The following is a 72089-nucleotide window of genomic DNA, read 5'->3' as shown; positions in this document are numbered from 1 at the left end:
CAAATAGATGAGGTAAAAGAGGGACAACAAGACACAACTGGACAACAGTCCGTAGTATGCTATTTTTTTCTGAGTTTTCTGTCTTCTAGGCTTAAGTAAGAAGAAAAAACTATATATCAGAAAAAAAGGCAAAAAAATGGTAGTGACACTAAATAGGAAATGATAAAAAGAAGGGAAGGACACTTCTCATGAAAAAGAAGGAACTAATGTATAAATTTAAAAGTATTAAAGAATATAGTAAAAGAACAGTAAGGTAATGAAATAAGAACAGTATTTTATGCAATTTCAGAAATTAATCATAGAATACCTCACTGTATTAGTGGTTTCATTCACTGATCTGGCTTACATTCATTGCTAACACTGCCAATTTTTTAATTGGTATTTATCTTCAGACTGAGACACTTAAGTTTATGTTTACAACACAGGTGTCTTCACCCAAACATCACAATGTTATTCAGCTGCGTAATTACAGATGTCTGGTACCATTTCCCATGCCCAGAGTTATCCAAGGCTTCAAAATGTTATAGATAGGTTTCAGATTTCATAAGTTAAGTTTCTGATTATTCGTATTTGTTCTGTGTGTTTTTCAGTGTGCACTTTGTCATATAGGTCATAGAATTGTAGAATTGTAGAATTGTAGAATCATAGAATTATGGAATCATAGAATGGTTTAAACTGGAAGGGAACTTTAGGGAACTTTAAGATGTCTAGTTCCAACCCCAATGCCATGCTCAGGGACATTTTTCTCTAGATCAGGCTGCTAAGAACACCATTGACCGCTTACAGTGACGAGGCAACTACAATTTCTCTGGGTGACCTGTTCCAGTATCTCACCACACTCACTGTGAAACATTAGCTCAGTTGATTAGAGCACAGTGCTAATGACACTAAGGTTGTGGGTTTGATCCCTGTATGGGTCATTCATTTAAGAGTTGGACTTGCTGATTCTTGCGCATTCCTTCCAACTCAGAATATTCTGTGATTAAGTCCAATCTAAACCTACTCTCAGTTTCAAATTGTTACTTCTTTTCCTATCACTACAGGCCTTTGTAAAAAGTCTCTCTCCGTCTTTCTTCTAAGCCCTCTTTATATATTGGAAGGCCACAGTAAGGTCTCCCTGGAGCCTTCTCTTCTCCAGACTGAACAACCCCATCTCAGCCTTTCTTCATAATAGAACTGTTCCAGTCCTCTGATAACTTTCATGGCCCCCCTCTGGACCCACTTTGACAGGTCCATGTCTTTCTTTTGCTGGGGGGCTCCAGAGCTGGATGGAGCGCTACAGATACTCGCAAGAGCAAAGCAAGAAGAGGAGAATTACGATTAGAGATTGCCCATATGCTTCTGCAGGACAACATACTTGGTCTTGTTGAACTTCCTGAGATTCGCATGATCCCAGTCCTCAAGGCTGTCAAGGCCCTTCTGTGTAGTGTCCCTTCCTCCAAGCGAAACAACTGCACTGATCACCTTGGTGCCATCTGCAAATTTGCTGAGGATGACTCAATCCCACTGTCTGTGTCACTCCACTAAATGGGCTGAAGTCATTAAGAGCATCCAGTCATTTTGACTACGCCTCTATCACCTGGATACAAAACTTTAGTTTAGATGAATTAGCACAGCTGTAATCTTTTGTAAGTAATGAAGAATTGAATTAGGTGTAGATTGTTGGGTTTTGGTTGTGTTTTTTTAAGTCATTAAAGATGATATTTTATAAGTGATGTGAACAAATAGTGAAGCATCTTTAACCATTATTTAATCAAAACACATTGTATTGTGTCCAATCTTTCTTATTCTTCAAAGATCATCACAATTTTAATAGTAAATTTGAATTAAGAATCCACTATCAATTGGCTATGTAACCATGGCTTTCCTGAAATCTACAAGTTTATACTTTCTAAAAGGCTTTACAATATATATTCTACTAAATAACTGAATTGATCCAGAAATAAGACGTCTTTTGTTTGTTTTTGTATTTTAACATCAGCCTCCATTAATCTGCTGACTGGCTTTTTTGAGTAACATGAAAAAAACCTGAAATATATCTCTCTGGTCATTCACATAAATTTAATAGTGAAAGACATAATTTATACTCTTACTAAGGACTGCTTACCTCAAAAAGTAAAGAACTTCTAAAAGAAGGATTTAACATTTCAAAAAACTCTAAAGCATTTATCTTTCCATTTATAAAAAAAAAAAAAAGAAAGAAAAAGAGGCTGAAAACACAACCCCCGTCATTAAAAATACTTTTGTCAATTACTAACAAGTAATTAGCCTGGCTATGCTGTACTGTAATTAGTATAATGATCTGCACTACTAAACTTGTCAAACAAACGCCCTCTTCATCATCTAAAATCCTCCAATTATTTCCTTAAAGTTTACATGGAATATTAGTAGGCACATTTTTAATAACTGAAACCACTTTTTTATATTTTTCTTCTTTACTGAGTAGTATTTTACATGAAGACCATTCAATACCAGATAGAAACACAGACTGATTAAAAATGTTTAAACAATTCGCCTGGTTCTGTTGTACAAAGAAATATAGTTGAGTAATACTTTTTTGCTGACATTGAGGTTAATGGGATTTCTTGGCTAAGACTAGAAGAAAATGGATAGATAAAGATTGCAGGGCAGCACTGAACTGTTACGTATTTCAAAAGCTTTTTATTGTGGCATATAAACAGGGCGCATTGCTAGAAATAAGCAGGTCTGCAACTTCTTAGGTGAAACTGGCAAGACGGCTTTATTGAGGTGGAATGGAAAGGAACACAACTGAGCTGGTCAAAGGTGATCAGAAAAAGACCTCAATATAAAATGGCTTCTGCCTTATATAAGGTAGGGTAGAGAAGGTGCTAGAACAAAAGGTGGAGTTAAGGCGGAGCGTGTAAATTATAACCATAAAGGGAGAATATAACCATAATGGATTACTGCTGCAATGCACCAAATAATGACCAATAGGAAAATGGGGTTTACATACATAAGAAATAAGAGATAGTACATAAAACGATAATAAAATAAAATGCAAAATACAACATAAGACCACATAAAGCTTAAATATATATCTACAAAAGTCCATATCTGCTTATCTTTATGAGGAGGAGTGTTGAATTAGGGATTCTTTCTCCAATCTCTGTAATTCCACTTCCAACACATAAATGTGGTGATGCATCCACAAGCATTCCCACAAACGTAGTTTAATACCAAAAAACCCAATATCATCCATTACATTCTCATATAAAAATTTACTGATGAAATCGGAAAGGGTTTTGCATATATTTAAAAGCTTAGACACTGCAGTTAAATTTATAAAAAGAGGGTTGGTTTTGTTTTGGGTTTATTTGTTTTCTCCTTTGGAGTCAACAACACTAAAAGAATCCACACAAATTTTAGAATCATAGTATCACAGGATCATTGAGGTTTGAAAAGACCTCTAAGATCATCAAATCCAGTTGCAAATCTGACACTGACAAATCCACCACTAAACTATGTTCCTAAGCACCACATCTACACCTCTTTTAAATACTTCCAGGGATGGTGATTCAATTACTTCCATGAGCAGGTTGGTGCAGCTCGAGGCCATTTCCTCTAGTCCTGTAAGTTGTTACCTGGGAGAAGAGACTGACATCCATCTCCCTACAGACTCCTTCCACATAGTTGTAGAGAGTGATAAGGTCTCCCTGAGCCTTCTTTTCTCCAGGCTAAACAATGTCAACTCCCTAAGTTGCTCCTCATCAGACTTGTGCTCCAAATCCTGAGCCCTGAGGAACACCACTAGTGACTGGCTGCCAATTGGATTTAGCTCCATTGTCCAAAATTGTCTGGGCCCAGCAATCCAGTTTTTTAACCAGTGAAGAGTGCACCTGTCCAAGCCATGGACAGCCAGTTTCTCCTGGAGAATGCTGTGGGAAGTGGTGTCAAAGACTTTTCTACAGTCTAGGTAGATGACATCTACAGACTTTCCTTTATTCAGTAATGTGGTGGGTTGACCTTGGCTGGACGCCAGGTCCCCACCCAACCGCTCTATCACTTCCCTTCCCAGCCAGACAGGGGAGAGAGTAAGGTGGAAAAACAACTCGTGGGTTTTGTTTTTATTTAAAACAAAAAGTAAAGCAGAAGCTTGCACACACTAAAGCAAAGCAAATGATAGCAGGGTTTATTCTCTACTTCCCATGAGCAGCGATGGTCGGCCACCTCTGAGAAGCAGGGCTTCAGTATGTGTGACAGTTCCTCAGCAGGCAGCAATTGGACACAATGAATGCCCACCTTCCTGCTCTTTGCCTTAGCTTTTATGTCTGAGCTTTTATGTCTGAGCTGAGGTATGGAATATCCTTTTGGTCAATTTGGGTCAGCTGGCCTACTTGAGTCCCCTCACAGGATCTTGCCCTCGACTGAGGAAGGAATGTTACAGAGCTGATGCTGTGCCTGCCCTGCTCAGCAGTAGCCAAAACACAGGTGTGTTATCAACACCCTTCTAGCTGCCAATGCAAAGCACAGCACTGTGAGGGCTGCTGTGGGGAAATGAACTCCAGCTCATCCAGACTCAGTACAAGTAAGAAGGTCATCTTACCACAGAAGATGATCAGTTTGGACAATCAGGATGTACATTTCATAAATCCCTGCTGGCTGGAAGTGATCCCCTGGTTGTCCTGTGCACACCACGGGGTGACACTCAAGATGATCTACTCCATAACCTTCCCCAGAACTGAGGTCAGACTGACAGGTCAGTTGTTTCCTGGATCCTCCTACCAGAACTTGTTGTACATGGGTCTCAAATTGATCTTCCTGGTTAGCCAGAACTGCTGGGAAGTGGTGGAATGTGGCTTGGTGAGCTCTTCAGACAGCTCTATTAGTACTCTTAAGTGGATCCCATCCCATCTGGTCCCCTAAGGTTGTGTATGTCTAAAAGGTATAGCAGGTCACTGACCATTTCCCCTTGAATTACCGGAAACCTCTGTGTTTTCCACATTCTCTGTCTCACAGCATTCAATAATGATGGAGATTCTCCTTAACCCTCCTCTTGTTGGTAATATAGCTAGAGAAATATGTATTTATATTGTCTTTTACAGTGGTATCTCAAGTTCTAGTTGGGCTTTGGATCTTCTAATTCTCCCATCTTCCAAAGTTCATAAACTCACTTTTTTTCCTGAGTTCTAACCAAATTTGTCTGTTCAGCCCGGATAATCTTCTCCACGAGCTCATTTTGGCACATAACAACTGCTACACTTAGGATCACTTTTATTCTCAGTAATAGATGTAGGAGTAATGTGTATTTATATGAAACTGTTTTTACAAGCTGTTGAGCAAGTGATTTTACTTGGGGATAAGACCGCAGAAGAATGTAGAAATTATACCACCTTCTGATGTACTTGTGACTTTTTAACATTTCCTCAGGTATCTGTCTCGACATTAGGAAATCTCGTATGAGTTGCTATTTATTATTGTTTGGTTGGTTGTGTTTTGGTTTGGTTTGGTTTTGGGAGGGGTTTTGTTTGGTTGGTTTTGGGTTTTGTTTTGGTTTTGAGTTTTTTATGTAGTATTACTCTCAAACTCTTCAGTTTACTGTAATTTGACCTGTACCTTTACTGAACAGATGGAAAACTAGATTTTTTAGTTCATGAATAATATTCTAGACACACGCCATATCTGTGGATCAGTAGTAAATTGAGGAAAACATTTTTTACCCTTAAGGTACAATGAAAAAGCAATGAAGTTGTCTGAACATAATTGACTATTGCTATTTTAGATGATGCAAGACATCCAAGAAAAGCCTGGGGCTGGAGGGTGAGATACAGGACTGTGAGACACTGGGATCTTTCTGGAGTAGCAGCTTGGTGCCAGGTAGGTTACTCCAGAGTATGTTAACTGCCTCTGTATAGTTAGTCCCTGAATTCCTCTCCTAGACTGTTTGCCTCTGCTTTAGAGGCAGCAAATTTCTTGCTTCATTTGAACATCGAGAGTCAAAGGTGACTTGAAAAAATTATGGGTATATTATATTTCTGCTTCCCAGCTGGTGGGCCTTTGATAGCAGCTAGGGATAAACAGGTATAAATGACTTTTTAACGCTCCAGTTGACAACACCTGACCCTTTGGATGGTTGTATAATTTGCTTTCAAATAATCTCTGTACAGTTATGGTTTGAAAGGGAGGATTACTGTGGCCTCATAGCAACTTGTGATTTATGAATTTCTATGAACAGGATTTACAAGGAAATTGGATATCATTAAGAAGCAGCTGTTTTTACCAGGTCTGACCTAGGTCAGAGTGGCTTCAGAGTGTTAATGATTATGGTTGCCTGTCTCAAATAAATTGCTTGTGAATGACTTTGCAAGGCAAAATTGCTTTAAAATAGACACCGTTGATACGCTGTAAGTTGTTAGTATGTTTGCTGACCACAAAATCATAGAAGGTGTTTAGTATAATTCCTGACTTAACACAAAAATGCAACTGATAAAGTCATGAAACACACAAATCTATCTTTTTACATGGATTTTTTAGGGAAAAATACACTATCAGTAGTCATGAGACTACCTTTGAGTATTAGAACATTTTATAGTCCAATGTCTAAATGGAGAAATTAATGTGTGATAGCCTCATCTAATGCAGTAGTCAAAAGAAATATAATAAAGGTATTTTTCTGTATGTCAAAGCTTTGGTTTCAGACAAGAATTTAATATTTTCCAATATGTAACTTCTATCAGAAAACAATTTTAAATATGAAAATTCTACATTTTTAAAAAACAAATGGGATTATTTTGGTTTAACATGAATAACTCTTTCTTTTCTATTTCTTACACAATGACATCTAAAATCCTTCCCAATATTTCACGTGTGTATAACCAGAGATTTATACAGTTCATGGAAGTCTGTAGAAATTACAGTATTCTCATGTTCAAGTCATTGTTGCTCTTATGAGAGTGGTGGAGCTTGAGATCACCAGGGGATCTCAGTACAGACAATGGATTTCCATAGGGAATCACTGCTCTGTAGCATTATTGTTTCTTCATTTCTTTCTGAATTCTTGAACTTACGTGCAGTTACGCACTGAATGCTTCCTTGAATTAACACTTGGAAACTAAAATTCCTGCAGGATACCATGAAAATACTGTATATTATGTATTTTATACTCATAATGCAGTTTTTACTAAGTCTGGACATTCAACTGCAAATTTTTCAGCATTTACTTTCTCAGCTAGAATCTAAATTAAACTGAAACAATACCGTGATTTGAATTTAATCTGTTCTGTATTCTATTATCTAATCAGAATAAATCCAGCTTTATGCTGTGTAACAACTGATAAACTTTTTAGCAAGAAAATTTATGGAATTCTCTGCTTTCTATACTGGGCCAGAGTCTTGTGTGCCTGCTATGATTAACATGATTTCCAACAAATCCTGCTGAAACCTTCTACTACAAAAACATATGTTACTTATCCTGAATAATAGGCTCCAAATTACTTATTTCATTTTTATGCCTGCAAATCATAGTAGGTGGCAATAAGTGAATGACCCTTGACTAATAAAAGTAGGTCTCAACTGTACGATGGGATAAATTGCTTTAGCTGACCTACCTACAGTTGTTGTTAGTTTAACAGGTGGGCAAAGATTCACATAGACAACCTATGGACCTAATCTAAATCTCTTAAAAAAAAAAAAGAAAATTCATCAGGTCCCCAAAAGGTTTTGGTTGAGGCATTTTCTAAAGGATTTAAGGTAAATTCATGCTCAGCTAAACGTTTCTGTCTAAACCAATTGCTACTCTTTTTATCTTATATTCTTTCCTTCACTTACCTTTCCCTCAATCACAGTTATACAATATTATGCCTTCTCTCGAGGTATGTGGGCCTCTCTTTACTAATATTTCCATTTCTAAATAAATACTCAGAATAATAATTTCAATCAGCTTCTTTGGTAATTATGCTCCTTCTCACAATACATGTGTCATAAGACCCAAAAGGAAAGGCAAACAACCATCACATGCAAACTCTCATGCTTATCTCCAACAGTGTTTGTCTCCATCTCCGATTCCATAAGCTGGTAGGAGGCAGTGCTTCACGCAAACTGGTTACCCCCTTCCCTTGAGAAGGGTTTCCTTTATTCTTCATTAATGAAGATTTCAAGCCAAAGCTTGTTTTGATTTTAACAGCATTTATTCTGTCATGGGGGAATAAAAAATAGTTTCATATTATTTTGATTTTTATTCTTGTTTTCTCATACTTTGAAGTTGCTGCAAAGAAGCAAGAGAATGTGTTACTGTATATGCTATGCTTCTTTTCTACCTTTGCTTCAATAGGAGTGCAGTATAGAGTTTAAAAACTAATTGAACATAACTCAGTTTTCAAAATAGCAGGCAAATAAACGTGAGAAATAACTTACAGAGATATAGTACAAAGAGAATGTAAAAGTATGTTCTTCTTTGTCTCTATTTTTGTGCTTTCCTAAAAAATATTCTGTCCCTATAAAACCTCCTTTATATCACAAGGAGATCATACATTGTTAGCCTAACATCACAAATAAACTGTGATCATATTATTCTTTTATTGTTCAAAATTGTAGTGTTTCTAGCAATCTAATCTAAAATAACACATCATCATTGAAGAGGGTCGATTTTTTTTTTAAGCAATTGCATTTTTTAAAGACTGTGTGTTTCTACAGTTTCCATGTTATTTCCCATACTACTGAAAAAGGATGGTTCGCATTCTGTCTATGTTCTAAACTACAGGAATAAAATACTATATTGTTCCAGAAGAACAATTCACACATGCAAATTTTGTCACTACTGTTAATGGAACTGTTCTCTAAAGAAGCCATTGTTGGCCTTTAGCGACAAAGAAACACCCACTTGTGACAAACCTCCTTGTAGGACATTACAAAACCCTCCATCCAGTGCATCAATGACAACCAGCCAAGGCAGAGGCTCTGATCTGTCCATCTCTCAATCACAGGTATGCTCTGAAGGCACAGTATCAGCAAGTCTTGTCCAGAGGTTAATAATTACACTCTGTCTCTTCCTATTTGTTCTTGATTGTGAGTTGTTAGAAATGTAAGAAAGCTTATTATTGGTGAATGTGAAGTCCAAATAATTTATGTAAAGTTCAGTCCCTCATTTTTCTTTTATTTTGTCTGTCTTCAAGTGTGATTTTAAAATACCTCCAGCCTAGAGTTTGATTGTTTGGTTGGTTGGTTTCAGGGAAATTGAGCAGAGTAAAAGGCAATCTATTTAAATAAACAATGTTTTGATTACTTGTAAATTCTTAAACTCCCATATCATGCATAAAATCGTGTGCAATACTCAGTAGCTATGGATAAAATAATTTTGTCTATTTTCAGATATGAATGCAGAATGACATGAGCGATTCGATTTTGGGACAGTAGTTTTCCTTCTTTGTTGCTGAAATTTTTTTTAGGCATTCAGCTATTAGATCATGCAGATAATAATAGTATATTTGTTAAAAATAGGTTTATGATTGGGACAACTCTTCAAGATTTTGTCTTTATGCTATTTTATCTAAGTCAGGGATTTCCATCAACAAAATTAATGCAAGGGATATTTTTTATAAAGACAATATTTCAAGTTAATTAAATAATCTCATATCAATTGGATTCAAAAAGAAAAAGATGCTCTTAATGAAAAATAGATAGTCTGCTTTCAAATTGGCATTTGACAAGACATTTATTATCAAAGAACAAGTCAAGAATATACACATTCTTTTGTATATTCTTTGCTTTAAACCCAAAATGAACAAAATTCAGCAGAATGAGTAGTACAGAAATTTTCAGTGTAATAATGTATGCATAACCCTCATCTTAGATACACAATACAAATCTAAACATTCAATTAAACAAATTTGTAATTAACCTAAAGCTGATTTTGATCAGAGATAATGAATGCAATTGTTTCTTATGAAAAAAAGCAACAAAACTAAATCACTGCTTAGATGTTCAAAGTATTGATGAGGTTTTATGAAATAAAAGTATTAAAATGTTGTCAGTCTTTCTTCCTGTCTTATTAGTCTTGTATTGTTTGTGACTCTTTAAATATATTTATATGTTAAAATATAACACAAAATAAAATTCACTACTACACCATGTCCATTGCTGTCCATTTTTGAAGGCAGGATATTTGATATATGATTGTTGTTGTCCCATAAATGCATACAATTGAGATGTAAATGTACAAAGCATTTCGTTGTGGGTTTGTTTGTTCATTTGGTTTTTGCTTCTTAACTAACTGTGCATAATTTAGTCTTTTGCTGGGTCATGGACAACTAAGAGACACCCTCTATGAACTTTCATTTTAGGAATGCAAGATTGTCAAGAAAAAGAGTACTCAATGTCTTTTTTATCAAAAAGCAGTTTTCTGCCTCCTGAGCCAACTTCTCCACCTGCTTGCAGGAGGAAAAGGTGGGCTAATATGGTAAAATTTCTTCATCATTATCATCATCACACCTTTAGAAACTGCAAATGTGGGAAGATAAATTATACAGGGCAATATAAAGGATGCATACGAGATTTTGCTTCCCATGGGAATATAGTAGCTAAAAATTGGAAAGGCACTGGTGGTGAAGCAACAGATTCCTTCTTCTATTACCATTGTAGACATTAATATTCCAATTTTTATTTACAGTGTTATTTTAAATGCAATTTGATGAATGCCGTAAAAGCAAGAATTTCCTCTTTTGTGCGTACCAAAATCTTGTTTGGATTTTCAGAGTGGAGGTTGGTCTAATCATACCTTGCATACAACATACAGTCTTTAATTGTTCTTTCTATCATGGTCCTGTCATTTATGGCACTTCAGTCTCAGTGTCTCTACCCATAGATTTTAATATCCCATAACCATTAACATTTCTTTTATTCAAGATCTATTATTTGAATAATTAAGAAGGAAGGTTGACTGAATACAATGACAAGAGCTTCAGAAGTGAAGATATTTTTCTTTTGTGTATCTTAGCTTCAGAAATTTTGGTGTGACTTCTAAAGATTTAATTCAAACTTAGCATTAGACTGTGTAATATTTTTCACTGCACTGCATATTTGTCACAGCTTTCCTTTATTGCATCCCAATTCTGTGCCAGTTTTTGGTGCTGCTTCCACCCTGTTTGTCATATGATTCATTCTTAATCAGCCCAGAGAGTTATGAAAAACAGGAGACAGAGAGGCTTTATGAATAATATTAATCTTCATTTATTTGTGCAGTTCACTCTGTCTCTTAATAAAATCTTGATAATTTCAAGGTTCTGCAGCATTTGGATGCAGAGAGCAATTAATGGTTTCAGCGGCTCCTAATGTCTGTACTCTGCAACACAAAACTAGAGCTATTACCCTCCAGGAATATCTTATGAAAAGGACTGGCAATGAATTATAGCAGAAGGAAGGTCTTGACAAGACTATAAAATAATGATCTTCAGTTCTGACAACGTTATCCTCACAAAGACCAGAAAGAAAACAGATTGAGAGACACAAGCAACTGAGGTTTGGAAGGGGACTCTAGATTAAACAGTTGCCTGTGCTTATGTGTAAGGAAAACAACAGAGACAGAATTTATCTAACCAAGTTCTAGTTGACTAAAAGTCTAGAGTGGATGTCTACCCCTCCTAGGCCATCAGAGAACACAGGCAAGTTCCTCCAAACTGTGCCTCTTTTTATCTATAAGTGTGTTGTGTCCTATTTACCTTAGCTATCTGCCTTAAGGAGGAATCATTTGCCAATGGATGATTCCTTCCCCTTGTTTACACATGGAGCTTAGATCAGTTACCCAGTTTAAGCATGTAAGGGACAAAAGTTGGCAAAATCAAACAATTTTAGGATAAAAACTAGGGAGTAGGATATGCATTTTTCATGTTCCTTACTCTTTTGTTCCCTTCCCTTGATTTTTTTTAAAATCAGAAACAAGTACTTTGAGGGCACCTAAATATTAAAACTCAGGATAATCTAAATTAATTAATTAATAATTAATATGTCACTGAGTTTATATCTATTCCCCTGAAATACTTGTTGAAATATGGGATTGTAATTTTTTGTATCATAGTTTTAATGACTTCATTTATTTACATTTTTTTTTAAATTTTGTCTTCAGCTGAAAATTCATTATTTAGTGATTTTATTTACAATATGCATTATAATAAAAAAAACATAAACAGATAATAAATGGTTGGAAAAGTTATAGGTTTAGGATCTTGAAACTGATGAATTATATAAATGTACTATATATGCAAACTTCATGCTCTTCCAAACCCATGAATAATAACTTCTTGTTTGTTTTATTCTCAGAATTTCTGTGTAAACTTTTAATTTCGAATGTTGTCTCTCTGGCAGATTCAAAAAATAACCAATATCCTGCATCTACATCATTTTACATCTTTAAAAGTTTTTTATAATGAACTATGATCCTGATTACGGAGTAAGACTTGCCACTGATATTCCTCAACACGAAATCACATGGTATCACTTCTCCTCCTCATGTTATTCTAGATGCTGTACCTATGGAGATACCTATAATCATGCTGGTGCCACCTGCTTAACTGAACCGTTAAAAAACCAATTTCTGTTTTCTTTCGTTGTGTAAAAATTGCAAGATGGAAAAAACCCAGTCAAAATATAATGCCTTTGAGGGTTTGTATATAACCTGATACAGATCTAAAAATAGAAATGATGCAAAAGAGGGTTTTTGTTGCTACTTCTTTTCTTGGAACATAAATTAAGTTCTCCTCAAGAAAAGGATTAACAGCTTCATAAGTAATCCTGGAAGTTTTGTCACAGAGAAAATGCAAAGATCATAAATTCTTTTTATGACATAGTGATTTATGCAGCCAAATGTAGCTTTTTGTGCTGGAGATGAATCCATATGAGCCAAATGCCTTATATATACCTGTAGTTAATGGAGAGAAATGAGGGGTCTCTTCATCCTGATGTAGACTTCTAAATAAGTTGCTTCCAACTCTGTGAACTACTAGCTCAGTTTTGCTTGATACAGATAAAATAAAAATAATGCATACTTTGTCTGAAACTTCTAGGGTAATGAAAGTAGGTGTGGTAATTTTCTGAGGGCTTTCAACTGAAGAACACTTTCAAGACTGTCAACTTCTCTTTTAGTGTCCCAGACTTTTAGACTTTAGACTCCTATAAAAACTTCTACAAAGGAAATTACTAGTTCATTTTTTCCAGTAAACAGAAGCTATTTTGTAGCTTTAAATGTTTAACAAACATTTAAATTTGTGGAATGTCTTTATATAAATCAGATATTTGGCTAGGTGGGATTTCCATATGCTTGTCATAAACAAAGATTAACGATAACTCCATGGGTACTACATCTGTTACAAGTACATCTCAAACTCAATTCATCTTGATAACATAGAAATTGTACTAGCACTTCTCACTTTTTATGCATTTAGATGATTTTGAATATATTTTTTAAGAAGAAAAAGTTCAAAACAAATTCTATTTGAAGTGTGAAAGATATAGTCCTTCTGAAAGGAGTGTTGCTATTATTTTTCTGTCAAAGCATGAATTTATGATTATTCATGAATTGCTCACATATTTTATGCCAATGTATGTTGAGCTTTTACAGTTCATATTTATCCCCTCAAAAAGTCTCGTAATTTGATACAGTTGTAAAAATAAATCCATAGTTGTTTTATCTGGATGCAAACATACATAAATCATTCTTTAGATAAAAAATTAAGTATGTGAGTAGGCTGGTAAATGTTACAGGCATTAGGAAATTCTGTGAAATGAACTTTGAATTTCACTCCACGGTTTTGTCAGCTAAGCTGACAATGGTTCAAGTTGGAAGGTCAAGCCTGTACTCCAAAGACAGCTTTATTAATCTTTTTTTCTTTTTTTTTTTTTTTTAATACAGATTGCTATTGTAAAAATTACCTTGTTGAAGGCCTGAAATTTGATTTATCTTTATCTTTCTTCGTTTGAGAATTAAAAACCAAAAACAATCTAAACCCAATACTAAATCCTGTTTGCAGGGTCATCTTTTACTTGAGTCAGCCCACAGCACAGCTGAAGGCAAAGAGCCAAAGATAGTTATATCAGAATCTCAAGATTTGGAAATGAGCAACTGTCATATAAGCTCCTTCACCTAGCTTTGCTATTAGAACTCCCAATATCATATGATTGTAAACTCAGTGTGAATTATGGTTTTATTTCACTACAGAATTAGTCACTGAAGAGTTCAGAAAGGGCTTTCCTCATGCTAAACCTGCTCACCTACTTTGTTAAAATTTTTATTCTCTTTAACAACAGCCAACCATGTTACGGTATTTACATCTAGTAGCACTGATGGGAGACTTGTCATAATTGTTAGACTTTGTTGAAAAAAATCTGATATATATAGACTACAAATTCTTAGAGAAATTATCTAATTTTTTTGGTATCACACTATGAAATACAACTGAAAAAATTAAAAATGTCAAAATATTTCATTTCTACATATAAAGTACTTTAAAGACATTTTGTTGAAAGGTAATTTCAATTATAATAGAAAGAAAATGAGATTGAAATACGTCAGTCTTAATTATATTAAACTATTTTAATTGACCTAAACAAACCTTTTTTTATATACATATACTCATTTGACCATAACATTTTTCTTCTGGAAGTCTACAATATTTACATTATGACAAAATCATCCTTGCTCTACTAGCAAGAGTTTTGCCAATATGTATGCCTTACAAACACATGTATGCACATTATGTACATTCTTTTAACAAATAAAATTATATTCCTCTATATCTTTATGTTCATTTTGTGTTTTACAGGTACTCCTCATGTAGTATTACCCCGTAAGACTCCTGAACTTGACACTTGCAACTTAAACGGTATAAGAAGCAATGCATAACTATATTTCCCCAGGACAGAAGGAATGGATAACTTACTGTTTATATGGTGTTTGTGTGGATTTGGTGGAGACAGGTGGTTTTCCCCATGCTCCTTAAATAGCATAGTTTTTGTTTTGTTTTGCTTTGACATACAAGCTTTTATGCTTCCTGTTTACCTGTGTTGGTAGGCAATGTTTCACCATTTCCATGCTTTATTGTATGCCTTTCCACTTAATGAGCTGGCTGTGACACTCCTGTTATTAGGGACACTCTTCATCTGGCCATTATGGTGCAGATTATATTGTGATACTTTAGGACATAAATTATTGTGATTAAAAAGTCAGAAATTCAAACATAAGCTTACAAGCTTTTCCTTCCTGAAAGGTTCAGAGAACCACTTGACATTTTGCATTTTTTGGTTGAGTGGTTGGTTTGGTTGTTTCCATAGTTGAATTTTTGGTGTGAGGTAGGTCTTTAGTTTAGACTTTTTTTCCATGACTGTTAAAACAATCAACATTAAATCACTTGGATTTTATGTAATTACTGACAATTTTAGAAGGCAGTTCAAAAAGCTGTCTATGCCAAAAAGATTCAGATGTTGACTGTAAATATATAAGCTATTTTAGAAAATGTATTTAAATACAGTGGTTGAAAACAACAAAAATATGGGAATGATTGCATCATTTGGTCTTGTGATGTATAATTTGCTACCAAGTAGCTGCTTATGATCTACTTGTTAATTATAACTGCTTCTTACCATATGCTATGCAAATGTATAATAAATATTTACACACAGGTGGTTTCAGAGTTATTGATGTAAACATGTATAGGTAATGACTTGGAAATTTTAAATCCTTGTGTATTTATTTGGTGCTCTTTTTATTTGTGGACAATGTCAGTTTCCCTGTTCAAGACATGGGTTTACTTATGGTACAGACATGGTTGTAGAGATATTATTGTGTACACAAGACATAGGAACAATCACAGAACCATAGAAATATAGAATCATAGAATGATTTGGGTTGGAAGGAACCTTAAAGACCATCTAGTTACAACTCTCCTGCCATGGGCAGGGACACCTTCCACTAGACCAGATTGCCCAAAGCCCCATCTGTCCTGGGCTTTGGATTTGGCATCCACAACTTCCCTGGGCAACCTGTTCCACTGCGCCCTGTCCTATCACTGCATGCCCTCTCAGTCTTTCTTGTGGGCCCCCTTTTACGTACTGGAAGGTTGATGTAAGGTCTCTCTGGAGCCTTCTTTTCTCCAGGCTGAACAACCTAAACTCCCTCAGTTTGTTTTCATAGGAAAGATGCTCCAGTACTCTTATAATCTCCATGGTCCTCCTCTGAACTCACTCCAACAGGTCTATAGATATTCTGAAATCTGATCTTCTCCTACCACATGTGGATCTTCATTCTTCCAATCCCTGCCTTTACCTTCACATACCAAAGAATATGTGTATTTGCAAATGTCACAATATAGAATTATCTGCAATTTTTGTTCATGAATAGTAACACTAAACTTTAGCCCAATTTTATATCAGAATGTTAAGTTTAAATATTATTGTCATGAAAGAAAAATCTTTGTACATCATTTCATTGGTGCTTTCTCAGTTATAAGAGAGCTAATCTGGAAATAAATGAATCTGAATCTCTAAAAAGGAGGATGTTTCATCTTGCAATGTATTTTTTAGTGTATTTCCTGATTGAAAACAGCTTGTGAATATGTACTTCATATATTATTAAATATGTTTTCCCGTGAAGAAAAGGGAGAAAATATATTTTTAACATGTTTAAAGTGTTTATGTTCCAGATTATTGAACCATGTGCTCACTTCTATTTTACTAACATGATTTTTAGTTGCATGAGATTTTATATCTCCACATAAATTTCTGGTGTTAAAGTGGTGTAAACAGCAGATGGGAGAAACAATTAAGAGACAAAAGAAAAGAACTGACAGTCTGAAGCAGAAAAAAAATTGTTTTCATAAACCACACAGGTATACAGGCACACAGGTACACATGTACAGATATTTTAAAGAAGTACATTTTCCTGCTTCATATCATCATTGCTCAAGGATTTAAGTGAATTAGAGCCAGTATGGATTTAAAATAGAGATTCCTGAGACAACCTAAATTCACAAATAATAAGAAAGTGTTCCTCTTGGTTCTCTAAGAATAAAGGATAAATCCAGATGTCATGGTTTGTACAGATAACAAATTTCTGTATGAAAAAAGGTGTTTCAAAATAAATTAGTAACTACCATCAAAAGCTGAAATGAAGTAGTCAAAAATAACTAGTGATCAGGAACATAACAATTTGAGAAATATGCTAAGAAATCAGATTTATACAATTTATAATTCATGCTTTAGACATTGTATGACCCACTGAAATATAACTTATATTTATTCTGTCCTTTAGTGAAAAAGAACAAAGTAAATGTCTATGCTAAGAAAAAGAGAGTATGACAAAGAGAATGAAACACAACAAAAAACATTTATCATTATTACTAAGACTTAATTGTTATACTGTTAATTCACCTTTGAGTTGAATTTATTTTTAATATTTTTCGTAATCAAAGTTTGCATGTAAAAGTAATGCACCTGAAGATTAGGAACCTATACTTTGTGTATTTAACACCGATTTACCACTTCATTTTAACACACTCTTAAGTGGAATTCAGCTCAGCTATGTTGTGATTCTATTTTCATTCAAAGGTTTCTGTTCTATTGCATACTCCTTGCAGCGCACACACGGACACGACACACTGTCTCTCCTACTGTCTGAGGGTCCAGCTCCTCATTGTAGTTCAGAGGGGAAGGATGACAAGGAAAGGATGACTTTTGACCGCTTGCTGTGCCAGGGCCCAGCTGATGCCCAGCCCTGATACACAGCAGCTCCATTGTGGTCTCCACCAGCAGCACAGCCTTGGTCTTCTCTGCAAGGTCACTGCTGTATGCACTGTTTATTTCCTCCTGAGATGGTGATCATAAGCCACTTAATGATTCATTGGTCACATCACTCCAGGCTAGTGCTAATTAACAGTTGGTACTTGAATTGATGTTACTTTCTGGCATGTGAATGTATTACAAGTCTGAAAAACTGCATAGAGTTCAACTGTACTTCTTTGTTTCTTCTCTGCAGATATCTAAAGCATTTTTGGGTAGTCCCAGTTATCTATGCTTCCTTTTTCCAGCAGATGACAGAATCACCTAATGGGTTAGACATGGGTATGGTGTCACTTGTCTAAGAGATGCTTTTGGATGGCCTCTACACCACAATATTACCATATCATTCCAAATTAAATAAAAAGATATCGTACTTTCTCTGATCATCCATATTTGAGTCCCTTTGTCTCTTGAGCTTTCTGATAATCTACCAGAAAAACTAAGACCCAAACACTCTTTGAATCTGTAAACTATGCTTACTGCTTTCTTTTCTGGTCTCTGATTTATATACTCTTTTACCTGTAAGAGAGGTTTAAAAGATTTTTTTGAAAAACTATACACATAATGAATGTATCTGCTCTCTTAACTAAGTGCAGTCACACACTTTGTCACATGAAAAGGGGAGATTTGCTCAGACCTTTAGTGTTTGATTAGCCTTTCAGCACCCCAGGAAAGCTGAGACCCTTGTGCTCAACCACTCTTGCAATGTTGCATTATGGGGACCCTTCCCTGAACAGTTCACGAGATCAGAGGGCAGTTTGACTGACTTGTTCAGGGACACACACCAAAGAGAGAGACACTGCCCTGGGTGTCCACACCTTTACTCACTGCCAGTGAGTGCCAGCACCCTTGAAGCTCTCACATTAACAGTTTACAGCATAACGCTTTTTAATAAAATTATGACAGATTAAGGTTTGACAATTGTCAATGATAATATCTGACTGCAAAAATGTATTCAAAGAAATATAGTAATTCAAAGCAGTACAGTAATAAGCTGTAACCTCTAACAAAAATTAGCTCAAGATAATCATTCAGCATGCCTAGAGTACAGTTCTTTCCCAATAGGCATCCCTCTGGGGAAGAAGACAGGTTCAGCCCGTCAGCTGATTCCAGTCAGTTCCCTGACTTCTCCCTGTTCTGAACTCACTTTTATACAGTTTCTTTATGTTTAGATGAAGCTTGAATTACTTTAGTCACATATCTTACTCAGTGAGGGGTGTTTGTACCTTGGGAGTGGATATCTCAGTATAGTACCAGAGATAACCTTGTCATGGGTACACGTGTCAGTCCAAGGAGAGTGATTTTGCCACAGTTGCTGATTCAACAGCAGGACATCTTCCTTTATCTTCCTTGCTTTTCAGCTACTGTGTGCCTTATCAGCTAGAAAGTAGCCCCAAGTTCCCTCCTCTGCAAGTTCAACAGAGTCTGACTGTGGTGTATCCACTCCTCTCTACTCTCTGTTTAGTCCCCCTTAGATTGTGAGTGGGAGGTCAGGTGTACTGACCACATTCCATCCAGGGAATAACAACTGTATTTTCCACTACAGTTTCTGTACTGTAACCTTTTTACCCACAGTCATTTCTCCACACACTTTCATGACTTCAGTAAGGTAGTTGTAGCAACAGGTGTCATTAGCAACAATATATTTTTTAAATGGTGTAGAAGCCTTTGGAGAAAACCATTATATGAAAACACAAGAAGAGCATATGTACTTAGCCACACCTTATTAGTGTAGTTACTGTTGGCTAGATTTGATAGTGCTACATTTTAAACCTACGACATCTGATCCTGATAACTGAAAAATATAAAAAATTCTTTAAAGAACACCATTGTTTCTAGAGAAGCAGGTGTATTAACAGGTATGTTCAGACAACTTATCAAAATTAAATAAATAAGACAAAAATAGATATTGCTGGTTTTTTACAAGACAAGATAGAGTAATAGACGTACCCAAACAGCAACGTGTAGTCATTTGCCTGTCTACAGTAATTCAACTGCATTCTAGACATGTAGGTCTATATGGTATATGGTGAAAACTGTGTACCAGTTTGATTCATGTACAGAGCCTTATATGCAAATTCCACTGTAAGTATCTTTTGGGGCTAAATCACAACTAATACAATTATGCTTTTGCTAAGGCTTATTAGGTAGACCCTGATAAGGTGCCACTTACATGTACTTACATGAATTTTGGTTGCCCTGGAATACAAATGGATGCAGTTTGTGCTTATCCACAACATGACTTAAACATACTAAATTTTTTTCATTTGTTAATTTCTTATTCCAAATACATACCATAATGTGTTGTTAAAAAACTTTCAGTATCCCTGTAGTCTTTGTCCTTAAGAGCCGCTAAGGAACAGATTCTACAATATCTTGTTAATATATTTTCTTTATCTAGCCCTTTTACTCCATCACACTGGCCCAAGAAAGGCAGTCTACGTATCTTGTAGTGCTATTCTGCCTTTAAGGACTAGTGGAGCATGAAGTTTCTCTTCTTTTTGCCTGGAGAATATTTCAAACTTTTGTCAAATAAAATACAGTGTGCACGCATTTTGAAGCGTAGGCAAAATTGAGCTCATTGACCTCATTTCAAATACATTAAGATACAGCAGTGATGAGCAAGGAAGTTGCTAGCTGATTTGTAAATTTTTTGCTATTCAGAGAGGTAAATATGGACTGTAGAATATGAAATAAACTTTTAATTATTTTTTGTATTAATTCAGCCAGTGCAAACCAACATGCACAAAAATACTGTATTTGCTTTGTGGGGAAAAGAAAATCCCAACCTTTTACCTGTGAAATGTTAGACTGAAATTCTATCTCTAGGATTCAACTTTTAATAGAGGAGACAGCACTGATTTATGTACAAATGTTCTGGTAATTGCAATGTTAATAGATGCATTAAAAAGGCAAGAAATGACAATGTAATGGGCTTTTTAGTAGTCTCACTGCATTTTAATAGAAAAATAGTATTTGTGATAACAGAACGAAATTTAACATGTTTTTAAAATACTTTCAATAATTTAAACTTGTATTTAATACATGAATTTGAAAGTCATTTAGGGAAAAATTCAAATAATACCATAAGAATCTAGAAATTATTTTTCTGTCTTTTATGGTGAAATTAAGAATTTTCTGCCAGTATCCAAAATGTACCATAAAATGGATATCCTAAGCAGGAAACCTCTAAGTGCCGTTTCCCCCTTTCAGGAAACCATAGGATTCGTCTGACCAGATTGATATCTACAATACAGGTTCTTATATTTGAGTTTGTCACCCAAGTAACTTAAGACAGTTTTTCTGCAGATAATTCTGAATTGCATGAATGTAAATTCTGAATGTTCACTTGAGACAGCTATAGTCCTGATAGTCTGTGCACTCACTAAAGCAGTGATGCTGAAAATTATTTATTGTAATTAAAGAGTATTTTTTTTTTACATGTTTCATCCAGCCTTCTTTGGACATTGTCATAGTGTGTTACTTAAATATCAAAGGGGTTTGTGGATATTTTGTTGGTATAATGATTTTGTCTCTACTACTGGCTTTTTGCTATTTATAAGACAGCCTGCACTGCATGTCTTCCTTCAGGAAACAAATGCTAAGAGTTGACCATCTCTCTTTGAAGTAAATAAATGAGCAAAACTAGGTAAGTTAGATAGAAACGTATTAGGACAATAGCGTGCATTACAACAGAAAATGTTAGAATGTCTCTTTGCTCTTCTTCATAAGAGCTGCTTCTTTCACTTAAGTGAGAAAGTAAATCATTAAGAACATTCATATATCAAGATGTTTAGAAACTTTAAAAGTACAACAAACTACAATAAAATGTAATTTAAAAATACAGTTTCTGTATATATCATTACATTTTAAATGTATCTCTATTTTAAATAAAGTTCAATATAATTAAACTTTATGTATATGTTGTAGACTATTCATATATTTATAAATAAAATGGTGTGAAAGGAGTTTGCCTGGGGATGCACTAGTTTATCTTGGCCTTGTTTTAATTTGGTGATTTTTAGTTCAGCAATTTTTTTCCTTATTAAACTCTCTTTATTTCAACCCATGACTTTTCAGACTTTTACCCTTCCAATTCTTGTCTCCATTTCATGGGGTTGCAGGCAAGCAAGCAACGGTGTGGTGCTTGGCTGATGACCAAGTTTAAACCACACCACCATCTCTCTCTCTCTCTCTCTGTCTCTCTCTCTCTGAATATCTCTATATATATAAAATAATATATATAGGGATATATATAAAATGATATATCCTTAAGGTACTTTCATTTAAAAACATTACCAGAAAGAAGTGACTAAGTAGGTTTTGAACAGTAAAAAAAAGAAAACTTTCCTCCAGGGGAAAAATTAAATAATCAGCACATGAATTGCCTATTACCATATGTGCTATGTTATGGTTTCCACAAGACAGGTTGTTTGTGGGGTTGCATATCTCAAGTTGCTAAACATTTTTTGCAATATTTTGCCTTCAGATCACTGACTTAAGTGCAGTCCAAAATGGTACTAAATAGAAGTAGTCATCATCTGACACCTCTTCAATAGTGTACGAGGAAAAATATAAGCCTAATCACCACCACCTCTTTCACTGGACCTCATTCTCTATAAATTTCCATCAAATAATACATAATAAATAATACATAATAAACTAGAAAAATGTACACCTTGCTTACCTTGTAGAAATATTTAGGATTTTTCATTCTGATTTTTAGATGGAAGGATAGCAACTTACTTTGCCTTAGTGATTCCTATAATTTTGATTTAATGATGGAGGAAAAAACATGGAAAGCTGAATAAAAAAATGTCAATGAGTCTTAGAAAATTTTTGTTCAGTAAAACATGTATGTTTATGATTAGAAATGCTTTTTGATTCTTCAGCCTTTCTTAAGAAAAGTCAACCTTGCAGATTTAATATTCGGGTTTATGCACAAAATAAATTACTTTTAACTTTTCTACTGGAAAATTAAATTACCCTGCTTGGTAGCTCCTTTGTAGACTATTATACTTCTCCCTTTGCTTATATAACAACTTTTTGCACATGCTAAAGAACAGACATCCTTTACATAGTGTATAAATACTGAAAAGTCTTCACTGTAGACAGGATGGATACAGTTACAGTGCTACATACACAGGAAATGTAACCTCTTCGTTGAACTACATTGCTTCAAGACTGTTCACACACACACGTATGTTTGGTCATCAAAGATGTTCTTTGCCAGGTAAGACATAAATCCCACATCATCGGTACTAATCATCTATTTTCAGGCAAATGAAATGAGCTCCAAATATTTGAGTTCCCATAAATTTAGGGGAAATTAAAGATAAATGCTTGTCAGTGATTTGAGCCAGCACAGGTGCCACCCACAGGTCATCTGTCGGGATGGTTGTAGGGAGTGTGATTTCTTCACTGTTGCCGTAGCAGAGACTGTAGTAGCACCCAACTGTAATGGAATTCCATGAGTGAGAAATGTCTAAGTGCTATTGAGAGGTACTGATTTGGTATTATTGCTTTATTAAGTTTAATTAATAAAATACATAGTTTGCATCAAACAAGGGCTTATTAAGTCCTTAGCATAGGTTTTTCATTTTACACTTATACTAACTGATCAACTGTCCCAAAATGTTGTGATAACGTGAGAACTGTAATGTATATATGGACAGAAGGCATTAAAGGACTTCAGAGCCATGATACAACTGTTAAGCTTCAGTGCCACGGCTGCTTCTGTGACAAATTTGTTGTCACATAAGGTTCTTGCACTGGCAAGGTTTCCCTCACCTTTTAGTCTCTAAAGGTTAAATGTTTCATATTTTTTTAACTATGTGGAGATTTAGACACGTGAATTATCAAAAAAAAAAAATAGTCAATTTATCAGATGTATCCCTAGTATAGGACTGAATTTAGGACTGAGGCCTAAAAAATATAATTTTCTAACATGGTTTTGGATGCCACAAGGTATCTGAAGTATCCTGTGGGCCTGGCAGGTATGACGCGGGACTTCAAGGAGACTTGCAGAGCTACAAAGTGACAGTTGAAGAGAAATATTACAGATTATTAGAAATGTTGATTTGAAGGGACTTCTGGAAGTCATCAAGTCCAACACTAATCATAAAGTATAACTATTGTGAAAATTGTATGAGAGTAGACACAGCTTCTTTGTGTATTCTACAGTAGTTTGTTGTGGTTTTTTCCCCCTCAGGTCCAGTTTGAACCTCTCTAGACATAGTTTGTCACTATTATCATTTGTGCTGTATCTGCTGGAAGATAGATAATTCTTTCTCATGTAGGAAGAAGTCAACAGTCATTGAAACACGTTGCACACTATTCACAACTTTAGCCTTTCTCCTAATGTCAACAACTTTCATTTTCTCTTTTCTTGGGAGCTTTTGTCTTCTTACTCTCCCTGGATAGCCTTGGTCATGCTAGCCTCATCTATGGGCAGTGGATGAAAGGTCTTCCATCTGCAGGTTGTCTGTGAAGATCCTTCCAAACTCTTGCTGATCTTTCCTTGTGAAGCAAAGTCCATATATGCCTTTTGCATTCCACCTTATCTAACTTGAATGAATTATATTCCAAGAGTTTTGGAAGATATTAATCTAAAACTACCAGTATTATATTCAGAATAGGGTATTATACTTTTTCAAAGATTTTCAATATCTTTTTTCTATTGAGATTCCCACATGCAAACTTTTTCTTTAAATAATTGTGGTTTGAAGCTGGCTCTCTGCCAAGTCTCCAAACCTCACCAACAAAACTCCCCCCCCCACAAAACAAGGGAGAAGAGGAAAAAAAAAACCAAGAGAGCCTAAACGAGAGAGAGGCAGATAAAGCAATATATATAAATATATTTACACTTATACTACATTTATATACAATTGAAATATATGTACAATTTCAAAAGGAAAAGGGAAAGGGAAGGGGAAAGGAAAAAAAGGAACAAAACCAAAATAAAATATACACGATCAATAGCCCAAGATCTAGCAACTAAAAGAATTAGCAAAAGAATATCTTACTACTCTCCTTGTGACATGGGAGAGTCACGCTTGAACGATCACCGGCAACCTCCGTCTCCCAAGGTCGACAAGGCCTTACCAGGCCTCGCTCCCCAACACGACAGATTCAACAGCAGGGAAACTCGCACCTCCAAAGCCGCCAGAAGGAAAGAGGGGTGAAGGCCTCTCCTTTCTTTTTATACCCTGGCTTATGTAAAAATCGTAGGGAATACCGGGTAAATCTGGGCACTTCCTTGGTTACAAACTGGTCACCAAGGAAGGCCTAGACTAAACTACCACAATCATGCACTAAAATTGTGTAGCACTTTAGACAGATGTTTGTGTCCAAAAATTAAGGATATTTATGGTTAATAATGAAAGTATTATGCTGAGGTCTAAGACTTCAAGTTAAGAATTACAAGAATCTGAGACTCATTTCCCAACTATTATAAGGGGGTTACAAAGCAATTATAACCTCCAATAAAACTTTGGATTGTTTTGTGTATGTGATAACATTTTGTGTCATTGATTAGTATTTTCTTCTGGTCCATTTTTCCTGTGTAGCAGCAGATACCAAATAAGGCTTTCCATGAGCAAGGTAAGGCACTGCAGTAACTACTCTGAAACTTGAAAATATTAGCTTGATGCCTCAGGGACTTCATGCTGAGCTAGGTCTCAGTAGTTGCAGGACTCTACCAGCAATCTTGCAGGTTTGTGAATGCTAGTCCACAACTACATCGAATGTTACCAGGTGGTGTGACAAGTCAAGTTATATTTCTATAAATAGGCCTGGTTCCTAACTAATACACTTAGGAACCCTACACTTTCCTATCAATCTACATAAAACATTATGAAACTGTGACTTTGATATAATTACTCTGAAATATGAGGGGTGTTTTTTGTGATTGTGGTTGGGTTGGTTTGCTTGTTTGTTTTTATTGGTTTTAGGTGGGGTTTTTTTTCAATTTATGTTCCATTATGCTGCTTTATAACAATTTTCTGAAAAAGAAAACATAATAACCCCCTCTATGCTGTTCCTATGTCCTATTTACACTGTTCTAGATTATCTCTATGACACTTGGATTCTTTCCAGCTTGAAGGAAGAGAGAAGGGCACTGGGTATTCCTGTATTCTGAATGAGAATTGTTATCTCCCATTATATTCACAGTCAAATAAATCAGTGGTTGAGAAATTTCTTTTCAAAAATGTTGACCTACAAAGTATTATGTCCTAACACAGATAATCAATATCTTTGGTTATTTCTAGACAACAGTTTGCAGGAAACATTAAGTCTTTGTATATGTCTTTGTCCAATTAAAAGATATTATAAAGTATTTTACTGAAAAGGAAGTGGATGCACCCTTCAGAACTGATGAACTGATGTTTTTGTTCCCCTTGTCACTATGAGTGAAGATTTATGTATACATGTGACTACCTTGTGCCACTTTTTTACTGTGACAAGGTAGAAAATGACTTTTGCTATATTGAGTTCAGTTTTCATGTTTGATGGATTGGGCTTCTCCAATGGAAGAGATATCTGTCTTTGATCTTCTCAAGGCAAAAGAGTCAGACTTTTTTGCCCTTGAGAATGACTTTCAGTATTAAAAAAATCTTTTTATACTAACTAGAAGCAGAAGCACAGCTTTGGCAGAAAGCAATCAAACCATTTATTAGTTGATTCAAAGATGGGTAAGAGAAATAAAAACTACTCCATTAAGCAGAAAACCAACAATGATTTAAATGTCAGGGCTGAACTTTCAGAATAAAAGACTGATACTAAATAAAAATAGTTTTCTAATTTGTGTGTAATATGAGAAATAAGAACAGAATAAAAATATATTCTGAAATCAACAGGAAAGAAATACGCACAAAATTAAGCCAAATATTGAGGCAGTAGAAAAGAGAATATCCTCTACAAAAATAATGAAAACATACATTTGATAAATGCAGGTTGAAAAAGAGATGCAAATCCAATCAAATGCATTTACAAATAAATTAAAAGGTGGTTCATTGGTTTGCATTCCAAAGTAATTTTCAACTAATCTTACATAAGAAAATAACTAGGGGACCTAGGGAACTACAGATTAGTTAATTTTGCAGTCACTAATTACTGTTTTCTGCATAAATAGATGGATGACAAAGAGTAAGGATAGGACACCTTATTAAATATTTACCTCTTGTATCCTCTCTGTTACAGCGGTATTTGAATGCAGTCTCTGGTTCATACCTAATCTGTAAAGAAGCAGACCATATGCTATTGGTTTCTTTTTCTTTTCTGCCTTGACATTCATTGAAGTCCCTGATGAAAAACTAAGGAAGAAAAATGAGTATCCAAACAGAAAGAACTTTACTAAACTAGCTGACAGAAAACCCCCAAAATACTATTAAAAACAGCAATGATTGGAAAAGCCCCATGAGAAATATGTTCCTCCTTAGAGATAAGTGATAGCATTATCAAAGTGCCTTACTGAAATAAATGAATTAGAAAAGGTGCGAATCTATTTCATTTAAGATTGCTAATAACAATGAAAATTAATGATCTTATTACCTGTGATAGCAGTAATCAAAAAAGAATAGGAAAATGCAAAAGTTATTCTGTTTGTTTTGATAGAAAATTTGATTCTAAGGAGACCATATCATTACTTGCTTTTTATCTTTCCTTAAAAAGGAACAAAAAATTCACTGAAACTGATAGTATCAGAATGGATGACTAGAACGCAGTGATCCCATAGAGATGCTTTGTTGATGTCCTAGTTGATGTCAGTAAGGTTTAGTGCTGTATTATGAATAGAAATGAGATCTCTGTATTGGAGTTCAGCATGACTTATAATCATCCTTTAGTGCTACTTTAATCTTCCCATTGTTAACTGTGTAATTACTGTCTGTTGAGAAACCACTGTCTGTATAATTCTGGGCTTCTTTTCTCCAACACATTTCCTACTGCTTACCTTGAGAATACTAATGCTTATTTCTTAAGTTTAATACTAATTTGTTTTTCTCTGTACCAGAAGGATCATTTTCACCTTTTAAATGCCTAAAATAACTAAATATTTTAAGTCAATTTCTGCCCACTATGTAAATATTGTTATTTTGTACCTGATGTTCTACGCCATTCTGTTGGGGGTTTCAATTTTTTTTTTAAGGAAATTTTAATGAAAATAGTTGCATCAGGACAATAATTGTGCTGGAAGGAAAACTTGCCTTAGAGTGATGCTATATTTTTAGTATTATTATTTTTGGTAGTAGGCTGTATCCTCTTCATTTAGACTGATGTTCAATTTTTAATGAAATCATGACAGTGGTGTAAACAAGGTGTACAGAAAAATCCACTTAATTCATAATAATTTAAAAGTAAAAATGCATATGTTAGGTAGTAGGTAGCTGAACTTCATGATTATTCCTAAAGGAAATACAAAATATCTTTTTTTCTATCTTTATTTCAAAATCTTCCAGCAAAGGTGAAACTAATGTCCAAGAATTAATTCTGTGTCTCTGCTCCAATATTATATACACAGTACAAATCTGAGTTCGTATTTTTTGAAATTAAAAGCTGTAGGCCTACACTTAAAATATTATATGTTTTGAACATGCATGTCATCTTGCATGTTAGTGTCTGCATGTATAAGTGTGGCTTTCAGAGGCATTGGTTGAGATTGCTTTTATGAAAAATAAATCTTTCTTTCCTGATCGTCATCATCATCAACAACAAAAAAATACTACGACATTACAATAGTGATATGCATTCTAATTGGAAAAAAATATCTGTTGCAGAGATTTTTCTAGTACAGCACTACTAGTCTTCAACTTCTTCCTGAATCCCATAAAATGCAAGGTGACAAAATGGTTTTTTTCAGAGCTGTGAACATATCCAGGCAGAGTCATGAATTCTCCAGGGGGAAACATCCATCATTTCATGGATGTTTTTGTACAATCTTTTTAATTAAATGCTGTCTAAGCACTCCTTAAACCTCCCAGAGTACAAAGATTTTCTTCTCCTTCACACGTAACAAATGTACTGTGGATGATTAGTCACAACAACAGTAGAAACTATCTATGTAGAATTATTTCCTTTTTTCTTTTTTCCTTGTTTATGTTTTCTGATGTTATAAATGTCATGTCAAGAATGACTTACTGCTGAGATGAATTGCACATTGAATGAATTCTGAACCACATGCCACTCACACAACAGCAAAACATCAGCAGTCGTCTTTGCTTAGGAAGATTTTTGGCACATAAGTTAAGCTAAATTCTTTGTGAAAAAAAATATTTTTTGCAACCATTAATGATTCAATTTTTTTTTATTTCAAGTTTGGAAAAAGATCTACTTATATATTATTTTAATTTACTTACCCAGTTTAGGATCATAGGCAAACCTACTTAGGACATCTTCAAGTCCTGCGTCAAAGTCATTTATAAAGATGTTGAAGAGCACAGTGCCCAAGATGGAGCCCTGCAGAATCTTGCTAGTGTCTAGTCTCCAGCCTGATGTTACTCCATTTACTATAACCCTTTACACCTGACCCTTGGGCCAATTTCTCAGCCATTCCACTCATAGAGGGTTCTTGCTGATGGCAAGTTGAATATGAGGCAACAGTGTGTCCTGCCAGATGGGAGGGACAATCATGTCCTGGGATGCGTCAGGCACAGCAGTGTTAGCTGGTCGAGGGAGGTGATTGTCATGCTCGCGTGCTGGTGCAGTCTCGCCTTGAGTATTGTGTGCAGTTTTGGGCATCGCAGTACAAAAAAGATATTAAGCTATTAGAGAGCATCTGATGGAAGGCTAAGAAGATGGTGAAGGGTCTGGAGGGGAAGCTCTATGAAGAGTGCCTGAGGTCATTTGTTTTGTACAGCCTGAAGAAGAGGAGACTGAGGGGAGACCTCATAGCAATGCAAGTCTACATCTGCCTCATGAGGGGAAGTGGAGGGGCAGGCACTGATCTCTTGTCTTTGGTGACCTGTGAGAGGACCTGAGGGAATGGCACAGAACCATATCAGGGAGGTTTATGTTAGGTATTGGGAAGAAGTTCTTCACCCAGAGGTTGGTTGGGCACTGGAACAGGCTCTCCAGGGAAGTGGTCACAGCACTAAGACTGCCAGAATTCAAGAAACACTTGAAAAATGGTCTCATGGTGAGATTTGTGGCATTGTCCCATGAAGGGACAGGAGTTGACTTCAGTGATCCTTGTGCATACCTTCCAACTCTGGATACTCTATGATTCTGTGATCATTCCCTGTCCTCTCTCCCTATTCTTATCACAACTCCTTATATTTTCTCCCCCCTGTCCAGTTGAGAAGGGGAGTGATAGAGTAGCTTTTCTGGATACCTGGTATCAAGCCACAGTCAAACCATCACATATGGTCAGTTAGTTTTTAACTTTTGATACATTTCAGAATGTTTTCCAGATTTAGAGGATTTACAGGACATCCTAACTTGTTGCTAATACCAGAATCAATATCATAAGCAGGCAGCTTCTAATTAGAAATTATTTCATTTATATTCATGATTATCTTTCCCCCCAGAAAAATCTGTTGCAAGGATGAGTACTTTAATGCTACCATTCTTCTGTCTTTCCTTGTGAATATGGAGGTTACTACTATTGAACTTTCTATTTGCTGGCATGTATTCTCTACCTATCTTGAATTTCTCTACCATCTGTTGTTTTTTCTTCCAGCGATATGCTTGATTTATTTCCATTTATTTTTCTTTTACTTTTCTCACAATTTAATTCATGCTTGAGGCACTCATTACTTTATTTATATCCTTCCCAACCAGTTACATCCATGGAAATCACAGAATTTTTTTTGCATATACAGCATTATTTTGTTGACCCTTTTTTTCTTGACATTTAAATTGTTTCTTGACAACCCAGCTTTGAATTTCATATACATTTCAGCACCACAAGTATTAGGAAGTCTTTGTAAACATGAACTACTTTCATTATTACTGGTTTATCTTGGCTTCTGTACAGATGTTTGACTAATTTTTGTTGAATGAACCATGCATTTTAAGTCAAAATTAAGTTTAAATGATAAAGTATGTAAAGTTTGGCTTTTTGCTTCAAATTTTAGAATTTAGGCCTATAAAGATTGAATTTTATTTAAAGTCATCTATCAATAATGGAATGTCAGAATACGTGGCGGTTTTTCAGGTTATATTTACTAAATTGATTGATTTAGATTTGCTTTGATAGAAGCAGTCATACTTCTTAGGATTAATTTACTGAAAGTTGTTGGAAGGATATTACACTTTCAAGTCATTACAGTTATTTACCTAGGAGATTATTTACACTGCAACTAAATAAAGAGAAAGTCTTTGGACTTGTAAATTTAAACCCTTCTTCATCTCCCTAGTTTTAGTTAATCTATCCACGTTATGATTTTAGTTTGCACCTGGTTTGTTATCCTTGGCATGGGCTTTAAGCCATCCTATCTTGAATGGTGTTTTTTTCTGGCTATATTTAATAATAATTGCCAATCTTGAGATCTCCAAATTGGAGATCTATTTGCTTTTCAATTTAGTGATTCCTATTGGCAGAGCCACTGTGCAGTGCCAGCCCAAACTGCATAGAAGTCCACATAAATCACTTCTTCTCCACTCTGAGCCACCAGAGCAACTGCTCTTAACTCTCCTACTTGTGCACTATGCCCACCTTCTTCTGTTATTTGTTTTTCCATATTGATGAGCCAAATGCCTTTTGTTGGCACTCCCTCGATAAGGGAAGGTGATCTAAAATTGGTGAGGGTTTAAAATGTTGCTGGAATGATAATGGGTTTGCATTTATAGTAATTTGTATTTTGGAAACTTCAGTAGGCCTTTCAGGTAATTTCAATCCTTCTGCAACTGCCTTTAAGTCAGCACAACATTTCCTGACTCCAGATTTTTGTGCAACTCCTTCTGGGGGAGTTATCCTCTTTAAAATAGATTCCATCAAATTAAATGGACCTCTGGTTGGTACAGGCTGACCTTGATCCAATCTTTTAGCTCGTTTCACTGCTCAGATTAAATATAAAAGACCCTTTTCCCACTTAGAAAATTTCTGTTCTGTCTCTTTAAATGCAGTTGAACTAAATACTAAAGGTCTCTTCAGTCCATCAGGTCCAGTTTGAAACAGGTAAGTATCATGCTCTGCTAAATGCCATTCTCCTATTGTAGGATCATGTGAGTGAACATATCCCAGTGTTTTATGTGGTCTTTTTCCCATATTAGTGTTTTGACTGGTTCCTCATATTCTGAGATCTACTTCTACTGTTTTCCCTGTTAAAAAATTTAGTACAGTGGGCAAGCAATGACAGAAAGTCCAGGTACATATTTTTTTCCCATACACTAAAGATCCCATTAACAGCTGTAATTCTTTCTTGGACTGGGATATTTGTATTTGTTTTGTTTTTCTTAAAGCATCTAGAGGAACTACTATGCTTCTTGCTATCCTCCAAATATCCCCATATTTTACTTCTTTTCTTGGTCCTTGACATATTTCTGTTGGAATGCCAACTTCTGCTTCATTTAATGCTTCCCATACTGCTGCTACTGCTTCCCCTACCTTTTTACAGGAATTTCCTCCATTTAGAATATCATCATATATATTGGTAGTTTCACATCTGGGGTGAGTGAGACTGTCTGTAAAAATTTAGTAAGTGCAGCATGAGCATTCCTGGGTGAAAGTTTACACCTCTGAGGGAGCCTATTAAAAGTATACCAAATTCCTCACTGTGTAAAGACAAACTGTGCTGTTCAAGTAGAGTATAGCCTGAGTACAAGCTGATTTCTGCACAGAAGCCATGAGATCAAAGAATCCAGTAGTTTCGATAACCAGTAGATCTCCCTGCATCCTGCAGATATATTCCTCCTGCCCAATATACAACCCACGCAGTTAAAGAATAATCATGATCTCCATGAGTTGTGGCTAAAAACATACCAGGACCCCAATAACTTTCCACTTCTTCTTCACTCCATAGAATCCAATCTCCCATAGTCAGAGAGACTCAACACACATATTCCATCTCCAATTCTCCCAAATGCCTGGAAAACTTCTCTTGCAATTTAGCCAGTTCTACAGGAGACCCAGGAATTGTATGCACTGCCTTAAGAATTTCCTTCTACCCCTTGTTAATAATTTCAGTCTTAATTAATGGTCATAAAAGGAAAGGGTCAGGTAGAGGGTCAGATGTGGCAATAAAATTCTCTCCACTACCATCCTAAACGTTCCTGTACCAAGTTTCAGAGTCCTCATAACTGGTTAAATTAAAAATTTGACAAGCCATTTCTGGAGAGGGTAATTGGCTTATTAGGAGATCTAATGTTTCTTGCAGATGTTTGCCACGATTTTCTGCACAATTGATGTTTTAAAATTCCAGTTTCCTCTATAGGGAAGTGTATAGAGATTTCCAATTTTTCTGCAATTCCCTTTTCAAAAGCTAATGATGCTTTTAGCAGATAGTTTTCGGATTGAATTAATGTATTTTTGTCTGGACATGGAGGTTCTTTAGCCTCTCATTCTGCATAAGATAATAAATATATAATGGCCAGTCTTCGCGAGCGAAGATTTGGGAAAGGTCATTAACCCTTCGAGCCTGCGCAGTGGATTTTTTAGGTGAGACCCAGCGTGCGCTGAACTGAGCCCACCCTTTAATCCTGAGGTTCATCTGCCGGGGCCAAGCAAGCTTGGACAGTGGTAGTGAGGTCTTCAGAACGTAGGTTTGTTTAGAGTGACCTTCTCTTAGATGGATTGCCTTACAGGGCTAACGAGCTCCATCTGCCCGGGGGGCTGGGAATCGAACCCGGGTCGCAGCGGTGAAAGTGCTGCACCCTAACCACTAGACCACCAGGGGCCCCGCATAAGATAGACAAACATCTAATACAGCACAGATAATTCCTTTCCCTTTTCCAGCTTTTAGTTTCTGTTTTGTTAAATACCGCTCAATACGCTTTATGATCTTGCTGTTCCAAGATTTTTTCATGGTCTTCCCAAGACTTTATATGGCCCCTAGCTGCTTTTCAGTGTTACTTCACAGCTTTCCAGTCATGTCAGTTATCCCAGACCCTTTTTCCTAAAACTTTGGGCTTGGATTTATTCCATGCTTTTGTAAGCAGTCAGTGATATTACTTGCTATCTTGCCGACTATGGCAATTTGTTGCTCTAAGGGCTTCAGATCACTCAAAGATGACAGCATCTTGATTAGTCTACATGTGACACTTCAGCCGAATTTCAGTACTTTTTTTGTAGTATCATTTGCATCATTATTCCATTTTATCATTCAGTGTGTATTCAAATGTGATACTGCAAATCTTTGTCTTTTTGTTTTTGAAAAGGTTTTTGAAAAGACTGGGGCTTCAGCACATCTACTACCAGGTCTGCCAATAGATTCTAGCAATAGATTTCAGGGTATTGAAGTTATATAGACCGTACTCTATTGAAATAGAAAACACTGCTGTTATTAATATTTAACAATTTTTACATTATTCTACTTTAAAATTATTTTAATATTCCAATATACACTAAAATCTTATCAAAATTCTCTAGACAATTGCAACCCATTGACTGCTATAAACAATTTAGCATTTTTTTAAACTAATTTAATTTGTTTAAAAAATTGGTCTGATTCTTGATAATTATTTAGAAATATTCCTGTAATTTAAAGTTAAAAAGCTTTTAATACAAGACTCCTATCTGATTTTTAAAATTAATTCCTATAATCAAATCCTCTTGTCAATGACTGTTTGATTAATGCAGACAGAATAACTTCATTTAAGTATTAACTGAGTTTTCTCAGCATGCTAAAAATATCATGGGTCCTCTTGAAGTCAATTTTCAAAGTACTTTACCTCTCATGAAGGTAAGATTACTCCCTTACTTTTTGGATGATAAAAATAAATTAAATTTATTTGAGGAGGAGATTCTCTTTGTTATTATGGAAGATATTATAGAATCATTTTATACTTTTAAATGGATTCTACCCTCTTCATTTTCCCATCTCATTAGAAAAGCATAACAGCAGGAATAATACTGTTGAAGCATTTGGCATTTGTCTTGCAAACAATAGCAGGTGTTTAATTATGCATTTTAAAAAAGACCATTGAAACTTTCCCAGCATAGGTGAATGGGTCACATCATTCGAAAGATGCTGTTAGAGAAACCTGCATATATTGGGTTTTTTTCCTGACTTACTGTATTATACTTACTGAAGAAAGCAAAGAAGGAAAACGAAAATATGAAGTCAAATATGAAGTCAAAACGAAAATATGAAGTTAACTATTTAAAAACTAAAAGCAAATAATTGAAAATATTTTCTTTCTGCAAAATGTTCAACAGGAAAATTTGTTATTCATAGAATTCTGAATTTTTCATTAGAAGTCATCTGATTGGAATAGAACTATATAAATGTAAATGAAATAGTTATTTTTAGATGAAATAGACCTTTCCTTGACAAAATGTAATGTACTAACCATAGAGAGACTTTCAGGAAGGCACAGGAGCAGTTGGTTTGGCTCAGAAGCAGCACAGAGTAGATATTAAGGAATTATTAAATGCAGATTTCATAAATTATCATAGTAACATCAGCAAATGCAAAATATAATATTACCTTCACAGTCATCCATATTAATGAAAAAGAAGGCTATGAAATACCAAGAGTAACTATGCAATTTTGAATACAACATAGTAAAGACATTGTCTTTTCAAATGGAATAGAAACATCTTTAAGCCTTTGAGTACACTGCCTGCATGTGTTGAAGTTTAATGCTGTGTCACATCCCAAGTGGTGCATCTCGCAGCTAACTAGGTAAGTAGTCATCTGACTATGCAACATACTTTTCCTCTCCAGAGACTTCAGATGAAAGATTAGAATCTTTTTGATGTTTGATGGCTGAAATTGCATTTATAATATTGTAGGCGCACATTCAGCAGAATCACGTTAGTATGCTGATCGTGCTTCCTTTGACACGTCAGGTAAAGAAAAAAGTTATGTTTCTTATTTGGAGAAATCCTTGCTCTGCCTTGGGTTTGGTCCTTAAAGTTAGAACTTAAGAATTTAAAAACCACATACATAGTGTCAAGTTCTATTTTCATAGAGTGGAGAAAACATTCATAATATCTGAAGTTCTCATTGAAAAAACAATAGCCTAGAGGAAGGCTTCGTAACTGTGTGAGTGCTACTGGATTTTCAGTTATTGTAGGGGCGAGTCTCAAGCTGTTGCTTCAGGAAGCAGAGAAGTGCAGTGGGAACCAAGTAAAGGGATATCAATTTTTTTTTCCCCACAGGCTAACAGCAGGTAGCAAGCATCAGAATCAAAAGATAGAAAAAACCCCCACTAAAACCTGAGAGGAAAAGCCATTTTGCATAGCTAAGAGATACGATAATAGAGTACAGTCTGTCTTTGCCTTTAATTTAATTCAATTTTAGTTTCTATTGTACTTTTAGCACCCAGACACTTTAAAGTTCAGGTAGAATTCAAATAAAATTATACTAAAGCATATATAAATCTGATTTAGTTCATTCATATGCTTGCAGTTTTGGTATTTGAAATTAAATATTGAGAAAAACTATGAACGAAGTAGAAAAAGAATAGAAATACAAATTATCTTATGAGACACTTGTGAAAAGTTTATTTTTGGGCACTACTTCTCTTGGTAAGATCATAAGAGTTATCTAACCAAAATCTGTTACATAATCTTAACTGGAAATTGCCTCTAGGTAATTTGAGGTATAACAATTTTACCACAGACTTGAAAAAAAATCAAAATGAAGAATGAATGCTCCACAGATAGTACAATCTCCACTGGTTTTTTTCATAGCTTTTCAGAATTAAACAATATTTCTGAGTAATATTATGTGCAGTATTTGGCAAGCATCTATTTGAAACTATTTCTGTTACAGAATTCATATAATTAAATTCACATTCATGGTTCACATAGGAAATATTAGTCAACAAGAGACATTAAAAAGCAATGTAACAAGTACCAATTATGGTTGCTCTGAAAACTATGTTTGCATCACATCATAATAGATTTCTTCACAGATTTTTTCCTCTCTTATTTAGAATTTATTCTCAAACTTGATTTTGGAGTTTCTCCTGTTGCTGGGGATTTTTTTACCTCTTTTTGAATGATTTCCTTCAAAATTTTTTCCCTCCCTTGTGGTACAGCTTGCTACTTTCTAGATAGTTACTTTCTTGATATATTTTCCTGTATCTGCAGATTCATCTACAGATTGAGTGTATTTCAGCTAAAGATGAATGGAGGATACTTTTATTTGCCTTTTGAGGTTATCAAAAGAACATTCTGATGCAAACTGACAAAACTGCTTCTCCGTTGGCTCAATTTTGGAAAAATCAGCCCAAATTTATTATGAATATGAACACCAAATACTGGGATCAGCAAGTCTGCATCAAAATTAAGCTATTAAAAATATTTTGAAGCATTTTCGAAACTGAGAAGTCCTGAAAAATTCTCCCCCAACTCACTGAAATCAGAAGAGCTCTAACCAAGAATTCTGTATGAAAATGTATTGATAGTCTCACTCACTAGAAGGAAGCATCAAAAGAATAGTTATATTTAAAATATTGAATATTTAACTGAGATTTTCTAGCCCCAAAATCATATTTCTATTTATTGAGGCTACAACTAATGGCACGTGGAAAGAATTCATTTATGCACACAGAAAAGTCTGAATGAAAATCTATTAATCTTCTTGTGGAATCACCTGCTCTGAAACAAATGAAAAGGTTAAGTGGGAGAGACAGTGGTAATATCCTTGTTCCCCAAAAGACAGTTTTTTATATTGCTGGTTTACATAACAACAACAACATATGCAACTTCTTTAAGAAAGGAGGCTACTTTCTAGCAGCTGAATTTTTCAAGACATTTTGTTTATGGGAGTATGAATACTTACGTAGAGTTCAGCACATGACGCTAAGAATTAGAACTATATATTTTTCTTTGAATTCTTGGTTGTGAATGTACCTCATTTCCTGTGTGTTGAGTTATGAAAAACAATGTTTATTGTTGTGTTGTCAAAATGTCACTATTGGAAAATTAGCTTCACTGTATATGTAGACCAAAAAATTTACTGTAAGCCTAAATAAATTTTTTACCGTCTAGTAAAATACACATTTTTTATTATTGCAGCTTCAACAATATTTATTATCCAAATAAATAAATACTGGGTTGTTTAAATTGATAAAGACATTACCAAATACCTTCAGTGCTGTAAGACTTCACAAAGATGTGGTCAGAGTTCTAAGTGGATAAGGAGTCCTTTTCAAGAACTGAGCTGAATAACACTCAGTCACAGTTAACCCCATGAGAACTTTCTCTGGCAAAGGAATAGCTTTAATAATGCTTGCTCATAGTAAAAAAGAAGTTATCCATGGTAGTACACAGAGTGCTGTTCTAAGGGAGAAATACTGTTTGCTACACTGGTTTTATATCTACTATGGACAAACTATGAAGCTATAAAGAGTAACACAATAAAGATACTTAAAACTAAAACTGACTTCATTGGTTTGGGCTGTGACAGAATTAATTTTCCTTGCAGTAGCTTGTGTGGTAGTGTGTTTTGGATTTGTGACCAAAACAGTGCTGATAACACAGAGATGTTTTACCTATTGCTGAGCAGTGTTTGCACAGAGCCAAGGAGTTTCCTGTTTGTAAACCCACTCCTCCCAGGAGGTAGGCTGAGGGTGCACAAGGAGCTGGGAGAGGACACAGCTGGGACAGCTGATCCCAACTGAACAGAGGGGTATCCCACACCATATGATGTCATGCTCAGCATATAAAGCTGGGGGAAGGAGGAGAAATGGGAGACGTTCAGAATTATGGCATTTGTCTTACTAAGGCACTGTTATATGTGACGGAGCCCTGATTTCCTGGAGATGACTGAATACCTGTCTGCCCACAGGAAGAGTTGAATTAATTCCTTGTTTTGTTTTGCTTACATGTGTGTATTTTGCTTTACCTGTTAAGCTGTTTCAACTCATGAGATTTTTGACTTTCACCCTTAAGATTCTCTTCCCCATTCTGCCCAGGAAGGGCATAAATAGGCAGCTAGGTGTGGCTGAGGTGTCAGCTGGGGTTAAACTATGCTGTTGACTACGAAAGTTTGGAGAAAGATCTTGTCATACTGAGTCATAAGTAAAAACGTACAATATGAAAGTTAATTTGGAACTGCCAGGAAATGGAAATTAGGAAATTATAAAGCATCAGATTCAAAAGAAATTAAACCTAATCCTTTTCACAAAGGCAACTTCCTCAGGCTTTTTGATAACTAATATTATAAAGAGGAGAGATGTAGTGATAGCTGCAGAATGGAGTGGTGCATTCTCACTGGTTCAGAAAGGCTTGTCTAGTGCAAAACTATTGTACATAAACTTGTACTTAGTTTAATTTCTGACAGCCAGATCCTGGCAAGCATTTCTTCATGGGAAGCCCTTTAGCTGTTTTTGTTTTTTTTTTTTTTCTTCTAATCAGTGCTACAAGCACCTATAGGCATCCTGTAAATGTTTTTGCTCTGAGAAAATGAAAGGATGTGATTTCTTTCATATAGACATCCAGTTTGTGAAGGACAGCTTTGATTCTGGAAGCATAAGTTAGAGTTTTACTGCTTGACTTAGATAAAAGTTAGTTATTATATTAGACAGAGACTGCCAACCAAAGAGACTTCATCTCGAAGAAGGATTCATGCAGATGAAAGAGTGACCAACAAACAGGTGGAATTTGGTCTTAAAACTTCCCATGAAGGGCAAGGATGGGAGTGTGGCACAGCTCATGTTTTTTTCCATTTTATGGCTTTGCATGTTTTATCTGGTGTATATTCAAATTTGTTCATTTTGTTTTATAATCATCCATATGCAGATCTGAATGTAAGTTGCACACAAGAACTTACCTACTGTTCAGGGCAAGAATTTTCCTTACTGTTGCAAACCCCAATATTTATGCTTAAGTGCCACACATTGCAGAGAAGCATATTTCTTAATACCATGTGATGTTAGGTAAAATGTCCTTTAGAAATATACCACTAAAAAGTAACCTGTTTTGTGGAATATTCCTCCATCAGTGACAAATCAACACAATGCCCAGATTGTCTCCTTTTTTTTTGGCTCAAAAAAAGTTGAAGTCATAGTAGGAAATATTCATATATGTTAATAATAACAACAATGATAGCAATCATAAATTCCTCTGAAAGCAAACCATGGCCTATGTAAATAATTTCCTATGGAGCAGCTATTATTGATACTGAAAGCAGATAATTCCTCTTCTTGATGCAGCAGATCTCTGAAAAATCAGCCTTGTCTTATGAGGATGAATAGTGCACACCAAATAGTAAAAAGGAGAACATATTTCTCTCTTCGTTTCGGTATCCAAATCTGGAGACAGTATCTGTGAACATTTCATTTTGTTTAAAAAACATAATATAATTTCCTCTCTGAACATTCAAACACCTCTCAAGTCTTCTATTATTAATGACATGAAGATATTAAGACTGTTGTAATGCTGGTAAACTTTCTTTAAGATAGAATGTCAAAAATGGCGGATTTTCTCATTTCTTCTCTGAAAAGTGGTGACTGACTCTCTTCAAATTACCCTGGGGTTTTTTTTTTCAATCCACTGAGAAGCTGAATTTCAAGGCATTTTCTTTTTTTAGTTCACTTTTTGCGCTTGGGCCCTAGCATACTGTAACATATTTCTTTGTTTTTTTCTTTCTTTTGCTTTAATTAATTTTGATAGAAAGGTAAGTCAGCTGGAAAAAAAAAAAAAAGAAAAAAGAAATAAAAATAATTCAGTAAGTACAAAACCATGTTCCTACTTTTACATAAAATCTATGCTATTACATCAGCCTGATTAAAGCATTCCTAGGTAACTCATATTTCATTTGTGTCACACTGTACTGGATGCTTGCTCTCTTATATTAATGGCCTATAGCTCTACCATCTCCCTTTACGAGCTTCTCAGCCTCTAAAAATACTCCTTTCATGGGCAGCCTGCATTACTCTCAGAGAAATCTATAAAAAAATACTTTTTCAATTGCATCATTTATCTACTGCTGTAAATTTACACAGTGTTTTCAAGGGAGACATACTCTTCCATCTTAGTTTCTAGAGGCAAGGGCTTGGTCTGCTCTTAGAAGATTTTATTTCTGTAACTGTGTCAGAAAGTGCAATCTTTTTTTAACCATTACAACTGCAGTAGTAAAAATCCTTGCATGGTAACATTTATCCTAGTGAAGCCATACTTGAAAAAATATTTGTCTAAACACACAAACTTGAACCCTTGGATGCCTATCTGTTAGCTAAATGGATGAACTAGGTGTCTATATACTTCATATGGCCTTACTTATGTAGCAATATATTTTGCACTGATCGGTGGCCCTAAACGTCAGGGAATTTTCTGCTAAAGCTATACCTCTGGAAAGATGTAAGATAAAGCATCTCAAAACAGAAATCTAAGATCATGAAGGCCAAATAGTAGAGGAAAATGTGCACTGCAAAATGAAAGAAAATAGTTATAGGAAACCTCTGCTAGGTTATCAGTCTTGTATGACACATTTCCATTCCCTTTTTCAACATACTCTTTCCAGTGCGCTGAAAGTTGGTATTCCTTTGTCCCCCACCTTCATTTGCTCACTATACTTCAGATGCTTTATCCGCTCTCCTGCTTATTCAACTGTGGTTGCCTTATTCTGAAAACTCCTGAATGCTCAGTCACCATCATCTCCTCTTCATAACTCTGGCTCTAAGATGCACACTAAAATGTATCAAGATTGTGCTGAAACTCAACACTGTAAAAGCAGCATTTGAGTTGTTTGTCCGCTTGCATTTACAACTAAAATGACTGGCCATTTACCTGCATCTCTACTGTTTGACATGTGTAGATTACCATCTTCTCCACTACCATTTGTGGACAGACTGCTGTCATCATGGGAACTGGTGGAAACAAGTGTCAGTAAAGTGGATCAGGAGAGCAGTACCTGCCCTTTAGCCTTTTCTGAGTGTGCAGTATCACTGATTTCACAGCATGGACATGGCAGGCTCTGTAAACTGGCTGCATCCTAACTTCCACAGCTGTATAGGATTTGATCAGGAACATGGTGACTTTGACATCCTTATGACAGCCACTGTAGCGACAAAAGTACATTGCAATAGATGGATATCTGTAGCAATTCAACTCCTTCTCTAGAGTGAAAGAAAGTTGGTGGAACATTATGCCTTAGAAAAATATACTTCTCCCTCAACATCTCTCCAAGCATAAATAGTAAAGAATCAAATTTTACCACATGTGCTAAATGATTGATTATTCAGATTATTGTCTTAACCTCTTATGTTTAAATATCCAAGAGAAAAACCACTTCTCCATTCAAATTCTGTGGGAAACAGCTAGAGGAGTACTGTGAAATACTAACAATAATAAATTGCTTTCAACAGTTGGATAAGAATAAATTGTTATTTGTTATTCTGTGTTATCTGGTATTCAGTACTATGCCAATATGTAGCATTATTCATCATATATGCATTTGTTCTATCTCCTCTGAGAAAAGAAATGCAGTTGCCACATCTTAAATTTAAAAGCTTTATTTTATGAAAGATGTTATTTTGCACATAGACATGCTCCAGGAGGCATATTATATTATTCTTAATATATTTTTAAATAGGAGCTTAGGCTCACTTGTAGAAGGAACTGGGCAAACTGTTCATGGTGTATGATACACTTGGCATATATAATCTTTTCCTTCTGTCTGCAAATTAGCTCTGAGCAGCACTTGATTTATTTCCATATTCAGAATTGCTCAACTATAGCTTGACTCACTGCCTGCTCCTGAATTATTCTCATAAAATCTGCATCATTTTCCTTTGTGTTTGATGCAATACCTACCCAGAGCAGATGGAATTGTTACTTTTCCCTTAGTGAGTAACCACAGCCAATTCAAAAAAAACCCACAAAAAACCAACAACAACAAAAAAACCCACAACCAAAGAGAAGTTTTATCTATATAAGGAAGAAGAGATCTAGATTCACCAGAATTACAGAATCACAGGACGGCTGAGGTTGGAAAAGATGTCTGGAGGTCATCTGGTCTAGTCCCCTTGTTCTTGCAGGACCCCCTAGAGGCATTTGCAAGGTTGCAAAATTCTTGTGAGAGTGGTAATTTTTTAGTTCATAGTCTAAGTTTAAACAATTTTTCTTTTCCCTTAGTATTAATTATTTGCAGTAGGGCTTTATGAACGAAAATGTTGACAAAATTGCTATCTTTTTTTCTCCTCTTATTCTATGCTTAAATTTTCTTTGCTTTATACTAACTAATTAAAAATATTTTATTACCCAAAAGTGTATAATAACAGAACGGAAAAATGTATTTTGATTATTATTATATAAATTCTACTTACAAAATTTCCATTGTTATTTAATAAAGGAATTTTATTTTTCTTTTTATATTCCCCAGTTGAGGTACTTAAAGATCAGAACACCATATTTTTTAGACAACATGAAAAAAACCCACTCTTTATTTCATGGGTGTTAGATTCAAAGTTAAATAAATTCAAACCTTAAGTAAATATTTCTTCAATAAGCTTTGAGACTATTGATAAACTTTCTGTTATATGAAAAATAAACTCCAAGCTCTCAGTAAGAAAAATGGATTTATTTTCAATTTAAAAAATTCAAAAGACATATAATCAATAATTTCCTGAATTATATTGTACCAATCTAGTTATTATAAACTATTTTTATATGATTGTTTTCTCTATCTGAAGGGTTTTAATTAGATGGACCTTTAACAGATACAGTATCCCAATAGGAAGTGTTGTCAACTATACTGCAGAATCAAGAACAAGTCTCTTGGACCACAAATTGCTGAATGTAGTTACAGAGCTAAATAAAATATTATTTCCTACAGCTACATCATTACAACCTCTAGACTCGTAACTTTTCATTAATCATAGGAGGTTTTAACTTTTTATCTTACGTGAGTTGCTGCTGCTTCCTTTTTCCTCATGCTTAATGGAGAGATATAAGTAATAACTGACATAATTTTTTTTCTTCAGATCTCCAAAATAGTATAATGTACAGGGGGAAAAAATAATTAATAATGTCACACAGTTCTGCATTAATGAATGATACTTTCAAAATGTTAAGGAAAAAAAAAAGAAGACAGAAGCTTTTTAATTTTTTTTAATGCTAATCTTTTCCAAGCCCTGAAAACATTCCATGCCTTAAATATTCAAGCAGTGAAGTAAAGATAGTTCTTAGTCAAATAATCTTATGGCATTTTGGAGCCAAGAAAGTACAGCTCTTTGGAAGTGATGGGTTAGAAAGTCAGTTTGATTGATCTGGCAAGATTTCTGGGTATATTTTTAAATTAATAAAAATGCAATGTCTCTGACTTACTGTATATTTTCAATGAAGTTTTTCTGTAGCAGCAGCTGCCTTTCTCTGTGCCATTTACTCTGCTTTAATGGGCCTTCTTTTTATGTAGCTGACAGGTTGAGAAATGGAGGGTTTGTTTGTGCTGTTTTCTGTTTCTTCTTTCATCTGTGGTTTATATAATTCTGAAAGAAATAACATAGTATTTATATTGCTTCTATAATGATAAGAAGACATTCATTCATACTTTCCAAGTTTCAGAAGGGTGCCCATTACAGAATAATCAAAGACGGTGGAAAAGGTCAGTCTCTCAAAATGTAAATGCAGGTGCAAACCTCATGCTGTTAGCCATCAGTCATATTGATTTCAAAAATATGGTTCAGTTGCTGGTTTGTGCTTTAATAAATTTGACTTTGATGGACAGTTCAAATTGATTTAATGTAGTTATTCACCACACACAGAAAACAGGCAGAAAACAAGAATGTTTATTTGCTCTTGATATAGCCGGTTTTTGATAGGAGCTGGTGCAATCATGCTGCCAACTCCAACTCTTCTGCTTGTTGCATTGGTAGCCAAAAAAAAGATTGATAAGACACATATGGCTTCATCTTACAAACATTACCAGCATAATCTCTAAGTCTGTAAGGTGGAAAAACTAATTAATTTCATGCGGTATTCCTTAATAAATAAAGCTTACTAAGGGAGTGCAAGCATGTCGAAAGAGAAATTGGGAAACTCTCAATTGGAAAACACTAGGACAAAAAACCACTTATCATCTATTAGATTGCAATAAAATAGACTAAAATATATAATTAATATCTCAACTTTTCATCCATACCCTTGGTAGTTCTCAGTTTTGTCCTTCCACCAAGTCATCATTCAGAAGATATACAAAACATACAAAATTTCTTTAGCATAGCCTTCTTATATCAGCCACAGCTTTGACTGCATCTGCTTTGGTAAAAGAAACGCTACATGGCCACCTGTTGTTAATTTTCCTTACAATTTGCAGCACTTCTCTGAAATCCAAAATACTAAATTTGCCCTGAAAAATCTGCTACCATCAACATTAGAAATATTTAAGAATTTGGTTGTGAGAACTTAATATTTTTGAAGTGTATTTATTTTCTTCTTTCTTTTGTCTGTTTATAGTTCTATATAATTAACATAAGAGGATTTTCCCACTTTGTGAGGTACAGGTGTTTAAACACCTTAACTTTAGTCTTTGAAGATTTGTTTCAGTTAAGGTTAAGGACTTCTGAACTAGATACTTGGTTTTCAGTAAGTCACTCAGAGGCTCCTTTTATGGATAAGGACAGAAGCATGAACTCTGACAGCACAATTAATCTGATTTATGTTAAACACTAACCATAAGACAAGATGGCTCTCAGGCACTTCCAAAATATAAGGCAGCCCATTTTCACCAGAGTTATCTTCCAGGGTGGCTTAATTCCCTGGTTGGAAACTTTTAAATTGGACCAGACTGGTCCAATTGGTGATTGAAACAGAACCCAGAAGGCTCTACAAAGGGATAAATATTCTGTGCCTTATGATACACATTTCTAACACCCAATACCAATACTTTTTGCTAGAAAACTCCAGAGCTGTGCTCTTCATCTCTCTCAGTACTCACTGGGGAGTCACAATAGTGTTGAAAAATTTTAATGCAACTAATATCTAGATTATAATCTAAACCTTTCCTCTCACACTGTCCATAAAACCTACTATGTAACTCAAGTATATCTATCATAAACTCAATCAACACAAATCAAAGTATGTGAAAATTTTGGTTCATCAGCTTTTCTCAGCTCTTAAGCATAAACATATGACTGCTAATGCAATTCTATTATCATTAATGGTATTATATATAGGTAAGACATAAATGGAAAATAAAATTATAGTACTTTATTGTAGAATTTTGAAAGGTTTAATAGAGACAAAAACACATTCAATATCCCATTATAGGAATGAAGGAAAAATTGTATTTCCCTGGTTTAGACACATTAGGCTTCAGACATGTGTTTCCTCTTTTTCCTCTGAGTAGTCCATGATTCTAAACTTGCTGCTTGCAAGATTCTTATAAGGAGAGGTCTCCTAACATCTCAATGTCTTCTTCCAATGAGGAGTAGCAATCTGCTCAGTGACTGTAGTGGAAAGAGATCCTTGCTGAAAAATAAATGACTACAAGGGAAATACACAACAGGAGGAAGCACTTAAAGAGTTCATTCTGCAAGAAAGTTCAGGTGAGAAATAGCATCTTGTCCTGCATTATCCATCCTAATTTTGGGATATTTTCTGGTGACAGAACTTGTTTTCAATATTGCCTTTCATTCAAAAGTGGAAAAAAAAATTATAATTTCAGGGTAATTTAAGTTCATATGACATATTTTTTTACTTGGCATGGTTTAATCCTTGTGATCAGCTCAGTATTACGCAGCCACCTACTCTCCCCTGGTGGAATAGAGAAGAGAATTGGAAAAGTAAAAGTGAAAAAACTTAGGGCTTAAGACATAGGTAGGTTAATAGGTAAACCAAAGCTGCCCAAATAAAGCATAACAAGGAATTAACTTACTCACAGACAGATGTTCAGCCATCTCCAGGAAAGCAGGGTTCTATTACACACAGCAGTTACATAGCAAAACAAATGTTCCAAGTGTTTATCTTACCTTCCCATGCTTTACCCAGATTTTAATGATGAACACAATGTTGTATGGTGTGGGAAATCCTTTTGGTCAGTTGGGGTAAACTGTTCCTTTTGTGTGTGTGCCCACAGGGGGCAACATAAGAGGCAGGGCAGCATAAGAGGCAAGAAAGAATCAGAATCATAAAATAGTTTGGGTTGGAAGGCACCCTAAAGATCACCTGGTTTCAACTCTGCTGTCATGGGCAGGAACACCTTCCACTGGACCAGGTTGCTCAGAGCTCCACCCAGCTTGCCTTTGAACTCTTCCAGGGATAGGGCATCCACAGCTTCTCTGGGCAACATATTCCAGTGCCTCACCACACTCACAGTAAAAAATTTCTTCCTAATCTCCAGTCTAAACCTCTTTCAGTTTGAAGCCATTACCCCTCGTCCTATCACCACATACCCTTGTAAAAACTCAGTCTTCAGCTTTCTTGTAGATCTTCTTTAGGTATTGTTAAAAGGTCTCCCTGAAGCCTTCTCTTCTCCAGGCTGAAAGAACTTGACACTATGCAAGAACTGTCCAGCAACAGCTAAATCATCCCGATGTTATCAACAATGCTTTCATTACAAATCCAAAACAGCAACATTCTGGCTTCTATGAAGAAATTGAATTCTTCCCAGCCAAAACCAGTAAATTAGTTGTTGAGGTTTTTTTATTTTGATAAATTAGGTCTTCTGATAAAATGGTACATGTAAAGGTGTCTTAGATGTCACAGCACTATGTTAAGGAGCAGGAAATATACTTCTAGTAGTCAGAATATTCCCTTAAAAAAACCAACAAAATAAAACAAAGCAAAAAACAAAAATAGAAAAATCCAATGCCCCTTTTCCCCCTCACTCCCCCAAAGAAAAGGGGGGAAAATGCTATTTTCATTCCCAGTCATAGAGACCTACTGCAGGTACTTATGAATTTCTGGTATTTTATTGATTTCAACATGCTTTGGATAGCTTCCTTGCAATTAATTCTTGAAGCAACCTTCTAAAACTAAATAACAGTCTTTTGCATATCAAATCAATAGAATTATTCTCTTAACAGTAAAAAGGAAGAAAAGATCATAACAGAAGTCCTGAAAATAGAGGGCTAAACATTGACACTTTCATTCATGACAAGATGATGTTTTCCCCTCTTATTCCAATAACTTCTCTGTAGTTTTCAAAGCAAATAATGATGGAATGAACATAATGATGGAATGAACATAATGATGGAATGAAAATACTAAGGAAATAAACTACTACTGTCATGTTAGCCCCACTGAAAAATACAGCTAGAGACACAAATGACATAATTTTATCAATGGCATAATGGAATGCATCTATTTAGCTATCCCCTAAGGGGAAAAAACCCCACCAAAAGCAAAAATTAATTATGTAGCATGCTATGCAAAGTGCTAGGCACTCACATACACATGGTCCTGATTCAGCTACAACTGGTAGCTTTGATCCTTTTGGTTCCCCTTCACACACTCACTTTAGGTGGAGGATAGTTTTTATTGTTTTATGGTAAAAACTATATTGATAAAAAAAATAACATATTATTAAATTGTGTTGTAAAAAGAAGAATTCCCTAACAGTGTCTAAATCAAATCTAGTCAAAGTGTTCTGGCAGTAATTACAACAATATGAAAAGAGAAGCGTTTTTTTAACAACAAGAAGCCAAAATAAATATAGCTACAAATAATACAGAACTGCTACAGAAGTAATTTGTTGCCATGAAATACACTTTCATATGTTCAGTATCTATTGCAAAACCTAATTGCCTTACTTCATCAAATCTGTCAATGTTGCAAACACATTTTACTATCAGGGAAGTGTGTATTTTTAAGACAAGTGTAGCCAGTCTACTTAACATGCCTAGTTTAGGAAGAGACAAATTCAGCTTTGGAAATGTATTCTTCCTCTTCCTATCAAGGGAATTTAATTAACCAGGTATCTATAAGGTAGAAGAGTCTCTATTTGATCAGATAAATCTCTGGCTCTTTTTGAAGGTCACTGGTGTAAGACATGTTCCACATAGAAACAAGTGGAAATTGATATCAAAGAAGGATTTTGGCTTGAAAACGGTACTTAATTAAATTAAAAAAAAAAATCACACTTTCTTATTTTTTTGGAGTAATTCATACAAAATCTGACCTTTAAACTTGAAGGGAGAAGACTTAGTTGTGTCCTGGAATAAAGATGAAAACCACTCTTTCATGACAGAGTTAATTCAGCGTAAAGTAAACAAGTGACAGCATTAAACAGATAGATATCTGTAGCTAACCAGAGACAGACAGACAGAGGAACAAACTACAAAATTGTCTTTATTTTGCTGGCATAAAGTGCCAAATTTAACCATAGAGTGAACGTACTACAACATACAGAGTCAAACTTCCATATTATTAGAATTATACTAAGCAGTAGTGAAACTGCGTCTGCAAATTTATGGCTATTTTTATTTCCACATATTCCAGAGACTCTGAAACTGCTACAGAGAAATCCAATAAAAGTAGTCAGGGAAAAAAACAGAAAAAGAAATCCAAATGAACTTCATTTTTCATCTTAGAGAAGTGATAGTGAAGAGGTAATATGATATATCTCATCTGAAATACCATGAATGGGCAAAAATAAATTAAGTTAAATTAAAATTTGGACAGATGTGGAAGATTCATTCAAGATTGAGGAACAAATAGAAAAATATTTGATTGAGGAACAAATGAAAAAATATTTAGCAGGTGACAAATTTAAGTTTGCAATTAAACTTTTAATCTTCAGATTAGTAAATTTCTTTAACAGATCATGCTTCATAAAGGCGAAGTAAAGTCAGAAAGTTGGAGTTTAAAATAATTTTACAAGAGGAATTTAATATTTTTTCTCTTTTAAAATATAAAATACTGAACATAGTATGATAATTATTTATTTATTAGGTAAATAAATTGAATATTTCATAGACTCTGTAAGATTCCCTTATAAAAGCTCAATTATTTTCTGTTGACTTGCATTGGCAGTTGCACCCTTATTTTCTTTTTCTTTAAATCAGCTTTAGTGATAAAAATTGTGGTTACAGACTGGGACACCACAAGTGATACAGAAGGTATGATCACATACGTACTTAGTCACAAAACAGAGTAAGCCAATTCTTTGAGAGGATGGGTAATGGTTTTACAAAACTAATTTGAATATGCATGCTGATCTAGTATTCCAGAGATTTAAAGCAGCTCTTATATAGAGCACAATTACCTTTAAGCTTAATATGGATGCCTCCAATTTTATTAAATTAAATATTACTTTATTAGTTTTTCAAGTCCTTCAGCTATCTAGTTCATTTTGGGTCTGCTTTCATCTGCTAGCAACTTAGCTTTCAATGTCTAAAACTCGTCCAATTACATTCATATATCCACAAGTTCACATTCATCATTTTCACATTAAGAGCTTGCTCATATCCCATAAACTAAAAGCTTTTTTTCAGAATTTTCTAGCAGCTTCCAGCAAAGAATATAAGCAGATAATATTTTTTCCACTTAGTGCCATAAAAATTAGGCAACATTCTAGAGGTATTAGGATCCTCAGTTTCCCTTTATACTCCATGTAAGAATTTGTGAGTCATTTATTCTAATAGTTTAGACAGAATACTTGGTTGAGTCATTCCACTGAGATCATGAGAATTGTTTACAAAAGAAGAGACTATTCAGTTTACCTAATGGTGGCAAAACCCTGAAGCCTATGGGAACTGAATTTTATAAAATAAGTGACACATCACTCAATTTTTATTTGGTGGAAAGCATGTGGTAGAACATCACTAGAAGTATGCAAAGGTTTTTCTTGAGTCATGAGTTTTGTGATTTCAAATGAACTGATATAAAGAATTAAACTAGCATTTAAAAAATGATGTGCATTATAAGTAATACACATATTGTTTTTGCTATTTCTTATTTCAGTTAATAAACCAGAAGTAAATTATCAGTAGGCCACAAATGAAAAGTGCTTTTTGTCTCAGATCATGCCCACATTGCTCAGTGCAGCTCTAGTGAAAGTTATGTCAGTGGAAAGTGAAGAGTGGTGGGTATGTAGACATTTTACATGCAAAGCGAGTAGCTAAAGGTAAGCCAGGCAGCTAATCAAACATCTTTAAAGCCTGCATTTTATCTGATTGAGTCAACATTCATAGAAAAGAGTTTGGCAGGTGAAAATTAGGGAGAATAGCTAGCTGTCCAAAGAAAATTGCTTTTTCAATTCTCTGTAAATTGTTGTGCTCTAGAACAGTATTAGAAACAGATATTCAAGTTGAATATAAAAGAGGTTTGAGTGTTTAAAAAAGGGCAAGAAAGTGAGTGGAAAAAAAGAAGAGTCTTCACATACTCTTATTGAATACTACTGAATCTCAAGAAAACCACTACAGAAATAAGATATATAATATACATGATTATACCAATTTTTCAAGTGTGAGTAGTACAAAATGTAGGTCTTTTCTTTAAAATAAATGTCTTCTTGTTGCATATTACCATATGCCTACCTACCTTTATTTGCACAATCCAGGTAGTTAAGTGCTCATTGACAACTTTTACTGCAAAAAGACATTTCTATAAAATTTGTAAGAAAATACATACCTGTCCAAATTATTATACCTTGTCTTCAGATGTATAAATTCCTAAAGATTCAGTAAGTAAATGGAGATGTAAGGGTATCAACTGGCTATCTAACTTCATCATATACCCAGACTGAGAATACTCTCAGGCAAGGATTTAAGACACTGTTCTTTTCTTTTCTTAGTTCTGGAATACCAGATAAAAGTTAAAGACAAAATAAAGAATTGAATTAACATGAAACTGCTATGCCATAACTGTAATCAATCTGTAGTTCAGAAGTCAGTGATGTACCTAACTGTGAATTTGGCAGCCTTTTTGAATTTCCATCTGAAATGACCGTTTACCTATTTACATCTTGGCAGTTCAGGGGAGAATTTCTGTCGGAAAAGAAAGTAATTCCAATTGCTCTTTCATCTACCACATCCCTTTGGAAACTCTTAAAGAGGTCTGGCTATACATTTGGCTGCATCAAAATTGAAATGAAAGACAAGAAAGAGAATAAAATTTTAAGTGATTGGCTCCTATGAATAAAATATATATCAGGTCTGTGCACTGACATAAATAAATAAATTTCTGCCAATCTTGTTGAAGATGGTCATCTGATTAATAAAGATGAAGAAAAAGTAGAGGCATTCAATGCTTTTTTTTTGCTGCACTCTTTAATTTTACTAATAGACTTTGAGCTTCCCTGTTCCCTGATTTGGAATCATGAGCAAGGGAACAGTGTATATTTCCTTTTGTGGACACTGAAATTGTAAGGGAGCAGTTGTATCAACTGAATGTTCATGAGTCCATGGGGCCTGATGAGATTCATCACAGGAGCTAAGTGAGTGCTACAGCAGAACCCCTCTTGATCATCTACCAGAGGTCCTGGGAGTCTGGGGTGATCCCCGCTGATGGGAAGACAGTCAGCGTTACTCCGATACAAAAAAAAAGGCATCAGGGAAGACCCAAGGAATGACAGACCTGTTAGCCTAGCCACAGTTTCTGTAAAAATTATGGAACAGATTACACTAGGTGCTATTGAAAGGCATTTAAAGAATAATGCAATCATCAGGCACAATCAATGTAGCTTCCAGAGGGAAAGTCCTGTTTAAATAATTTGATACTCTTCTGTGATAAATTCACCCATCTCTTGGATAGAGGGAATGCAGTGGGTGTAGTTTTTCTGGATTTTAGTAAAGCTTTTGATACTGTTCCTCGTAGCATCCTTCTGGAGAAGTTGTCCAACTGTAGGATGAGTAGTTTTGCGGTGCGCTGGGTGAAGAACTGGCTGAAAGGTGGGGCTCCAAGCATTGTAGTGAATGCGGCTACATCTGTTTGATGACTTGCCATCACTGGTGTTCCTCAGTATTCAATTATACAGCCAGTTCTGTTCAATGTATTTATCAATGCTCTGGATGCAGCAGCTGAACTCAGAATTAGCAAATTTGCTGATGATGCCAAATTGGGAGGTGCTGTGAGTTGTTGAGAGACAAGAGGCCTTGTAAAGGGATCCAGATAGATAGGATGGAGCAAAGTTTAATGGGATTAAATTTAACAAATTGAAAAACTTGATTCTGTACCTAGAACAGAGTAATACCAGGTACAAATATAAATGTGGAGATGAATGACTGGAGAGCAGCCCTGCAGAAAGGGATCTGAGATTGCTGGTCAGCAGTAGGCTCAGTAGGAGCCAGCCCAGTGTCCAGGCAGCTGAGAGGGCAAATCATATCCTGGGGTGCACCAAACACAACATCACCAGCTACTCAAAATTGGTGATTATCTCATCGTATTCAGTGTTGGTGCTGTCTCACCTTGAGTACTGTGGGCAGTTCTGGGCCCTACAATTTAAGAAATATGTAAAGGTCCTTGAAAGTTGGTTAAAAGGACTGGCAGGTGCCACAGTTTGCTCAGAAAGAATGAGACTTGCACACTTCTGATACCCAGGTGAAAAGGCTTTATTGAACTACTCATACAAAATGGCTCCCACCTTATATATGGTAAGGGGAGAACCCTCTGGAAGAAGGGTGGAGTTAGGGAGGAGCATGTAAATTAATGGGATGGCAAAACCATACAGGGAAAAGTGCTGCACTGCAGCTAAAACAAACCAATAGGAAGGCAGGGTTCAGGACCACGAGGGATGAGGGAAAGTACTGGAAAAATGGGGTACAATAATGAGGGGAACATTACAATAAATAAAGAAAACACAATGTTAAAACCAAAACACATTCTAAAACAGTCCATAAAAGTCCATGTTTACTTCCAAAACGTATCCTTTCTCGGGAGGTGTTGCTTTCTTCATTTTGCACCTCCAACAGGCAGGTATGTCTTATGAGGAGTGGCTGAGGATTCTGGGTTTGTCTAATTTGCAGAAAAGGAGGCTGAGGGCTGAGCTCTACAGCTTCCTGAGGAGAGGAAGTGGAGAGGGAGCTACTGATCTCTTCTCCCCAGAATCCAGTGACAGGACAAGTGGCTCAAAGTCGCACCAGGGAAGATTTAGACTGGACATCAGGAACCATTTCTTTATAGAAAGGGAGGTCAAAACCTGGAACAGGATCCCTAGGAAGGTTGATGCCCCAAGACTGTCAGTGTTTGAGAAGTTTCTGGACAATGGCCTTAAGAACATGCTTTAAGTTTTGATCAGCCCTGAATTGGTCATACTGTTGGACTACGTGATCACTATAGGTCACTTCCAAATGAAATATTCTATTCTATTCTGTTGTATTGTAGTCTATGCTAAATAGATGGATGAATAAATAAATACATTAAATTAATTTGTTGTGAAACATGTTATGTGCAATAATGACAGAAACAGTGATTATTTGGATTGTTACAGATATATCTCCTGGCAAATAACTTTGTCAAATGCAAACTGCTTTGAATTACATAAATAAAATTTCTACAATACAGATCACAAGGAAATGGACCAGGAAGGTGTTTAGTGGAGGTTTTTCTCACTCAATATAGAATCAAATAATTTCGGATTACACAAAAGACTAGTTATTATTCATGCTCAATATATTAATGACTACAATAATTTTCATAAGTTGCAATTAAAGTATTGTCCCTCATCCCTCCCACTTATAACAAGGCATACCTTCCCAGAGAAATATTTTCAGTGATACAATTTTCCTTTGATTTTTACTCGAGCATTTATTTTTTGGGGAATTTTTTTTGTTGGGTTTGGGTTTTTTTCACAGGTTGTAAATGTCACTGGCTTCAAACTTCATCTAGTCCTCCATTTTTATTTTTCTGATAATTTTTACAGGGTTCTTTGTTTCTTTGATGATGTCATTAAACTACCTTTGGGTTTGAATTCTATTTGGATAAATGGTGCATTGAAAAGGCTTCTCTAGTATGGAGGCAGCTAGAAAAGACTTCTTTTGTTCTTATCTGTTTTTTGTCTTACTGAGAAGAATTACTCATGATCTGTATATTTTTCTTCTTTAAGGGCTTTATCTCTTTCCACTATCTGAAAATAGAAGGTGATGCACTCTAGGATTCTTGACCAATAGCTCTGGGAGTGAATCAAAACAGTGCTGTCTCAAGGGAAACATCCTTCATTCATAGCAGAAGTTAGTGTGTCATGATAAGGAAAATTAGGGTCTAAAGGAGATTTAGGACCAGTATTGAATATATATTGAGAGCAGTACTGTTTAGTGTCTTCATCAATGACATAGACAGTGAGATTGAGTGCACCTTCTACAGATTTGCAGATGACAGGAAGCTGAACAGTGCCCTTGACACACCAGAAGGAAGGAATGCCAATCAGGGGGACCTGGACAAGCTTGAGAAATGGGCCCATGAGAACCTCATGATGGTCAACAAGTCCATGTGCAAGGTTCTGCACCTGGGTTCAGGCAATCTCAGACAGGAGTACACACTGGGAGAAGAACTCATTGAGAGCAACCCTGCCAAGAAGGACTTGGGCGTTCTGGAGGACAAAAAGTTCGACATGAGGCACAGAAGATCAACCACATTGTGGGCTGCATCAAAAGCAGTGTGGTCAGCAGATCAAGGGAGGTGATTCTTTCCATCTACTCTGACCTTGTCAGACTTCACCGGGCGTACTGTGTCCAGCTCAACATAAGAAAGACATGGAACTGCTAGAGGGGGTCCAGAAGAGGGCTATGAATATGACTGGAGGGCTGAAACACCTTCACTATGAAGACATGCTAAGAGATTTGGGAATGTTCAGCCTGGAGAAAAGAAGGTGAGGAGACCTTATTGTGTCCTTTCAGTATATAAAGGGGTTTTATAAAAAGGAGGAAGACTGACTTTTTTACATGGGCAGATGGTGATAGGGCAAGGAATCATGGCTTCAAAGTGAAAGATGGCAGGTTTAGATAGATATTAGGAAGAAATTCTTTGCTGTGAGGATGATGAGGCGTTGGAGCAGGTTACTCAGAGACTGTGGATGTCCTGTTCCTAGGAGTGTTCAAGGCCAGGTTGGATGGCGTTTGAGCAACCTGGTCTAGCTAAATGTGTCCCTGCCCATGGCAGGGGGGTTAGAACTAGGTGATCTTTAAAGTCTCTTCCAACACAAGACATCCTATGATTCTATGGCTATTCTCCTTTCACCATATCCTGCTAAATAAGATGAGATGTGAAAGGTTCATTTCTGGAACACAGTGTTCCTTTGCATGTATGCCAGAGGAGACAGGATTTTCGAGCAGTTCTGCATGTCTTGATCTGAATCTAAATTTTAAAATTAATTTAATCTTCAGCTATTTTCTCTTATACTCACTTAAGGACTTCTATGAGGTTTGGTTTGATTTGGTTTGGGTTTTTTTCTGTTTGTTTGCTTGTGACACTTTGATGCCTACTTACCTTGCTTTACATCCTACGTATTAACACACATTAGCCTTCTGCAGTCTTTTTTGTCTGTATTGTAATTTCCTCTTTTTGCAGTGGATTTTTTTTTTCACTCTGTTGGTTTTCAGCAATAAGGAAATTTAAAAACCATTTTTTCCTTGTTTTTCTCTGCCTGTCTGTTACCAATTTCAATATCTTATAGCCAATATAAATTAAAAAAAGGCATGTCTGCTCATATACAAACCAGATCAAATATCTTACTGCAGCACTTAGTCAAATATCAGCTAACTGGAAAAGTTGCTCAACTGGAGTACAGTGTGAGAAAAATGAATAATGAATGTATGCATTTTATTTTTTCAGGAAAACTCAGTGCAGCTCAGCACATATACTAGAGTCCCTGCACCTTCTGTACCTCAGAGACAAAGACTGTCAAAGGACTTCATACTTAATCCCATAAATTCACAGTCATCTTGTGAATTCCTTATATTGAAAGGTAGTGAATGAAGTCTAAGATCTTTTTCCAGATATCTCTATCAAAAGACTCAAAATTTATGCTCAATCTGCTCAAAAAGTAGCATTCTGCTCAAGATAAAAGATAATTAATGCGGTGAGCGACACCTTGAAACAGCCATATGGAAAAGTGAATTAATCCTAGTTGAAAACAGCAAATAGGAAAAAAATGATAAAGAAAGGCAGTGCTGAAATTATTTAACCTTACAAACAGCTGATAATTTTTTCTCTTATTTTGTTTGTAAAACACTGCTGTTATAATACATCATATGAGGATCAAGGCTGTTAGATCAGCACTTACTATTCACTACTAAACACGGAATTTCAGAATTTTTGATTTATTTATGATTTTCTAGAAATTCAAGGAACGCTTTCCAAATGTAGTAAAAGGTTTAGATGATTGGACTATTAAATGAAAACAGGACTGAACTGAAGAAAGATTTGCTATATTATTCTAATACCATAAGGGTTTCTAGAACTGAGACAGATGGTACTATGTATATATGTAAGTACATTTATAACACATACACCGTGTTCAAACTCCCAAACACTTCCTGTCTTGAAAATATCCTAAGGCTTTTGTTCAGGTTAAGACTAATATTAAGCTTTAGGCATGGTACAGAGACCTGATAATTACTATATCATAATGTACCCAATAATTTTATGCCAATTTTAATATCAACTACTGATATATTTTTAGGCTAGTCTTATTCTTAAAATTAGGTGATCATACCTCAAACTATTTCACTATCTGACACAATGTTTCAAAGTTTCCATACTCTCCAGAATGACCATTTGTAGGCCCAGATATTTTACGTCAGTTAGGACACAGAAGTTGAACAATGCTGTATTAATATTACATTTATAATTCCAAGATAAGAGACTATTGATGCACCTGAAGTTCTACAGAGATGTCTGAGACTTTCTTAAACCTCATTTTAGTTTGAGCTTTCCAAGGTCTCACTTGCTATGCTGAAGGAATTGTCCTTACCACAGGGCAACAGTCCTTGTTCTTCCAGGCTTATTGGTAAGAGGAAAACAAACAACAAAATCCAAAAAAGTAAACCACAGCACATAATTGTTTGTATTTTACTGAAATGTTACTGCTGCATTTGCAGATGCTTAGATTCAGGCCAATTAGCTCCATTTCATTTATACATCTAGATATTTAAACCTTCACCTGCCTTGACTATAACTTATATATGCTTGTTTTCTAACACACTTGCAGACTGTTTAAACCTCCTATCTGATTAAATAAAAAAACCCTGACATTTAGAAGAATTTTAAAAATCCATTTAGTCTTCCGAAAAGAATGAGATACCAATTCACAAATTAAGAATATCAACAATTCTTTATATCAGGAGTATAACCTTCTTTCTTCTTGAATATTGTAAGGACTCTTTGCAAAGAAAATATTTTTTTTCTCCTATGTTCAATATTTTACTGCTGATGAAAATAAAATCAGGAAAAACCCCTTTTTACTAGATTTGTCCAAAGTTCTGAAATCTGCTAGCTGAAATGATGTCTTCTTAACCAAGTCCCATTATCTGTTTGTCTACGAAGACTAGATGCCTTTTGAGATCTTTGAGTGCCCAAAGTACTAGACTGAGAAGTTTTTCTGGGACACTGAAAGAGCAGTTATTCTTGTGTTTATTGAAATTGGTTTGGGGCCAGTTTATTGTAATAGTCTAACTATCCACACTACATTTTAGATTCTGACTGTTTTTAATACACAGTGAATTAAATAAAATGGCTTTTCATGAACTTTTGTATCTCCAGATAAGACCATCTTGCAGGGGTTGGGGGGGGGGCTGGGGGTAACACAAAACCCCAAAACACCCAAAAGGAAAATGAAAAGGAAAAGAAAAAGGGGATAAGGAGAAAAACAGTGGTGGTGGAGAAGCAGTTGTTCTTAATTGCTTGAGAAAGTGTAGTTAATTGAAATAAGTAGGATGATCCAGCAACAATCCAGTTTTGGGAAAACAGTAAAATTTCATTACAATTTTTCTGATAAAACAAAATATTTCACCTTTGGTACACACCCTCAAAAAGGAAAAAAAAGGCACAAAAGCACTTCCTTTTTTTTTTTTATTTAATCTAAACTTTGCTGCACAAAATATTTTAGAACATAAGCCACAGTTCTCAAGGAACACTGAGTTTAGTCCTGAGGTAATAAGATAGGTAAGTCTATACTTTTGTGTTCATGGGGGGAAGTGAGAAAAACATAAAGAGGAAGGCTTGATGAAGACCTGCTTACAAAGAACTAGAATTATTATCTAGTAGTGGCAAAAAAATTGAGAGTAGCATTACACCTCACAGATAACCCTGTTCACTGAATAAATTCTGTTTTCTCAAGCAATATAATGCATCATGCATAAAAAAGAAGTAGGGATGCAAGGATGACTGGTTTATTTGTATAGAATTCCTTTAGGCATTTTTCTGCAATAGGTGTAATTCTTTCAGAATCTACAGCTAAAGCAGTGTAGTCCAATAAATAAAATCCTCAGGGAATCTCAGATAATTACTCCAGTTCATAAAAACAGCTCCAATTCTCAACAAAATATATGCCTCAAACCGCTTAAACAATAACAAATTGGCCTAGAGAACAACTTTGAGAACAATAAAATTAATGTGGTTATTTGTTAATTTTGAAACAAACTAGTTCCTGACTAAGAAAATAATAAATAAATTTCTCTCCAAAATCCATTACTCCGAATATGTTATACAAAAATAGATCACTAGATAGTTTCTACTTGTGGAAGCCAGAGTTATTTCAAGCTTAAGGACTCTGGTTGTAGCTTTGCAAGCAATTTGCTATCACAATTTCCCCATAAGGATTAAATCCTGGTTTTGCTGCACAGAGAGATGTCAGAGCTGTTCTGGATAGCATGTAGCCAACATGTAGAAGATGAGCTCATTAACTGCATCTCTGGGATACCTTGCATTGGCAAAGTTCCTGCATGCTCCTCCTTGGCAAAGACTTGCATTTTCCAAAATCTGTAGGGATTGGTATTGCTACTTGTCCTTGCCAGCAGATCAGTACCCCTGAGGCATAACTGAAGTTCTGTCTACAAAGCAGCAAAAGACAGAGTTTTTTAATAGGTTTTTTTGTATCATAAGAAAGTACATAAACCAGGATGTAGTGTTGATAAATACAACTAAAAAATTGCGAAGTCTATTTCATAAAAAAATTTATTAGTTTGCTACCAGTTCTTCCATGCTGGACTTTGTGGACAACTGTTGTAGTTTTGCCTGTGACAGAGTTCATTTACTTCTTAGCAGCTGGTACAGTGCTGTGTTTTGGGATTTAGACTGAGAATAATGTTGATGACACCTGACATTTTGGCTGTTGCCAAGCAGTGCTTACCCTAAGTCAAGGACTTTTCAGTTTCCTGTGATCTGCAGCACTTCTGTGAGACACCAGATTACTACATTAAATATTGTCTCAGACCAACTCAAGTGTGTGTGTGTGGGGGGAAGGGACAGGTCAAATTTCATGAAGGTGAGATGATGCCCTGGCCTTTGGAACCTCCTTGGGCAGCCCCAGAGCACCTATCAGTCACTGGACACTGGGACCACTGCCCCATACACACAACCTGGAGCCCCCAGCCCACCCCCAGATTGGCTGCCACACTGGAAGACCTGCCTGGGTGTGTTGGTGGGGTTGGTCACAGGGGGAGCAGAGCAAATGAAAGCAGCAACATGTAGTGGTCTCCATGCCATCTTCTGCGCTCCTGGTATTCGGATCTATACTGGCTCTAGGGGTGGTAGCTATAATTATCTCTTTTTCTCTTCCTTTCTTTACTTGTTCTTCTTCTCCTAATCTCCTTTCTTGATATTTTGGGTCACCTAAAACCAGATAGGTTGGATTTTTTCAAGTTTATATGTTAGCATGTGCTAAGTCAATGCTTTGTGGAGTGCTTTATTTTGGTCGAATGTTGCCCTTTAACTTTTGACAAGTTCTATTATTTTCTAAAGTTTGCCAATAAAAGTATTTTACTTTCTGAGAAAACATGAGCAACATCTTGTTCCATATGCTATCTTAAGGTATAAAAGAATGGAAGGCCCTTTTAATAAATCAGGCTGGTGAATTTTTGGAGCCGTGTATATTTTTAAAGTAAAACCCCATTGATGAGCTCGTAGCTCAGAGCCCGGGATCTTACAGCTGCACAAGAAGCCAGAAGGGAGCAAGGGTAGGACAGATGACCTGAACTGATCAAAGAGGTATTGTATACCATAGAACACCATGCCCAGTATATAAATGAGGGAGTTAACCAGAAGGAGGCCAATCACTGATTGGAGAATGGCTGGGCATCAAGCAGCAATTCTATTGGGCATCACTTGTCTTTCTTGGATTCTTGTAATTGCCATTATTATTATTATTATTATTATTAACATTATTTTCACATTTACTATTAATATTATTTTCACATTTGCTATTATTATATTTTGTTTCAATTATTAAATTGTTCTTATCTAAACCCATTAGGTTTACTTTTTCTTTCTAATTCTACTCCCCCCTGGGCTGGGAGTGGGGACTGTGAGAGAGATGTTGCCATATGGGGTTAAACCATGACAAGATCTTACAGAAAGTTAGGTGTTCTTGGCAGTGTACTCCAGTATGTCAAGTAAAATTTGCCTCATGTAAGCAGTATACAAGGAACCTAAACTGGCAGGAGTCTAACCTGTGGGAATTCTTCCACTATAAAGTCACACAAAGCTGTGGAATGTATGTTATGATCAGGTCATTAAAATTATTGGAGAGATACATTTGCCCGAATTAAGGTGCAAATGAGACCATATGCCGAAGCCAATAGTATGTATTTTCATTTGATAGTGAATGTGAGGCTGAGAGATATAGAAAGAAATAGGAAAAAGAGAGAAGAAGCAGTGGAGAGAGAAAGTGAGTGCACACTCTTTGGATTTCTGTGGCAACACATTTATCCTCTTCTTGTGGCCTTCTTGGTGGTGAGTCCCAGTCTTGTCAAGGTGATGGTTGCAGTCTGGATCTGTCAAGAGAAGCCCAGGGCGGTCAGGGAAGAAGCCCATGTGGGAAGTCCATCGTGGGTTTTAATACTGGATCACAGAATATTTCAGGAGTCTTTGACACCTTCTAAGATGTTACAGCTGCCTGTTACATCAGCGCAGTTGAGTCCCTTATGGCCCAGTATGACCCATCAGCAGAGATGAATATCTTAAGGCTTCCTATGAATGTCCCAAGTACATTTCCAATTACAATTTAAACATCAGAAATCAGGCTTCCAAATCCATTGGAAAAAAGATGGAATCACAGAATCAAAAAGTTAATGTAAAGTTAAACTCTTCTAGAAACAATGAAGTTGCAGGAGGACTGCAGGGAGAGCAGTTGGTGTCTATGATTTGCAGCTAAGATGTAAAGGCAAGATAGGAATAAACTTTCAGTTACTTGCCCTTTAATTTAATTAATTTTCATTCATCATCTTCAGTCTCATACAGACTGAACCTTTTGCTATCATTTTAGTATAAAAAAATGGTATCTTCCAAAGAAACATAATTCTGACATACCTATTATGTACATACTAATGACACACAAAAAAGTTTGTAGTTTGGTTTTTTTGTTTGTTTGTTTGTTTTTGATTTTGTTTTTACTATTACTTTATTTGTAATTTTCTATTAATAACTCATTTATTTCCAGGGTTTATCATCCTAAAACTGATATTGTTTTGGAACTAACTTTAGGTATTGTAGTATAGTTTCTAAATCCTGCACTAGAATTCTAGTTCCAGAAGAAAACCAGACAATTTTACTGAAGATTTTTCACTTTCTAAGCCTAATGGTTGAAACAGTTCTTATGAATGTGTTCTTGGGGTGTATGTACATTGTCTCTATCGACTATAAAGAGAATACAAGGTTACTGTCTCAGATAAAAAAACATCTAAAAAAATTTTAGAATTTAAGAAGAGTTGCTTAGCAGCTGGTAGAATATTTGGTGAAGCTATCTAAAAGATAATTGATCACTTTTCCAGAGATTTAAGAAGGTAGATGTCCATTGCATTTGCTTTGAGAATATATAGGTTGGGTTTTAGGAATTACTCTTCTGTTGCCCATTTTTTTCTAACTGAGAAAATACTTATCTGATCAGAAGTAGGGAAAGACTATACATTACTGTTAGGAATCTAAGACCTGAGTTGACTTTAAATCTTGCAAAAATGCAACTTTTATAGTAACTTGACACATAGGGATACATTGAAGAATGAAACTAGAGAGAAAGCACTATTGATCATGGAGCCAGGACTAATTTCAGGTATAGATTGGGTATAAATTATCCTATCCCTTTAAGAACAAAATCAGACCTATTTTACTTATCTAATTTTATTTATATACTTTTTTGTGTGTGTTATGCATGATGTGTGTTATTTATTAAAAGATACAAAAATTTTATGCTGTTACTAGGACCATCAAATTTTGTTTTACACTATCCTCAAAAAAGAACGACTTCTATGAGAATGAAAATATATTAGTAATTAAACTTTTCAAATGTGCAATTCATTTAAGAACATATAAGAGATGAAAATTAGCTCTTATTTCTTTATTTTTTCAGTAATGTAACTTGCATGAACCTGAAATATAAATTTCATGTAAGTTCAAATACACATTTCAGAGAACTATAATTTTTTAGAGGTTTTTTGGGGTTTTTTATTGTTTTCTTTTTACAATATAGATTATATATTCATGATTTTATTGCTCAATAATATTCTTGTTTGAGCCTTTCTTTGGTTTTCATAAATTATTTAAATACAAAAGAAAGTCTTCACACAGAACAAATTGCAGTTATCATAGTATGAGTTCTACCAGAATATACAGCATAAATATAGAATATTCATTGTTTTGTTTGGACATTTTAATTTTTTTTTAAGAACCAGTCGTTGAATTCACATTATTGGCAAGGTATGACTACATGATCATCCCAGTTACATTGACTCAATAGATTAATTCAATTCTAAGCAATGAATATTTCTTAGGTGAGATAACACAGTGAGGGAAAGAAAGTATTTTCTTTGCCCTTCTTTTTGATTAAATTATCCTACTGGAGAAGAAGACCCTTTGGTCCAATGAAACAAGCACAAAGTTAAAGCCATGCAGCTCACAATACAAAAAGTAACTTTGGGATTTTCATACAATTAGGAGTGACAGGAACACAGCATAGAGCAGGGAAAAAAAAATTATGCCCACAATTATAAATAGGTTAGAATTCTTAGAAAGAGAAGTCTTAGAATGAAGTAATACTTCATTCTACGGGAAATCACACAAGTAAAACAAGGAAACACTAAAAGAGAGAACTCTTGTATTTACCATTTCTATTGAAACTGACATTTCTTTTTTGACAGATCCAGATTGTCTTTCAAAAAAACCCAGTCTATCTTTTCTTATATTGTTTTAATTTTTTTTCTGTTGTTCAGAAGGAGATTAATTGACCTCCTCATTTAATGAAAAAGAATTTTTCTTCTTTTTTTCTTTGCTTCTTCTCAAAGTTATCAGTTTTCAGGGATAAACAGCATTAATTAATTCACTTTAAAAAACTTATTTTCCATAACTGTCTTGGGTTTTGGCCAGGACACAGTTTTTTTTTTTTCTGCAGTAGCCATGAGGGGGCAGACCCTGGAGCCATGTGGGCATGTCTAGGTTGTTATTCTACACCACCTCACATCACTGCTGGAGGATGGAAGTAAGGGAATTTCACTTCCAAGAAAGAGGGAGGCATGGCTTGCAGTCAGGAAGAAAAGCATGGGTGTGGAGGGTTTGTTTGCCATTTGTGCCACATGAGCTTGATCCTGGTGAGCAATTTTTGCATGTAAATCACCCTCTTTTTGTATTTGTTATTGATGTTTTTGCTGTTACTGTTTGTTTTCTTATCTTGTTGCTGTTTCCAGTAAGTTGTTCTTATCTCAATCTATAATCTCTGCCTTTTGTCTCTCTCACTGGAGGGGGTGGGGGAAGGGGAGCAGGAGTGCCATTCCTAAACCATGGTAATAATTGTGGGGTTTTTCCCACCTATGTATCTTGGATATTTTTATCAGTTTCCTGGAACACTGTTGGAGGCTGGCTACCCAAGTTCTTTTCCTCTCACTGCCTTCTTGCCACAAAGACAATTTGTCTGCAGGATCAAGGGAGAGCCATGGCTTCTTGGAATATCTGAGAGAAAAAGACTAAAACTGACAAGAGCCTCCATAATAGGAAAGTGTAATATCAATTTTTTGAACAAAAATGTCAGAAATTCTGAACAGACATTTTGTTTATTTTTTTCCAAAAAGATTAATATCTCGCAAAAATTCCAAGTTTTTTTAGCTTTTGAAGCAAAATATTCCATTTTTTCTTTTTTTTTTTTTTTTAAGTGAGTTGTTATATCCATGTATTATGAATGAAATTTCTTTTAAAACTATTAAATTGTAAAAAGATCAAAATAGAACTTTCATACATTTCATACATTTCATATATTACTTTCATACATTTAAATAAAATATAGCAGTATTGTAATAAAAAATGCTTTCAGGATCAACATACTAAAGCTTTATATGCATCATGGGTCATACCTAGAAAGTTCTGTTTCAGGCTCCTTCTGTATTTCTGTCACTGCTGGACCTGTATTTTATGAGAAAATCTATGACCTGGATCTAAACTATCTAGCTGGGGTTTAGAAAAAAATGTAGTACAAGCTAAAAAGGTCTCTTGAGAAGCTGGAATTACATCAGTGGTTTGTCTGCACTGAGTTTTGCTCTCTTATTGCTGTATCAGTTGCGTCACTGCGGTGACTTTGGTATCTGCTGTAACGCACACAAAAGTATATCAGTAGTAGTGTTGCACAGATGGCTTTCCCTTCAGTAAATTGTTTATATGTGAATTAGTAAGTGTTCAAAATACAAGTTTTGATGATTTTACTCTCTAAAAATAATACGTACTTGTACACAGAGTAGATACAATTGAATAGTCTGATGTCAGAGAAAACGGTCATGACTGTTACAAGATTAAGTGCAATTTTCAGAAAACAGTCATCAAGAAAAACTAATAAAAGTGTTACTAGAGTAAAGAAAGGAGAATCTTTATGAAACAATCACGCAAATGACTAACTGAAGTAAGTTTTAGAATGTTACTGAACCTACCCTCGGGATTTTCGTAGAAAGAAACGTTTCAGGTTCTCATCTATACTGACTTGCTGGAATGTGCTGTAGGTAATTAGATATTGATTCTAGTTGTCAATGCATGTACCACCTATTGTCCATTTCCATGCAATATGAAATGTATAAAGTTTGAATTAATCTTGGAACTACCTTTGAATAGTTACATTATAATTGCATATTCCTTGCCACTAAGGAAATAAATGCCATTAGAAATTGAAAAGTGCAAGACATTTTAACAGTTAAGTGACTCAAATGTTAAGAGCAGTAACTGAATTTTGCTTACTGCTTTTTTTTCAGACATATTCATAATGCTTTCTGATTTGATCATGTTTGATCTCATTTGTTAACAAACATCTGTATTAAAAAATTATAATACTGGTCAGTAAAATCAATTTAATCTTAGTTTTTTCTTGAAAATTTATTATGAGATCAATGTCTAGTTCCATTTACAGTAACTATTGTTTTTAGGGTGGTTCATGTAACCTTATAAATATTTCATTATGTTTTTCTGTGCTCTAATTCATGACATTATTTTTCGTCTTCCTTAAATACATTTTTTCTCTAATTTGATCCAAGTGAATAAAGTAAAATAACAAAGCCAAACAGAGTTTTAGAAGAAAAATATAAAGTTGTGAAGAACTAGCTAAATATGCTATTTAGCTATAATAAGTTGTTGAATATTTTTCTGGTATTACCATAGGGTGATTTTTGGGCCTTAACTGAGTTTCTGTCTGAATGTGTTTCTGTGCAGATGAAGAACTGAGTATAGAGAGTAGAAGGTTATTGCTTACATGTATTTTTTCCCAATGATATATATCATATTGAGTATAAAGCTAGAGATAATCAGTTTTCCTTTGAAGAAACAGGGGTTTTTTGTTTATATGGTTCTGAAAGGACCAATACATTCTAAATGTGTTTCCTTGTTTATCATCACATCACAGTGTTTCACTATCCTAATGAATTAAAAGTTTTATTTTTCCTTTCTTAGCAACTTAGAATTCTTAAACGTACTTAAAGCTTTATAGGAGCAATGGTATTATATGGATGAACTCCTTTGTCTGTGAATCTAGTACCTAATTTATATCACAAAAAGGAAAAGTTGTGTATCATAAAACTTCTTTTCTAAATGACTTTTGTTGCATTTCTGAGTATAAGAAGTCTGCTGATGTGAATTTTGAGTATTAACATAACTGTGCTATTCCCTGCAAAATTTATGCCTAAAGTTTAGCTTAGAGTAGTTAGTTGGGTACTCATTGCTGAGTAAATCACATAAATTACTTTGATGTATCACCTAAATGTCAGTTGAACAAATTATCTGAGTCATGAGTAATCTTCTGAAGACAGGTACCTTCTCTCTTATTACCATAGAACATGTACAGTATCTTAGTTTTCTTCCTGTCTTTCTGGAAGAAACAGTAGCACGAAACCAGAGCATCCAGAAAAGAAAACAGTGCGCGATACCAGAAATGTGTGTTCTAATGAATGGATCTCAAAGAAAAAACAAACAAACAAAAACCACCCCCTCCCCCAAGAAGAAACAAACGGTAAAGAAAATAGAAGCAAACAAATTATGGCAACATTTAAATACTAGTGATTTGCACAGTCCTACATGAAGTAATTTACCTCTTGCTGTCTTCATTCAGAGAAAAACAATTAATATTGTAGTCTGCCCAAGAAAAACTAACAGGTTTCTCCTCGTGACAGCTGGTGAAGCCAAATAAATAAGGGGTCTCAACTTTATATAAGCTGGGAACACTCTTTAGACAATAACAGCAGATGATGATCTCATTTCAAAAATTTCTCTTTTAGTGATGCTCATATTAATAGAAAAATTCAGGCTTTAATAGGAATTACTGTGCCATCAAAAAAATTTTTTTCTTCATTCAAGTTGAAAGATTGGAGTCTCAACAGTTACTACAATCAGGAGCTTAAAAAATTCCATTAGCCTTGTCTCTGGAGGAATTGAATAAGGTTCGATCGATGACATATCAAACAATGAGATCTTAGTTTATAGTAATCTTCCTAACATTGGAGTCCTGCAGGAAAGACCTGTTTTATTGTATATGATAAATATGGAAGATTCCAAGATGTCAAGCAAGTATTTTGTTACCGGCTTGCTAGCAGTACAATAAGTCCTGGTGACAAATGCACAATTTTACGGACACCCTTTCATTTTCCCTTAAGGCTTGTCAGACTGCTGCCAATAACTGAGAAAAAGAGGGTTGGGTTGAGATGTTCAGAGGAAAATATAATAGGATGTTGCCACAGTCTTTGCTACATTAAATATTTGATTAAACATCCCAGCTTGAGGTCAGGTGGGGGAAAAAATAATCAAAGGGAATTAATTATCATCTACTTGTCATCAGAAATTCATACACTGATTGTTCATTGCATCCTGACAGCTCGGTCTGTTGTCACAGAAGTGCACACACAGATAGTAAAAGTATGTTACAATATTGTCTAGAAGAAATGTTGTCGTGGGTGGGAGTAGAGGCTTTTAGGCAAAGTTTATTAAAGAAGCCCTTCTGTTGAGTCACGAGGTGCAGAAAGGATCCCCTTGCTTTCTAAACTCCTTCTCACAGAGGAGTCTAGGTACGGCTGGATCCAGTCTTGGCCCTAAGATTTGTCACTGGTTTAAGTATAACTTTGTCCTGCAGGATTAAAGATTGCAAACTGAGAATGTTTATATAAAATGAATCATTTATTATTACAAATGATCAGAAAATTGATCTTAATGAGAATTATTTACTGCACAGTATAAATGCTAAAACTAGTAGTACAGTATAAGACAGGGTAGTGCACTGTACTAAAGCAATTATTGAAGCAATTATATTAAAGCTAGCAAAAATAAATAAGTATTAATTAGATTTGGTGAGTGTAACTCACCATACCATACCAATGCTTATGGGCAGATCTCTTTCTCAGCCTTGATGAGTATCCTTGAGGGATGTTCCTACCCAAGGGAGAAATCTCCACACCTACACCCCAAGACAGGTTATGTTAAAAGAACCTGACTGGATGAAAGTAGACTGGACTTTTATAGTATAAAGGGATTGACTGACAGCCACCTGACTGGTGGTGATCTCACCATCAGGATGTTAATTCAGGGTTGAAGTCAGACTGGCTTCAACTTCACCTGGCGGCCCTCTCAGCCCACCACTGATAGAGTTGCAAATAAGACATTGTCCTATTGAGTTTCTTGGTCTGTATTCCAGGGGGAATGTCCTACTACCAATGGTCAACAGTGAATATAAATAAAAAAAATGATCAACATTGAATATAATGGAAAACTGCAACTCCTGAATACATTTTCAGCCAATGGATGCATCTGGCAAGTGAGAAGAATGATATGAATCTGGCATGTGTACTTTAGGAATACAAAATCAACAGAGGAGTAAAGTGAAAGAAAAAATTAGATGTAAAATACAAAAAGGCCATTGAAACCTATCAAGTCAAATTCATAAACACCGTTTATGAACATGATATTCTTCTAAGACAAGATGAGGGAAAGTCTGTGCATGCTGTGTACCTGAACATTGGTAAAGCATTTGACACCATCTCCCACAGCATTCTCCTGGAGAAAGCAGTTGCTCATGGCTTGGATGAGTGTACTCTTCTCTGGGTAAAAATGGCTGGATGGCTGGATCCAGAGAAGTGCTGAATGAAGTGAATGGCGATGAATAGACCAGCTGGTAGCCAGTCATGAGAGTTGTTCTCCATGATTCAGGACTGAGATCAGTCCTGTTTAACATCTTTACGGATTATCTGGATGAGTGTATCCAGTGCCCCCTCAGTAACTTTGCTGCCAAAACCAAGTGGGATGAGGTGTTGATCTTCAGGAGGGAAGGAAGTATCTGCAGAGAAATCTGGACAGGCTGGATTGACGGGCTGAGGCCAGTTGTATGAGTTTCAGTAAGGCACAGTGTCAGGTTCTGCACTTGGGTCACAGCAACTGCCATGCAACACTCCAGGCTGGGGGAAGAGTGGCTGGACAGACACTCAGAGGAAAAGGATCTGCGGTGCTGGTTGGCAGCCAGCTGAACACAAGCCAGCAGTGTGCCCAGGTGACCAAGAAGGCCAATGGCATCCTGGCTTGTGTTAGGAATAATGTGGCCAGTAGGATGAGGGCAGTGATTGTCCCTCTGTACTTGTCACTGGTGAGGTCGCACCTGAGTGCTGTGTCCAGTTCTGGACCCCTCACTACTAGAAATACGTTGAGATCTTGGAGTGTGTCCAGAGGAGGGCAATAAAGCTGTGCCTCTTTAGAGAAAATTAACAAGCTACTACAAAGTATCAGAGTAGTAAATGGTGTCATGGAGCTGATTTTCTTGGGTATTTTAGAGATGTTTATGGTTACTAAATATGTTTTTGGTCCAACTGCATAATACGTCATGTACTTAAAAACACTTGAATGCAAATTCATTAATTTTAAACAGGTCGCTATATCCAGCAGTTTGGCACTTTGAAGCAATTTCCTTCAGATTCAGATGACTAAATAAATAAATTAAAAGTGAAAAAATAGCTGGAAAATTTAAAACATTGCTAACTATAGTTGACTATTTTGTTTTCTTTCTCATTTACATTGATGATCTTGTGATTTGAATGTTGATTTACCTTCAGCATATTACTTTGTAGGAAATGGTATATAATTGGCATTCAAATCATTCTCTGTATACTGCTAGTAGTGGGTTGCTTCCAGAAGGGACAAATGTCTTAAGATTCATTAAAAAAATCCAATGTTTCCTTATATGTCATGGTTTTTTTTTCTGAAATAATTTAAATTTAAAGGAGTAAAATAAATTCCACATCTAATCAATATCAAGATTGTGTTTAGAAAATAAATGATACTGTGTTAAAGTAAAAACAATGTACTCCATCACAATAATTTGCATATATTATCGATCATTTCAGTACACTTCATTTGGTATTCTGTGAGATAGCTTTGAATAGAACAGAGCAGAACAGAACAGAACAGAATGTCCTCTGCACTGTCATAATATGTTTTTTTTTAACAATGTAATAGCATGGAAATCTTCAATATTCAAATCAGAACTCTTTTTCCTTCTATCACAATGAGATGATTTAATATATAAAAATTTAAAATGCTGTGTAACACTATCTTGAACTTCAATACGTAAATGATGGGATTTGGAAATATGTGTTGCATGCATTTTTAGAGAGGTGTAGCGTTAGGACTGCAAGCAACCACTCTCTCGAGGAAGGTTTGGCATGAAGTTTAAAAACTGAACAAGATGTTGAAACAGACTGATGAGAACAGAAAAAAATACTGATCTTATTTATGCTGAATAACAACTGAATAACAAACTGATGAAAGTTGCAGATAATATCATGAGCGAGGGTTGGATCTCACAGGTCCAAAGGCAAGTTATAGGAAACAGCCAGACCCCATAGGTAAATGGAGGGAAGCACAGGAGAACCTTTGCAGAGTATGATCTTGCAAGAAAGGCCGTGCCTAGGCAACTATATCAGTAACATTGTGCAAGGCTGAGATTATCTACATAATGGTATGAGAATTGGTTGTACCACCATTGGAAGGCATATTTCCAGCTTGGAGAAATGGGCAAGCAGGCACCTCAGAAAGTTTATCAGAAGGGCTGTGCTAAGACCTGCAGCCCATACATGCTGGAGTCTTACTGGCTGTAAAACATCTTTGCAGAAGAGGACCTGGCAGTCCTGCTGCACACCAAGCTGAATACAAGCCAGTAGAGCATCCTTGCAGCAAAAAAACCCCCACCAAAACAGCCTCCTGGATGGCATAAGGAAGACAGCTACTACCAGGTTGAAGGAGGTGATCCTTCCCCTTTACTCTACCCTCATGAGAATCATCTGGAGTGTTAGGTCACAGACATGAAGACATAGTAATGAACACACAGAATTGATTCCAGCAAAAAGCCACAAAGATGGCCAGCACCTCTCATAGGAAGAGAGACTGAGAAAGGTAGGACTGTTCAATTTGGAGTGGAGAAGACTAAGAGGAGATCTTATCAATGTGTTTAAACGCCTTTCGTGAAGGTTTGGAGAAGATAATGTCAGACTGCTCAGTGGTGCTCAGTAACAAGACAAGTCAGCAAATGCAAATGGAAGTGCAGAAAATTCCATTCAAACATAAGAAAACACTTCTACTGCAAGGGTGCTCAAACACTGGAAGAGGTTGCACAAACAGGTTGTTCTTTCTCCATCCTTGGAGATATCCACAATATGATTGGATCAGCCGTGAGCAATCTGCT

Source organism: Lepidothrix coronata, unplaced genomic scaffold, assembly GCF_001604755.1.
Source record: "Lepidothrix coronata isolate B3197 unplaced genomic scaffold, Lepidothrix_coronata-1.0 Scaffold155, whole genome shotgun sequence".
NCBI lineage: Eukaryota > Metazoa > Chordata > Aves > Passeriformes > Pipridae > Lepidothrix > Lepidothrix coronata.
This window is presented reverse-complemented; position numbering follows the sequence as displayed.